General features: G+C 49.9%; 3 protein-coding genes across 3 annotated transcripts in view; 1 reads left to right on the top strand and 2 right to left on the bottom strand.

Moving 5' to 3' along the window:
* KCNA10 (potassium voltage-gated channel subfamily A member 10) overlaps nucleotides 1-1875 on the top strand; it is a 2196-nt gene extending 321 nt beyond the window's left edge. The window contains exon 1 of the mRNA XM_022583843.2: nucleotides 1-1875. This exon is cut by the window's left edge and continues 321 nt beyond it. Coding sequence (XP_022439551.2) covers nucleotides 330-1865 — 1536 coding nt within the window. The 5' untranslated portion in view covers nucleotides 1-329 and the 3' untranslated portion in view covers nucleotides 1866-1875.
* Nucleotides 1876-23502: 21627 nt separating this feature from the next.
* LOC111179917 (chymosin) lies at nucleotides 23503-36029 on the bottom strand. Its single transcript, XM_022583844.2, has 9 exons — nucleotides 35578-36029; nucleotides 32968-33118; nucleotides 32012-32129; nucleotides 30878-30996; nucleotides 28367-28566; nucleotides 26168-26281; nucleotides 25259-25403; nucleotides 24567-24665; nucleotides 23503-23836 (listed from the first exon to the last, which is right to left on the bottom strand). The coding sequence occupies exons 1-9, from the start codon at nucleotides 35853-35855 to the stop codon at nucleotides 23699-23701; spliced, it is 1362 nt and encodes a 453-aa protein (XP_022439552.2). The 5' UTR covers nucleotides 35856-36029; the 3' UTR covers nucleotides 23503-23698.
* Nucleotides 36030-63199: 27170 nt separating this feature from the next.
* On the bottom strand, nucleotides 63200-68032 carry PROK1 (prokineticin 1). Its single transcript, XM_022583845.2, has 3 exons — nucleotides 67552-68032; nucleotides 64853-64978; nucleotides 63200-63319 (listed from the first exon to the last, which is right to left on the bottom strand). The coding sequence occupies exons 1-3, from the start codon at nucleotides 67621-67623 to the stop codon at nucleotides 63200-63202; spliced, it is 318 nt and encodes a 105-aa protein (XP_022439553.1). The 5' UTR covers nucleotides 67624-68032.
* Between the last annotated feature and the right edge of the window lie 2438 nt (nucleotides 68033-70470).

Below are 70470 nucleotides of genomic sequence, written 5' to 3' on the forward strand. Positions count from 1 at the left end.
CTCCGCCATGGTGTACAGAGACCCTTTTTGGCTGGAGGAAGTTTTCCCCTCTCAGCCAGGCTCCGTCATTGCCATTTCTCCTAATTATTAGTGTGCGCAGACTCAGAGGGAGCAAATGGATTTCAAGAAGAATGTTGCCAAAATAAGCAGAAGGTTCCATCCCAAGCTAAAAATAAACCAGTTTTTAATCCGTTGGAAAACTTACTTCAATAATCCAGAGCCAGCTGTACCCTATCCTAGCTCCTCCATGATGCCCTTCTTCCTCTCCACAGCTCACAGCAGGCAGGGAAGACTGAGGGTCTTCAGGCTGCTTCTCTGACTCCCCTAGGATGGATGTGTGTGGCTGGAAAGAAATGGAGGTTGCCCTGGTCAATTTTGATAACTCAGATGAAATCCAGGAAGAGCCAGGCTACGCCACAGACTTTGACCTAACCACCCCGAAAGGCCAGCCTGGAAGCAGCTCCTTCTCCAACTGGAATATCCTCATCAACGACAGCACCAACCATGAGACGGCCTTCTCCAAGCTCCCAGGAGACTACATGGATCCCCCAGGGCCTGAGGCAGTGGTCTTGAATGAAGGAAACCAGCGGGTGATCATCAACATTGCTGGGCTAAGGTTCGAGACCCAGCTCAGAACACTCAATCAGTTCCCAGAGACCCTCCTGGGAGACTGGGAGAAAAGGATGCAGTTCTTTGACTCCATGAGAAATGAGTATTTCTTTGACAGGAACCGGCCCAGTTTTGATGGAATCCTATATTATTACCAGTCTGGTGGGAAAATCCGGCGCCCGGCCAGTGTCCCTATCGATGTCTTTGCTGATGAGATCTCCTTCTATGAACTGGGTAGTGAGGCCATGGACCAGTTCCGAGAGGATGAAGGCTTCATCAAAGATCCTGAAACATTGCTCCCCACCAACGACATCCACCAGCAGTTCTGGCTCCTCTTCGAGTACCCTGAGAGCTCCAGCGCCGCCCGTGGTGTGGCCATGGTCTCTGTCTTGGTCGTGGTCATCTCCATCACCGTCTTCTGCCTTGAGACACTTCCCGAGTTCCAAGAAGACAGGGAACTGAAGGTGGTGAGAGACTCCAGCCTCAACATGAGCAGGACAGTCCTCTCCCACACCATGTTCACCGACCCTTTCTTCATCGTGGAGTCCACCTGCATCATGTGGTTCACCTTCGAATTTGTGCTCCGCTTTGTGGTCTGCCCCAGCAAGACCGACTTCTTCAGGAACATCATAAACATCATCGATATCGTCTCCATCATCCCCTACTTTGCAACCCTCATCACGGAGCTGGTCCAGGAGACAGAGCCGAGCACCCAGCAGAACATGTCCCTGGCCATCCTGAGGGTCATCCGCCTGGTGCGGGTCTTCCGCATCTTCAAGCTCTCCCGCCACTCCAAGGGGCTGCAGATCCTGGGGCAGACGCTGAAGGCTTCCATGCGGGAGCTGGGGCTGCTCATCTTTTTCCTTTTTATTGGGGTCATCCTTTTCTCCAGTGCAGTCTACTTTGCTGAGGTGGACGAGCCAGAGTCCCATTTCTCTAGCATTCCTGATGGCTTCTGGTGGGCGGTGGTCACCATGACAACTGTGGGCTATGGGGACATGTGCCCAATCACCCCAGGAGGGAAAATTGTGGGTACTCTGTGTGCCATTGCAGGGGTCCTCACCGTTGCCCTCCCTGTGCCTGTCATTGTCTCCAACTTTAACTACTTTTACCACCGGGAGACTGAGAATGAGGAGAAGCAGAACATCCCAGGAAAAATTGACAAACTCCTCAACAGTGTGGGCTCAAGAATGGGTAGCACAGACTCTCTTAGTAAGACCAACAATGGCTGCTCCTCAGAGAAGTCTAAGAAGTGATGTGTCCAGGGCTTCTTGGCCCCCTGAGTCTCCCGGGTCTCTCTGTGTCTCTCTCCCCCGCCCACCTCTTGCTCTCTGTCTTTTCAGAAACCAAAATGTATCATTTGTGACCAACAGGCCATCTTTGATTGGAAGCTATTTTAATAAGCTGATACTTCTGCTGTATTTTCTGAGCTGTGTCTTTTCAATCGACTGTAGAAAGGTCCTTTCCTATGAGGGGGTAGTTCAGGTCCTTGCTACTCACCTGTGGTCCCCAAGACCATCAGTATCGGCATCATCTGGAAGCAAGGAAATACAGAATCAAAGGCCACCTCAGACCTGCTGAATCAGAATCTGCATTTTTACAAAATCCCAGGTGATTCATTGTCACGTTAAAGAGGAAGAAGCCCTGGCTCTGGTGTCCCTAAGAGGAAGCACATTAAACGGCCAGGGATGGCTATGAGCAATGAGTAAGTGCTCAGAGTTGTTTGATAATAATACCATACAGCTGTGTAGCATTGCATACATTTTCCAAAGCTCTTTCACCTACATCATCTCACTGCATCTAAAAATAACCAGTAGAACAGATTTGATGATTATTTCCCCTTTGCAGATAAACAAACCAGGAGACAGCAACTTACCTAAGATCACCCGGAAACAGTGACACAGTCAACGCTGGAGCCTGAGTCTCCTACCTACTGGTCTGGTGCTCTTTCTACTAATGAAGAGAATGTGATAGAATTGGGTGCAGGAGGAGAGGAACTTGAGGGGTCGGTCTTTCAGAGGATCCAGGAGGCAAACTTCTGGGAAAGCATACTCTTCCTGCAGGGTCCCCTTGCTCCATGCAGCCTAGGAGGCAATGCCGGCCTGGTCCCCTTGCTCCTCAGTCCCTCCCTTGGACAGTGAACAAGCAGAAACATTCCCAGATGTTTTTCTCTTGGCCCATCTCCATGAATTTGTGCAAAGACTGGGATCCTGAGTTTGGGAAGTATATATACCAGGGCCTCGGAGAGCTGCTCCAGGAAAGTCCACCTGCCTTGGGGTTCAGCTCCCACAGAGTCATCGGGAATTGACCAGTAGCCTGTGGGGCAGCTGGGGCAGGAACAGCAGGACCCTAAGACATGTGTGCAGAGGCCAGGCACCCCCCACCCCGCCCCAAGGAGGGCTATTGTCACAGGAACTGCCCTCTTGGGAGAGGATCTTCCTCAGTCCATCAAGCTCCCAGGATTGGGGAATGGAGTTGGGATTCCCCAAAAGGCAGGAAAGGAAGTCTCCCCTCTGTCCCTCCCTCCTCACCCCTCAAGTAAGGAGGCCTGTGCCTTCCTCCGACCCAATACTCAATGTCTGGCCACGCCTCAAAGGCGAGTCAACACCAGAATAATGCCCCTGGGCTGCAAGCCACAGCACACAGCCCTGGAACACACCCAGATCCACACAACAGCAGCCCCAGGTACCATCACACAGCTTCCACTTCAGGACAGTCGAACAGATGAACTGGTGTGGGAGAAAGCTGCTTCTTTCCTTTCCTATGTCCTTAGTCTGGGCCCTAGGAAGCTGGACTTAGTCATTTTAAGTCCCCCTCCTGCTCTAAAAGTCTCAATCTCCTTCTTGCATTTTAAACCCAAGATGTAATTTAGCACTGAGTCATGAAACGACCTAGCCTTGGCTTTACAGCCCTTGGACCTGGGCAAGCTGGACTCCTGTCCCAGGCCTGAGCCTCAGAGTTCTGGGCTCTGGAATGCCTTCCTCACAATTTTCTAAGCTCCCTTTCAATTCTTCCTCTTCAGGTCATTCTCCAATTCTTTACCCACACTTCACTTCCAAGCATGTGGGGTTGACCAGATGTCTTGGACTTCCACCTGTGGGATTGCCCTGAACCTCTGTGCCAGCCTCCAGTGCCAAGATGGTGGTCTAGTGAACAGATTGCTCCCACTGTCTTTTGTGGCATTTCTTTTACAGGATCACACAAGCTCAGATGCCAGGATGGTGATTGCACTCTGATTTGGGGTGATGTAAATTTTTATATACACCAGGCCCTTACAAAAACCATTTGCCCAGAATCCAAAGCATATTTGACAAAAGAGCCCACATGCCCACATTCTGCCTTCTGGGAGCCACGTCATCATGATCTTTTACACCAAAACTTCTCCCCACAGAGAAACCCTTTGCCCTCTCACGTCAGCTCTCCAATTTTGCAACGTGAGGAAACTGGTTCAGAGAGGTTCAAGGACACATGGCCAGGAAGCAGCACAGAGGGATGTGAATTTAGGTCTCTTTGATGCCAAAGTGTATCCCACCAGGCTGCCTGCCCAGAGCACCCTAACCCGGAGAACAGCTTCTGCTGGGGCAAGGAAGTGGAGCTGTGTCATGCAGACAGACTTGGTGCATCCCTGGGAGCAGGGAGGCTCTTCTCCTAAGGCCCCTGCTTTCTTATTCTCTCTGATTCCATGTTCAGTGGCTGAGCCACAGGCTGGCCTTACACCTTCACGTACTGCAAACAGGGTAAGATAATGAGACCCCAGAGCAGACTGGACCAGTGCCCCCAGAGGCCAAGATAGAGCCCTGGAGCCTGCAGCCCCAGCCGTTTTCTTCCTGGGATCCTGCAGGAAGAGTCCAGTCTAGCAGGACAAAGGGAGCCACTCTTTTTCTCCAGCTAATCCAGTTACCCCACAAGGTTAGGAGGTCTGATCAGAGGCTTCTGAGGCCCAGAAAGCAGGTCCAGGCCTTCATCCTTGAGTCAGGGAGTGGGGCTGCAGAAGCAAGCCCTCCACTCCCCATGCCGCTGCTGCCAGTAGGGCTGGTGTCACAGTCCTGTGGGCCAGCGCTGAGTCATTTGTTTCTTCCCCAGCAACCCAGGGAGATGGGCTATGGGAGCCCCTTTCACCATCCATCTGCCCAGCCTCCTGTTTGCAATGAGATCTGTGGTCCACAGTGGAGCACCCAAGGTGACTCACTGACAGAGGGAAAGGAGAGAGGCAGGGCAGACAGGACAGGGCTGCCGAGGGGGTCAAGTGCAAAACACAGAAGGAAGGATATTCCCACTCTCATCAAGGAGGGAAGGACTGGTCAGCAGCTGGGCTCAGAGAAACCTGTCTTAAGGAGGGCAGAGCAAGGCCTGAGGCTTCATTCAGCCACTTAATATTTATTGAGCTCCTACTGTGTGGCAGACAATTTATAGCCACTGAATAAGGACACAGAAAGAACGAAAGTGTCCCCTTAAATTTCCACAGTAAAAATATGCAAACAATGTAAGAGAAACAACAGAAACATTTTCAGAGAGTGCTACAATTTGCAGAAGGCTTCCAAATCTTGTGTTTTCTCTTCTACCATATCATGCCAGCTATCTTTGGGAAGAACTGTGCAAGTCAGGACTAACAGTTGTGTCTATTCATCATTCTCTTTGAAAAGTGCTTTATAAACCACAAAGAGTTTCCAAAATTTAAGGATTTTTTGAGTAGAAAGCTCCCTAGACTTGGAATCGAAGGACCTGGCTGAATTTTTAACAATTGTATGACTTTGGCCTCAATGAGCCTCAGTTTCCTTACATGGAAAATGGAGACGAAAAAAAGGCCAACCTCACAGCAAACGGGGCAGTTTCCCCTCTCCCTCCACAGCAAGGAGTAGTCTCAGGGTCCTCCCAGCATCCCTCTCCCACCCAAACGGGCCAACCAGGCTCCTCAGGACCTCTGCAGGTGGCCAAAGTGGCTGCTTAGGACCTGCCCTCTGTTTGAGACATGTCTTTTTGTGACTTCTTACTTCTCTCGTTCTTATACTTGTACGCAACCTCTTTGAACTTACTTCCAAATCTAAAGAAACATACAGCGTTACACCTGCCTCACCAGGCTGCTGGGAAGAACTTCCCCGCGACTTGCTCAGCACTCCCTGACGGGACACAAGCTGCTGCAGGAATGCGATGGGCAGGATGCTTCCGGTTGCAGGTGGCAGAAACCCAATCAAATGGAACCAAAAGAGAGGGCTTTATTGGCTCACATGACTGAGAAATGCAGGAGAGCTGATGGTAGGCCTGCTGGGCCTGGAGACTCACACGCCACCTTCGGAGCTCTCGTCGCTTCTGTCCATCGCCCTTGTCTGCTGGTCTCTGTTGGACAAGCAAGCATTCTCCATGGGGAGGGAGCATGGCAGTCCCCAGGCCCCAGCCTTATCACCATCTAACCAAAAATACATAAATACGTATAATCATCTTTGTATCTAATTACTATCTTTAAGTCCTCACATGTTAGATCAAAAAGATAGGCATTTTTGGGCTTCCCTGGTGGCGCAGTGGTTGAGAGTCCACCTGCCGATGCAGGGGACACGGGTTCGTGCCCCGGTCTGGGAAGATCCCACGTGCCGCGGAGCGGCTGGGCCCGTGAGCCATGGCCACTGAGCCTGTGCGTCCAGAGCCTGTGCTCCGCAATGGGAGAGGCCACAACAGTGAGAGGCCCGCGTACCGCAAAAAAAAAAAAAAAAAAAAATGATAGGCATTTTTGTCTGTCTGGTCCACCGCTATAGTCCCAGGACCTATCTCAGCACAGAGCACGTGTTCAATAAGTGCTTTTCTGAATTAATGAATTGTCCCTTTAAGCTCTCCCTCCCAATTACCCTAAAGATACCAAACCAAGCCACTCTAGGCCTGTTAAGATTTTGTTCTACTCCCACTCTCCCCCAAATCCTAGACCTTCAGGCTGAAGCCAGATATTCCATAATGTAGAGTATGATGGGCAGGTGCCCCTTGGAGGCATTATGGGGGTGGGCTCTGGGGCCTGGGTGTAGCCAGGGAGGGGCCCAGGGGAGGCCTGGCCTAGAGCATGCTCCAGCCATCTTTAGGGAAATCTTCCTGTCCCCTCCCTCTGGGGCTGCTCGGCCTGGTGGACAGGAGAGAGGATGGCAAAAAGCCCCACTCTGCAGGTCTCCCTGTCTCGGATCCCTTCACAAGATTCCCAGTGGAACAGCTGAGCCTTCAAAAGTTTGCTCGGCTCAAGCATCCCGGATGTCCAGCCTCCCCAGTCAGTTTGAACTGCTCGCCATCACGCCCTGACTGCCCAGCCCTCGCCCACCTCAGCAGGCCCTCCTCCCATGGAGTCCTCCAGGCCCACCTCCACAGCAGCTTCTGGGGAAGGAGCGCACTCCCCACTGGTGCCAAGGCACCCAACAGCCCTCTCGCCAGCCCCACCCTTCAGGTCCTGGGATGGAAAGGAAAGAGACACCCAAAGTGTTCCTGCCCAGAAGCTGATTCCAGCCCCCTAAAAAATAAAATGCATTCACCCCGCAGAGTGCAGGGCTCCAAAGTCCCTTTGAAGTGAGAGGAAGGAAGCCACCCAGTCTCCCCAGAGACCACTGAGTCTGCCCGCCGGCACATCCTAGAGACAGGAGAACGTTTGCCCTCAGACGCAGGGATGAAAAGGAACTGGAGGTGCAGGGAGCCAGGGAGATGGAGGAAAGGAAGATCAGACGAATCTTTGTCATTGCATCTCAGGGGAAGCAGAGGTAAGAAGCTGCTTGAGAAATGTCACCGGATAATGAATGCTATTTCACTGGAGCGCTGAGGTGTCAGTCAGATGCACGCAGAGGGATAACAGCCATCCTCCTTAGGGACTCTGGGTGGATCTTCTGCTCTTCCGAGCCCCCTCCTTCCCACCTGTTGTTCTATTGTCAACAGGAAGAATAAATATAACAGGAAAAGATAAATATAGCAGAAAGATAAATAATACAAAACTCCCAAGGCTATTGTGAGAATTAAATAAGATAATACATGAAATTCCTTACCAAAAGGTAAAACACGCTACAAAGTAGGAGGAGATGGCTGAAGCCTAAGATCAAAACTCCCCCGCAGGTGGTAAACCCTTCAACGGCCTGTGCCTTTTTAATGTTAACATCCCAACACAGTGCCTGGTGCATAATAGATGCTCAACAAATCAAGGGAGGAAAGGAGGAAGAGAAAGAAAGGGACATCCAAGGCAGAACTGAGGCCACAGGAGGGCGGACTGAGAGGCCCCTGATTCCCCCAAATGATAATCATCATGACCCATTTACCTGGAGAGTTTGGGCTGAAGTAATTTCTTGACACAGAATCTTCTGTTCAGGCCCTGAATTCTCTGTTTTCTGAGATTCCAAGCAGGAGAAGAAAATGAACACCCACCATGTGCCCAGTTCACTTTCTTAGGCATGTAGACAGCATGCTCTCTCTCTCCTCCAACATTCACCCCATCCCTGCTATGAACCAGACACCAAAAAAGGCTCTGGGGCTACAGAGACTGAGAGGGGTCTCTGCCCTCAGGGGGTGGAAACAGCCTTCTCAGAAGAGCCAGAAATCCACACCCTCCCTGAGGATGGGTCTGAGGCCTGTGCCTCCTGATAAAACATCATCTTTCTGAGCTCTCCCTGTGAGTGAAAAGCCAGCCACCCCTCAGTCCCTGGCCCCTTCAGACTCAAGGGGCACCAAGCCCGCATGAGCACACCCCCTAACCAGTCCTGGGATGAAGGCTACAAAGGAGAGCCTAAAACCGTAGCTCAGTCTCCCCCAAGGCGTTCCACTCCATTAGAAGTGTTGGCATATTCAAGTGGGAAAGAATCTAAGCCCAGGAGGGCAGTCCTGCCAGCACTGACACAAATTCTAGTCCTGGAGAATTCTCTTGCCAGAGAGAGCAAAGGGAGAGTGATGTTCCCTTCCAGTTCTGAAGGATCAAGTACCAAGATGCTTCCCTTTGAGTGGAGAGACGGGAAAACAGGGTTTTGCGTTTTCCAAAAGAGGCTCATCTGGCCTTGTCTTAGAGAGAGTGAGGACCTCACTGCAGGAGGTGGAGAGAGAGGCCAGGCATGTGGCTGTCTTTCTCTTCTTTGGGGTGACAGAGAGGCACTGAGGGGAAGGGAAGGTTTTTGGCTGGGGCCGGAAGTCTAGCATGTTGGTAATGGAAGAGGCATTTTTTAAAAAGCTTAAATAAGTGAGTAGAAAGAACAAAGAGCTGCAACTCTTTGAAACTGGATAAAGGGGCAAAAAAAGAGGGGAAAAGCTAAGACTAAAAATAGTTCCTTGTAAAGGAAAGAGGTGTTCAGATATCTTGAGGTTTGTTATAATTTTCTCAAAAACATCGTCTGTAAATGAAATGCTCAAGTGTGTAATGACAGATGGGTGCTTTTTTTAAGTTAAGTAGGCTTGGAGCACCTTACTTGCTAGGGAACCACAAGCAGAAATGGCGTGTTGCATCTGGAAAGTCAGGATGTGTAAGGAGCCCAGGCTTGACAGTCCTTACATTACAAGTCCAGGTTGCTCAAACTCCCTGAGACTCAATCCTTTCAACTATAAGTTGGGGTTATTAGGGGTAATTCTTCAAGAGAATTAAGTGAGATGTCGACTACAAAGCCCCCTTCATAGAACTGGCACTAAATAATTAGTAGATTTCTGCCCCACACCCCTCCCCTCCATGAGATCTCAAAAAAAGTTTCAAAACATAGGCAGGATTCCTGTTGCCACTTGGTAGCAGCATATCTGAGCTCAGGGTGGCACAGTACTCGGAACACTCCTGAGCAAGCCTCTGGCTTCTGCCTCTGTGGGATCCTTAGGACAGTATCGCATTTTCCCACAAAGCAGGGATGCCTCCTTCCATGCTCCCCTATGACACCTTGCTGTGTCTTCAGAATTCCTTCTTATGCCAGGAATAACCGCAGTTGTAAGTAATGCTGAGGGGGGTTATAAAATGATTCCACACACATGATTATCTCACTTGAACTTCACAATAACCCTTCAAAGTAGTCGAGGAGGTTTGGGTATTTGCCTCACTTTAGAGTTGATAAAACTGAGATTCCGAAAAGTTCAATGACTTGTCCCAGGTGTCACCCTCTACTCTGGTGGGCGGGGACCTGAGCCTGTGGCCTCTCCCTGACACCTGACACCACAGCTGCCTCCCCCGAGCAGGGTCTCATAGAGCACAGCTTGTCAGACAAGGAACATTTGCTCTGGAAGAAAATGGGGGCAGGAATGGAGGAGGAGCCCCTTCCTTCTACCCCAGTGGAGATTAGTCTTTCCTGTAGGCCAGATGTTTGTTCTGCGTCTTCTGGTGAGTATGACTGTATCAGTTTACTAGGGCTACCATAACAAAGTACCACAAACTGGGTGGCTTACACATCAGAAACTTATGGTCTCACAGTTCTGGAGGCTAGATTAGGGCCCACCTAATGACCCGTTTTAACTTGATGACCTCTGTAAAAACCTATCTCCAAATAAGGTCACATTCTGAGATCCTGGGGGTTAGGACTCCAACATATCCTTTGGGAGGGGGGGCACAATACCCCATAATAATTTTGATCTCCCCTCCCAGTTTCCTTTACAAATAAGGAAACTGGTTCAGAGAGGTTAAGTCACATGCCCAAAGTCACACAGCGAGGAAAAGCAGCAGCCACTAGCCCTGATACCAGAGTCTGTGTGGACCCTACAACACCATGCGCCCTCCCTCCGTGGAGCCCACTACCTGCCATGGGAACAGAGGCCACCCCACTGCAGAGTTGCCCCTCAGATTGTGTCAGGGATTAAAGTGAAGAGTAGGAGAAACGTTCCCAGCCAGCAACCTTGACCTTCCCCCTCCGTCCCTGCCGCTGCCTCCTCAGGCTGAGCAATGGGGGTCAGGAGCAGTGAAGGTGGGACAGGTGAGGAGTGGGTGGGAAGGAGAGCGGCGGAAGGCAATCAGGCGAGGCGTGCTGGGATCGCTTGGCGAGTCCCCTGAGGGTGGGCGCCTACCCCATCCCGAGTTCCTCAAGCCAGTGGATTTACAATCAGCAGAGTGCCTGAGTAGGTTCTGGAAACAGCTCCCACTAGTGACTTGTAAAATGAAGCTTTATCCTAAACCACTTGAGTCATGTTTTGGAGTTTCTCAATGGCTTGGTTCCCGCCTCGCAGGACCCCTGAGATCAAGAATTACTTCCACACACGCACACACACACACACACACACACACACACACACACACACACACGCACACACCCTGCAGGCCTGACTCTGCCTCCAACACAATATCCCTGAGCCCTTTTCCAGGGAATGAGAAGCATCCTGGGCTGGGGGGGGAGAAGGAGGAGGGAGGCAGGAACACCCCGGGGGCCCTGGAAAGGGCACAGGACAGAGACGAAGGCAACGCGGGGCAGCCTGACGTAAAAGACGTTTCTGGCGGGAAGACTTACACACCCTTGCTCTGCCTCTGTTGTCGCACCTGGAGCAGGGGACCCAAGCTCTGTCAACGTCCCATTCTTCCCACAACCATACCCTGTAATTCTGCCCCACTCCCCCAGGAAATAAAATTCTGCAAGAGCAGTTATTTTTTTCTTCAGCATCACCTTATTCCTTTGTCTGGGTTATGTTCCATTTGCCCAGAAAATGTGGGGAGACCCATGCTCCGTGCTGCCTGTGCAGCCCAGCGGATCTGTGTGGATTAGCTGTGCGACTTGAGGCCACTCACCCTCTCCGGGTCTAGCTTTACCTTCTATCATTTCAGGCCACTCCAAACACCCCTCCCTCCAGGCAGCTTGTTCTGATGTCTCCTCTGCCTCGCCCCCACCCCCTCCTTGCCCATTCCATGCCTACTGCCTCCTCCGCTGTGAGCTTCTGGGGAGCGGGCTGTTGCCTGGCTCATCTCCATAGCCCGAGAAGCCCCAGTACTGCGCTCCCGGCCCAGAGGCAATGTTCGGCTGCATTTACTAAACTAGAAGTGTAATGACACTGTGATTCTTCAGTGTTGAATGACACTTTACATGGCTATCTATTGCCACATAAAAAATTACCCCAAAATTTAACAGTTTAAAACAATATGCATTTATTATTTCATGGCTTCTGTGGGTCAGGGACCCAGGCACAGCTTAGCTGGGCCCACTGGCTCAGGGTCTCTCATGAGGCTGCAACCAGGTGTCAGCCAATGCGGCAGCAGTCACCTTAAGGCTCAAATGGGGGAAGGGATCTGCTTCCAAGCTCACTCATGTGCTTGTTGGCAAGACCTGGTTTCTCCAGGACTGCTGGATCGAGGGGGACAATTCCTCTCTGGCTGTTGGCCGCAGGTCACCCTCAGTTCCTTCACTTGTGCACCTCTTCATAGGGCAGCTGACAAAAAGGCAATCTGCTTCCTCAGAGCGAGCAGGTGAGAGGCAGGAGAGGGCGCAAGCAAGGCGTGATCCACCGTCTTTGCAATTCTGCCTCGGAACTGATACCCCATCACTTTTAGGTGTTTGTTACAAGCAATCCACTAAATCCAGCCCACACTCAAGAGGAGGGATTACACAAGAGTGTGAATACATGGAAGCAGGGTTTATTGGAGACGATTTTGGAAGGCTGTCAATCACACAGGGTAAAGCATTTCATAGGATATTTTCTCATTTGCCAAAGTGGAGCTAGACCAGGGGAGGGATGATTAGAATGAGAGGAGCATAAGGGAATAGAAACCACATGAAAATATAAGGTCTCCCACATCCAGATGACTCTTGGGCCAGTCAGCCCAGTTCTCTGCCACCAAGGTACTGGCTGTCTAAAGGTATAACTGTCCTCCTGGCCCCCAAACTCCCAGGTGTTAATGCTTCCCAGAATGCTTACATTCTTTTAATAATAACATTATTCATGGCATATCCCTTTGTACAAGGCACTTTCACATTCACTATCTTACTTTTTCCTTATTACTGTCCTCGGTGGGTAGTTCTTTCTTTTTTTAATTAATTAATTAATTTTTTTTTCCCTTTGGCTGCGTTTGGGTCTTCGTCGCTGAGCACGGGCTTTCTTTAGTTGTGGTGAGCGGGGGGCTACACTTCGTTGCTGCGTGCGGGCTTCTCACTGCAGTGGCTTCTCTTGTTACGGAGCACGGGCTCTAGGTGCTCAGGCTTCCGTAGTTGTGGCACATGGGCTCAGCAGTTGTGGCTTGCAGGCTTATTTGCTCCACAGCTTGTGGGATCCTCCTGGACCAGGGCTCGAACCCATGTCCCCTGCATTGGCAGGCAGATTCATAACCACTGTGCCACCAGGGAAGCCCCTCAGTGAGTAGTTCTTATGTGTTCCCATTTTACAGCTGAGAAAACTTAGGCCCAGAAATGTCATGATCACATGGCCTAATGAATGGCAAGTTTGGAGCTGAACCCAGTCTGACATCCTCAATTTTATCTAAACTTTTAAAAACTTGTTTCTCTATCAAGACAGTACCACTTCAAGTGAAAGAAGTTCCATACAATTACAATGTACAGTGAGAAGAAAGCATTTCTATTTATTTCTCTAAAACTTAGTGTCAAGGCAGTTCCATCTTCTCCAGTCTCTTGACTTTGGTGAACAGATACTCCCTGAGGACTTGGAATCAAGTCTAAGCCCCAGCTGGACTCAGGTACCAGCCCTGGGACCTCAGGAGGACACAATGGCATTGGCAGTTCGAGGTTCTGGAGGTAGTTTCTTCCCTTCCCCTACAGTGGTACCCTCTCCCCAACTTAGATATCTATATGCCAATATTCTCCTTCCTTTCATAGAAACAATTCTTAGTAAAGAAAACAGCAGGCTTGGTGGATGGGGCATGGGATTTTGAGGAACAAGTGTCCAGCTGCAATGTCTTAGCTTCAGTCCTTGGCTCTCTGAGTTTTTGTAAGGAGGTTATCCTGCTGTGATTTGGGGGGCAGGGGTGCTGATGTTGGGAGTACTTGATGGTATTCTAATGAACTGGTCCTGCAGCAGCCATAGAGAAAGGTCACCCCATGCGGACGAGGCAAGGTATTCTCTGAAGGAACTGGATTCTCATTGTCAGTCTTCCAAGGAGGAGGGTCTTGGGCAGGTGGAGGGTGCCCCTGCCTCTACTACAACCTCCCTTTCTTGGATCTAAACCTCAAGGAGGGAAACTATCTGGACATGAGCTTCAGGGAAGACGGCAATAAGATAACATGGAGGCAGAGTAATGGTCCCCAAAGATGTCCGCATCTTATTTCCTGAAACCTTTGAATATGTTACTTTAACATGGCAATAGGGGGACTTCCCTGGTGGCACAGTGGTTAAGAATCCGCCGGCCAATGCAGGGGACATGGATTCAAACCCTGGTTCAGGAAGATCCCATATGCTGCGGAGCAACTACGCCCGTGTACCACAACTACTGAGCCCGCGAGCCACAACTACTGAACCTGCGTGCCTAGAACCCGTGCTCCACAACAAGAGAAGCCACCACAATGAGAAGCCCATGCACTGCAATGAAGAGTGACCCCTGCTCGCCGCAACTAGAGAAAGCCCACGTGAAGCAACAAAGACCCATAGCAGCCAAAAATAAATAAAATTAAAAAACAAAACAAAACATGGCAATAGGGGTTTTGCAGATGTGACTAAGTTAAGGATCTTGAGGTGGGGGAGGTGATCCTGGGTTAGGTGGGACCCACAAGGGTCCTTATAAGAGGGAGGCAAGAGGTCAGAGTCAGGAGATGTGCCAACAGAAGCAGAGGTCGAAGTGATGAGGCCATGAGCCAAGGAATCCAGGCAGCCTAGTAACTGGAAAAGGCAATGAAATCAATTCTCCCTAGAGCTCCCTGAAAGAAGGCAGCTCTCTTGACACCTTAATTTTAGCCCACTGAGACCAATTTTGGATTTCCAACCTCCAGAACTATGAGATAATACATTTGTATTGTTTCAAGCCACTAAATTTGTGCTAATTTGTAGCAACAGCAATAGACAACTAACGCAGTTGGTATCTGTTATAAAGAAATCAGCCAGGAGATGGAGTGGGTCAACACACAGCTTTTAAACCCGACCACCTGGGGATATGTCACTCTTGTTTACTCCACTTTGTGTCATCCAGAACCTGTGCACTAGAGCCGTGTACCCCTACCTGAGCCAGAGAGTTAAAGGGAGCAGCACCTTTAACTGGGGAACACGTGGTGATGGCAGCAGTGATGATCAGAGACCCCCGAAGAAGAGGTGACTTGCCAGTAAGGTCCAGCCTCTGCTCTCCAGCGAGACAGCCTCTGAGCCAGGCCCACCCTGGAGGATCAGGTCTTATTTCATCAAAGACTGAAGTCACAGACTTTAGGGCACCCCCCCACCCCCACCCCCACCAGACATCCTCTGCAGTGCCAGGAGGCCTGACGTGAGAGTCATCTCCTCTCAGGGTCTTAGACGCTGGGGGCTGCCCACCAATGGATCTAAGGAGACAGTCAAAGCTGCCAAAAGCTTCAAGGCAAATCCTAGAGGCGGTGCCTCTTCCCCAGCCCGTCAGGCCCAGTTTGGGCCCCCGAGCCCTGCGAAGCCTCTGCTGGAGCAGCCTGCAGCAACTCCCCCTTCCCAGATGTCCCCATCACGTCACAGCTCTCGGCTGCCCTCTGGCTTTAGCTCTCAGATCCTCTCTCGATACCTGTTGGGACTATAAAAATGACATCTCATCTGGGGCCCTTTCCAGAGGCTGGTGAAGTCCAGGTGGCCCACCAGGAGTAGCAGAGTGGAGGGAGCTGGTCATAGGCTGCCCCAGGGAGGGAAGGGCTTCCGTGAGCCAGCGTAGGGCATGCTGCAAGAGCAGCTGAGTGGGTGAGGTTTCAAGGTGCCAGGACTGCTCCCCTTTCCTCCATGCAAAGACATGCTCCACCTCAGGGGCTCTGAAGCACAGGCTGAATGGGGACCATACCTTCTAGACTAAAAACCGGGACACTCATTGGCCTAAGAAACAGTCTGGCAGATGGAGTTTGATTTTGGAATTACCAGGGTTTTTAGGACACTGCAATCAATTGAAAGAACAATGGGACAGAGTATTTAAATTCTAAAACACAGTCTCTCCCAAGAAATCTCACCATCATAAAGTTCCTGATAATTGGCACCCCTACAAAGCTCTAAGAGGGTGAAGGTTGTGTTTTGCTCACCACCGTGGCTTTAGCACCTAGTACTAGGTATGTTACCTAAATATTTAATGAGAGAGTAAGAGAGCGTTCACTTTGACAAGGCCCAGGCAAATTCCCAGAATATTTGTCCCAGACCTCAGGCCAAGGCCGCCAGCTGCGTGGGAAAGGCCACAGTCCCCTGTGTCACCCTCTTTCACCTCTCTAGCTCAGGAACCTCCAGCAGGGCAAGGGATTTTTCAGTGTCCTTCTGCCCCTGTTCGGGGAGACATGCTGAATCCCACCTAGTACTTGTACCCCCTCGAGGCCTGACCAGTCCCAGAAGGAGCTGCTGTGTTTCCAAGCAGGCAAGGCAGCTTTAGCCTCCCCGCCGCCCAGGGAGGGGGTCGGTATTTACTTTTCAAGGCTGGATGGGGAAGGACAGATGAGCAGCTGGGTGATGCTGGGCTGACAGACACAGTGGGGAAGGGAGGACAACCCTTCAGGATGCCACATGTTATGGACTGAACTGTGTCGCTCCAAAATCCATATGTTGAAGCCCCAACCCCCATTGTGACTGTATTTGGAGACAGGGCCTTTAAAGAGGCAATTAAGGTTAAATGAGGTCCTAAGAGTGGGGTCCTAATCCAATATGACTGGTGTCCTTATACGAAGAGGAAGAGATACCCAGGAATGTGCAGGCACAGAGGAAAGGCCGTGTGAGGACATAGCAAGAAGGTGGCCATCTCATCTGCAAGTCAAGGACAGGGGACCCAGGAGAAACTCACCCTGCTGACAAGTTGATCTTGGACTTCCAGCCTCCAGAACCAAGAGAAATAAATTTCTGTTGTTTAAACCACCCAGTCTGTGGTATTTTGTTATGGCAGCCCTACCGGATTAAGACACTTCTCAAGGCAAAGAAGATGCAGAGGTCTGAGTGGTCAGAGGAGACAAAGAGGCCTGGGAGACACATGCACAAGTGCCCAGTGAACTTTGCAAGGGAGCACCCTGTGGGTGGCAGAAAGCCCTTCCTCTTACTCTTGCATCTAAATAAATCCTTCAAATACAGTCTAAATCCATAGCCCACCAATGACTAGAATATCCATTTGGCACCTTCTGCCCTAGCCTCTCAATAGGTCTCTCATTCCTGAAGCTTCTCAGATCCTAGCTTCTCTCCCTAACTGGTCTGTGTCTGGGACTCCCTGGAAATGGACTCAGGAAAGTGCTTCAAGATTCTCTATTCTTTGCATATTTTCCAAACCCACCAGGGCCGCAGGTGCAGGCACAAGAGCTCTGGCCCCAGCATCCCTCCAGCTTAGGCCTGCCTGCCTCTTTGTCTTAGGAGTGAGGTCAAGAGACTGGCCACCATGGTGACCCTGGGAGTCCCAGGGGCACAAGCCTAGGTATCCGACAGCCAGTTTGCCTACAGTCCACTCCACTGCTTATGAATGACTCTCTTGATGAGAAATGCCCCCCAGGGAGTTGATTTGGGAAACTTGGCTGAGATCTGGTGCTCCCACGGGAGGGCCTGGCTTACAGGACTTCCCAGGTCGAAGTCCAAAGCTGCAGGAGGTGTAGCTGCCCCTACTCAGGAAGCTCCTTGATACCTCTCACAGGCCCTAAAAATAAAGCTTCAAGGACACAGCTATTCTGGTCTCAATGCTAGACGGGGCCCTGGGAAAGAATGAGACTCTTAGGTTTCGTGGTCCGAGCCAGAGGGGTAGACAAGGACAAAATGGGGGAGGCCCAGCACCTCCGATGAAACTTTATTTTCGCCCAGACGAGGTGCGAAGGGAGCAGTCTCCAAAAAGAAGGCACAACTCCACAAGCCAGAATGGGGAGACAACTTTGGTCTGCATCTTACCAGCCCCAGCCCGACTCCAGGGAGTATCTCGTGCCGCAGGTCCCCGCTGCTCACCAAGCTCCGTGGAGTTGGAACTCCTTGGGGTGGAGGGCTGTTCGGCCGACCTGGAAGGGCTAACACCGCCCCCAAGCCCCTCAGGCACACACTCGGCACATCCTCACCTGCCAGTTGTAGCTCAAAATGTAATTCTGGTATGACAGATGATCCAGAAAGATGGAGACGGAGGATCCCAAAAAAACAAAAGACTGAGAAGGGAAAGGCTAACCAGCGAGAGGTCCTGTGAGCGAGGGGTTTGAGGGCAGGGACCACACCTCCTGTGAGTCAGTGCCTCCTGCAGAAGCTGACACCGTGCCCTGTACATAGTAGGCACTGAGTGAATTCTATTGTTTGGTTGGCCTGCGGTGATAAGGAGGAATCTTGCCAGATACGAAAGAATGTATACAAAGTTGGCTTTTGACATTCTGTCACTAGAGGGCGCTCCAGGACAAGTGCTTAGCTGCCTCATGCTCTTAAGCGTTTAGAGGACAGTTTGGAGTGTGTTTATTTGTTCAACAAACATCTTCTGAACAATTGCTCTGTGCCAGACACATAAGTGCTATGAAGGATACAAAAGGATTGAGACATGATTATTGCCCTCAAAGACAGGGTCATCTCTTTAGAAACATAAGAGGCATGAGCAAAAAATAATGTCTCCTTATTTATCTACCAGCAACTTCTATTGGTTAAGGGCTGACTAATCCTCACACACTGTTCCTTCTACCCATAATGCTCTTCCCTCTCTCAAATCCACATGCCTTCCCACCTCTTGCATGTCTTTGCTCAAACATCACCTTCTCATGGAGCCTACCCTTCTCACCTCACTTTAGAGCAAGCGTGCTCCCCGCAGCACTGCATCATCTCACCCGGCTCTACTTCCTCCCCTGGAGCTTCAAACGGATAGGGATTGAGTAGGATAATCAAATAGTCAGCTTAGAAACCCCATTAGGGAATTGTAGATAGAGGGGAAACTTTAAGGGGCTTTGGGAGACCACAGGAAGATGAATGGTCACTCCAGAAAGTCATGGGAAAATCCTGAAACGATGTGGGCTTGCTTGACTCATAAAGTAGAACTGGCTACTTAACATCAGAGCCAGATTGGCTCGCTTAACAACAAAATCCAGCTAACTTGATCAGCACAAAATCATGCAACAGAGGCACGAGACATGCTCCAAAACAATAAAACCACAGAACAATGGCAGCATGAGACCTATATCCCGCCCAGTGAGCTCAATAAGTTAATGACCCCCAAAACATGCTTTTTGACCCCTAGGACATGCTCTTTGCACAATGTCCTAAAAACAATAAAACAATAGTGGAGAAGAAGGCCTACAACCTGCCCCGTGGTGGGCACACACACAAAAAAACAATCATTTATGGAAACGTGACATCTACTCAAGAAAGACAAAGAAGGTCTTCTCCCCTTCCCCTGTCTTCTTCTGATTATAAAAATGTAAACCACTAAGCACTCAGGGCAGCAAAACGCTTCCTGCCCGGTTGTAAGCCTCACAAGCGTCCTATCCTAATAAATCACTTATCTATCACTTTGCCTCTCACTCAATTCTTTCTGCACTGAGACATAAAGGACAGTGCTCCTGGAGCCCCCTGAAACGACACCTATCGGTTTCAAAGCCGTCCAACCTGCTACGCAGTTTACACACTTCTTGTTTCCACAGTCTGTGCCCCCCACAGAGTTCCATGAGGGTGGAGGTTCCATGTGCGGTGTTCACTGAGGGACACAGTGAATAGAGCAGAGCTTCACACCCAGTAGGTACTCAAAAAATGTTTTTTAATAAACAGGACAGGTGACAATTCTAATTAACCTCAAGTAAACCGAGTGGCCAGGGGTCAGCCAGCGAGTATTCCTGCCATTTGGAGGGTCTGGGTGAGGCGGGCATCATGGGCAGTAAGGGGGCTTCTCAGAGGAGGGCACATTTAAGCTGGTCTTAAAGGATGAAGAGCAGCTCACAGGTCAGAGAAAGTGGAAAGGGAACAGCTTGAGCAAAGGCCCAGAGGCCAGCCCCGCAGGCTGGTAGGTGTGGCCATGGCCGAAGGTACGCCAGATGTTTCTTCTGGCCTCAGCAGGAAGCTGCTGCTCACCCTGGCCCATCGGGGGCCGCAGCTCCAACCAGAGCTACTGGGCAGTATCCAGGCCATGTTCCTCTGCCTGCCTGGGCTTTCCCTCGCCCTACCTTCCCACCACCAGCTTCCTGCTTTTGGTGTGTGTTTCACTTGCGTTTCCTGCTGTCTAGGGCTTCCTGACGTGGGCAACCTCCACCATTCCTGGTGCAGAGATATTCTCCCCTTCTGCTGCTGCAAGCAAGAAACAAACTGCACAGCCCAGAAAACAATCCATCATTTTGTCATAACATTTCCATTTCAAAGACTTCCTTTCCTTTCCAAAGCTTCTCTCTGGCCAAAGCTTCCTCTCATTAACAAGAGAAGAACTGGCAGGAAAATGAATGACAAGGAGGGAAAGGAACTGAAAATAGGGCTCTAGGCCTGAGGCCTCTGCCTGTGTGTACTCAGGGCCAGGGCCGGGGCAGGGACTGGTAGGAGACCTGGAGACTCGTGTGTGTGTGTGTGTGTGTGTGTGTGTGTGTGTGTGTGTGTGTGTGTGTGTGTTTGTGTGTGAGAGAGAGAGAGAGAGAGCCCCTGTTTTTCAGCACTTATGCTTCATGCCACCGGGTCAGAGACTTGCCCACTCATATCACAAGGCATAAGCCACCCTTGGGCTCTTTCTCAGCCTCCACAGTGTGCCAGGAAGTTCCCTGGGCACTGAAGATTCAGAGAGTAAAAATGTTGTGCTGTCCATCAGGGACTCTAGCAGAGAGACCAACATGTCAATGAATAACAAAGGCAGGATAAACGCTGTTTGAAAGATCCCTGCCAAGCAATTAGGAAGCTGGGACGCAGCAGTCTGGTGCAGTGTGGATGTCACCTCAGAGGACACTGAAAGCTGGTCTTGAAGGGTGAGGAACAGCTCACAGGTCAGAGAGAGTGGAAAGGAGAAAACAGGCAAAGGGAACAGCATAAGCAAAGGCCCAGGGGCCAGCCCTGCAGGGTACTGGATGTGGCCACGGTAGCAGACAGATGGCAGCTACTACATAGAGGGTGGACGTGAATGGCCACTGAGACTTCCTCAGCTGCCCCGCCAGGCCCTGGTTCTCGCCAGCAGACAGCACAGGTAGGAGACCTGGTAGTGAGTCAGCCAGGTCTCTCCCAGCATCACAGCTCCTCACTGGCCTCCAGGTTGGCTTCTTCACCAGGGAATGGCAGATGTGCCCCCTTCCAAGGCTCCTTTATCCCCTTGCAGACCCCCAGTGATCTGGGCCTGCTTCAGAGCCTGGTGTGGGCCCCTTGGCAGAAACTTAAAACCCTGCAGACAGCTTGGCCCCTTCTCTCCCCTTCGGTGTCCTCCCAGCATGTGCTGAGCCGTTCCCCAGGCTCACAATGGGAGGGAAAAGGTAGAGAGCAGGCCTGAGTGTGCAGTGAGGGCGGGCGGTTGTGAAGATGGGGAGGAAAGAGGAGACCAGCAGTAGTATGACTCGTCAGGACGAGTGAATCATTTGTCCATTCATTCACTCATTCATGCAACAATACCTGATAGGGGCATTCCATGGGTTAGGTCTCCAAGATATCAAAGAGAGGTACACAGTGTCTGTCCTCAGGGAGCTCACTGTCCGTGAGGGAGACAGACAAGAAAATAAAAATACCAAGTGTACCCTAGGGAAAGGGCTGGGCCCGGCAGGGCCACAGGAGGGCACCAAACCGGGCCTGGTCAGGAGATCCTAAAGAGGTCTGGACTGAAGGGAGATTTGAAGGACACTTAAACGTTGGACAAAGGATAGGACTGTGGAGAACATTCCAAGCAGGCCTTTCTCTGTAGCTAGGAGAAATCCCAGGAGCAGACTGTGAGGCTGCCATGGCCCATGAGACCCAGAGGGTGCTGCCCCCTCGGGACAAGGGTCTCTACCCGGGCCAGGTGGGCTGTGGGTGCGGTGGGGGACCATTTGGTCCAAGCTACCCATTTAGGAAAGTCATCACATAAATACGATGACTTTCTACATTACCTCCAACTGAGGCCTGGATGTTTAAGATACAATTTGTTAAGGGAAAACCACTGAAATATAACACAATTTTTGTGAGCCTGTTTGGCTTTTTTTTAATCTACAGGAAGCCTAAAAATAATGAAAGTGGCCCAGTTCTGTCTCATTCTTGGCAAACAAGCAGTATTGGTCTTAGATTTTAAAAAGTGCCTAATGCCAGAACTTACTCAGCACCACACTCGCCTCCCCGACCCCATAAGGCTGAAGCACCAACGCTGCCCTCTGCCCTTGAAGTCCCAGAACATTCTCCTGTGTCCTCTGCCCAAACCCACCCCAGGCCCCTCAGCTTCCCAGGGCTGCAGCCTGAGCCCTTCCTCTCCCACGTCACCCACCACGGTGCAGCCCTGCTTCTTCCCTACCAGAGGTCCCCAGTTCCCTCCACAGCCAGCACCGGCTGCTCAGCCACAGACGAGAAAGCCACTGACACAGCATCTCCACCACCCTGGGTCCCATCTTGTTTGTCCTTGGGTACAGCTGGGAAAGACCCCAGGAGATGCCCCCAGAGGGTCCCATCAACAGGACCCCATCCGCAGCTCCTGTGGGAGCCCCCTGTCCCCTTCCTAAAGGACAGCCTCCTTTGTGAAGTGTCACAGCCACACCTGTAGCTTCAGGCTCTCTGAGACATGCCACGTGACTCACCTGCCCCTCAGCTGTTTGCAGGGCACGTGTGGTCAGGATACAGTGAGGGCAGGGACTAGATAATAATGTGGTCCCAGACCCCTTTCCAAGGCCTTCTGAGAGTTCAGCTACTATAAAGCTGTGACTTAAAGCCCAGTGACTGTACTGGGGGCAAGATTGTCTGTGATTTAGAAAAGTGAAACCTGATCAATGGTACCGTCCCCTTTAGGGAAAAGACTGTCAAAAGAAGGGGTGCAGGGCTTCCCTGGCGGCGCAGTGGTTGAGAGTCCGCCTGCCAATGCAGGGGACACGAGTTCGTGCCCCGGTCCAGGAGGATCCCACATGCCGCAGAGCGGCTGGGCCCATGAGCCATGGCCGCTGAGCCTGCGCGTCCGGAGCCTGTGCTCCACTACGGGAGAGGCCACAACAGTGAGAGGCCCGCCTACTGAAAAAAAAAAAAAAGAAGAGGTACAGAAGGGAAGGAGGGTCGAGGGAGCAAATGTGCACAGCTCCTGCCAAGTGACCGAGCACTGGACTCTCCCCAGGAGGTTGGTCAGCTGCCCCTCACAGCACCTCAAAGTAGCATGACTGAGAAAAGCCTCTTACCTTTGCCTAGAGGCCCTTGTTCTGACGCCCTGATATTTGTATTTCTTCGGCGGACTCTCCCCTCCTCAGAAGACTGCAGGGACCTGTGAGCATGCGTGGTCTGTTCACTGATAGCTGTGGTCTTTGCTGATCTTTGACATGTCGGCCTCTGTGAGCCAGGGGACATGGGCCCGCTCTGGCGCTGTAGCTACTTTTCAGGCGCTGGCGAATCAGGTGTGGAGCCTCTAAGACTGAGGATGGGACTCTGGGCTGTGGTTCTTCCCCACAGCAACCTCAAGACCCTCAGATCTTCCCAGAAGCCCTCTGCCTGTTCCACTAATGTCTTCTCCAAATGGCAGTTAAGGCCTTGTCTTAATAGAACTAGAGCCATTCTCTCCCTAGGCGAATATTCTCTACTCGGCCCGACCTCAAGCCCTTGTTCCCCGGGCATAAGTCTCATCCTGCAAAAGTCTCCCTTACTGCACTCTTTCCCCAGAAAGACGGGAAGTAGGAAAACAGGAAGGCAAGACTGGTCTTGCTTTTAAAAACCTGACCTGAGCTTGAAATGGCCAATTCCCTTGTGAAAGTCTCCATCCATCCACAGTGTCCCCTGTGCTCCCCTACCCATGTGGCCCCCGTTCTGCCGAACACACCATGTGACTGTCACATCCCACCCCCAGAGCGGTGCAGGGATTCAGCCCCAAAGGAAGCCAGGCTTTGCAGAGATGTAGTATTTATTGAGAACCATCTGCTTAAAAACCTCACCTATGTGTGTGCATGTGTGTGTGCATGCGTGCAGGTGCATGTGTGTATGTGCGTGTGTTTGGGGACAGTGAGGTTCTTGGTCAGAGGTGCAATCAGACGGCCTTGGCCAGCCCCACGCGGTTGTTGGCCCTGTCAAAGACGCTGTAATACTCCCGGATGAAGACATCCCCCAGGATCCACTGCTGGGAATTATTTTCACCCTGGAAGCCACTGGTGCAGAAGCCCTGGTCCTGGGAAAGGGAAGGCTGACATGAAGCTGGTCCCAGCCCCAGTTGCTGTGCCTCTCTGGACCCCACCCCCAATCACTCTCTCATCTATTATTTCCTCTCACCCTTGAAATCACCTTCTGAGCTAAGCAAACAAGTATCAGATTCATCTACTCAACAGATGAAAAATTGACATTCAAAAATGAAGTGTCAGATCCAAGATCACCTGGTGGATCCCCTCCCCATTCCTCCTCACTGATCCTCCCCACGCCCCCGTCCTCCTGCTCTTAGCACCTACGGCCCTGGTGACCAGCCAGAACAGGCCTGGGGACCCAAGACCTTGGCAGTTTGGGATGCTCAAGATTAGGTCAAAGCTGAAGCCAGCAGGGCAGTAGGGATGAGGGTTGGGTCCCCACAAAGCCCTGGTTATCAAGAAAAATCCCAGACAAAGCCCTAGGCCCCAGGGCTTAGAAGCTAGCGCAGTGGATGGAGGTTCCTATGGGTGGCTGTGGTCCCGCCCATCCCACCCTCCCCCAGGCCGCTGGGCTCGGTCCTTCCTGTCTGCACCATTTCTCCCAGGATGAGGCTTACGCAGCCACAAATGAGGCCCAAGGACCACAGACCCCACTCCGAAAGGCCAGGTGGTTTAAATGCACGTCCTGCTCTCTCCATCTAGCCCAAGCCAATGTGCTGAGTTGCCAGGAGGCAGGAGGGGAGCTGGGTGAGCCCAGGCTTCCGCTCCGGAGACTCATACCTGGTTGGTGTAGGCGGAGGGGGTCAGTGGGTACATTCTGCTGTTGATCTCAAAGACCACCGTAGGCATGCTGCTCAGACTGCCGCAGTCGATGTCAAACTAAAGACCAGAGGGAGGTCCTCTTAGAAGGGCCGTGGGTGTGATCTGACTGCCAGTAGCAGACAAAGTCCCAGGTGGGACCTCTGCCTCTGCACTGCAGCCAAGAAGTGGGGAGGGACCTGCTACTCAGAGGACCCGCAGGGTCCTTAGACCTCAGAGGAGTCACACCGATGGGGACCAGCCCAGGGACAGACACCAGCTCGAGACAAGGAGTTGTTTGCCTAGACATTTCCCCTCCAAGCCCAGCCAGAGCTCCCAAGGACACTGAGAGCACTTAGCTGTCAGGGAGGAAGAGGGGAGACCCATGGGTGGAGGGGGACAAGAGGGCGCAGCAAAGCTCAGTGAGTCGGGGATGTATGACCCTCCCTGCGGACAGGAAGTCAGATTGCAGCCACTGCACGAGACATAGGACCTCCAACAGCAAGTGAGCCAAAGCCAGAAAAGCTAGGCCATCTTGAAGGCCTCCCAGGAAATCCCAACCCCTGCAGGGATCCCAAACCCCTCACCATTTCCCTTTGTCATTTCTTCCATGTGCAAAGGGGTTCCCTCTTCAGGGGGGTCTGGGGAGGTGGGGATAAGGGTCTGGGCCTCACCTCACCATAGCGGTTCTGTGTGGCTCCGATGGCCATCTGGATGTTAAGGATGTCACTGCTGGGTCCAACCAGCATGGAGGTGCCCGTGTCCAGGATGGCCTGACAGCCACCATCACAGGCCACCACCACACCGCCAATGGTGACACTGCAGAGGAGAAATAGGATGGCCTCACAGCGCATCCAGCATCCACCCCTCCCTCCCTGGGTCCCTCCTAGCCTCCCCTGCCAGGATCCTTGGCAGGAAGGAAGTCCAGCCACCCCAGATCCTTTTCTTTGGGCTCCTTCCTGGAGCCCCCATAACTTCCTGAACTCAGAGAAAAGACCCAAAACCATTTTCTCCCAACTCAGTGGCTCAGTGGAGGCCACCTGACCTTCTATGGGACAGAAACTTCAATGAAACAACAAAGTCACGGGCATTAAGGGGCGGAATGAGTACCACACAGGTTGCCCAAAGATCTGGTTTCAAGCTTTCTCCTGCCATTTATTTGCTGCAAATTCCCCAGTCTTCTTACACTCAGGCTTCTTATCTACAAAATGGGTACATTAACCACCCCGTTCTTGATTTCCTCAAGGGATGGTCGTGAGGTTCAAAGTCGATGTTAGTAAATTACAAAATGAGGATAATCACAGCACCACCCCCATAGGGCTCTAGTGAGGACTAAACCAGGCAGTCATATTCTCACCCAGCACAACGCCTGGCAGGTAGTGGTGCTGGATAAGCACAGCTAGTCTTATTAGTAAAGTGTAAGTGAATGTTTAGCATTCTCACTGACAAAGACACTTGGCCTTGGAGCATCTGATTCATACGTTAATGTGATGGTCTTACGAGCTAGCGGGCTGACACCCAGACCCTCACATCCCCACACCTGGAGACAGCCTCTGGCAGGGTCACAGCTGCCCCTCACCCACCTGTCCACGGTAAACTGCCAGTACTTCTGCAAGGTCACAGGTATCCAGTGCAGGGATCCTGTGTAGTAGGAAGGGTCAATGGCCCCCAGCGTGAGCATGCTCTCCTGGCCATTCCTGAAACCAAGGAAAGTCATGATGTGGGACTCCGACACCCTGGCTCTGTGAGGAGGTAGCCCAGCCCCACGCAGGGTTAGATGCGATTCAGACCCTGCCACACTGTCCTCCCTGCCCCCAACACCCACCTCCACCCCAAAGGCTTCAGATGAGCTCTCCCGCCTTCCCGGTACTCCAGGCTTTTCTTTGATACCAGCTGCAGCATCCTTTCTCTCTGAATTCTGCAGCACCCACCCAGGCTGAGGCAGCACTAGAGCCCAGAGCATGGTCATTACTGTGGGAGGGGAGGTCAGGAAGTAGGAGGTCACGTGCCTGCTAGGCTCTGCTCAGGCCACTGTGTCCCTGCCCCCCACCACTCAAGGCTTTCGGCCCCCAGTCCTTTGGCCTCGAGTAGGAGAATGGGTCTTCAATGAGGTCCCACATGCTCTGGATGAAAACTGCCACCCCAGGGCTTCCCTGGTGGCACAGTGGTTGAGAATCTGCCTGCTAATGCAGGGGACACGGGTTCGAGCCCTGGTCTGGGAGGATCCCACATGCCGCGGAGCAACTGGGCCCGTGAGCCACAACTACTGAGCCTGTGCGTCTGAAGCCTGTGCTCCGCAACAAGAGAGGCCGCGATAGTGAGAGGCCTGCGCACCACGATGAAGAGTGGCCCCTGCTTGCCACAACTAGAGAAAGCCCTTGCACAGAAACAAAGACCCAACACAGCCAAAATAAATTAATTAATTAATAAACTCCTATCCCCAACATCTTCTAAAAAAAAAAAAAAAAAACTGACACCCCAGCCCAAACCCTCTCTGCGCCTCCTGGGATTCTGTCTCATGGTCAGGAAACACCGGCACACTGTGGGTTACCTGCTTCTCACTCTGCAGCTCTTGTTCCTTGGCCTCATCAAGCTCTGTCCCACCTCCGGGCTCTGACACATGCCACCCCACTGCTTAAAATGTGCCATCCCTTTGTCTCACCTGTATATCACCCACTCAGGCCTCAGCGAAGCATCCCCTGGCCACTCTCTACACACATATCTTGTCAGACTGGGCTGCCTGTCACTATTAAGCCTTCAGTACATGCAGATCTCCCCTGCAGGGAGTCCTCTTATCACAACTGTCATCATAATTGTATACGTAATTATGATGTGTGTGTTGTCCGTTTCCCCGGCTAAAAAGTTGACTCCCAGTTTGTCTTGTTTACTGATGTATCCCCGTCTCCTGGCACAGCCCCTGCACATAGTAAGGACCCATAAATATCCACTGAGTAAATGAATGAATGAATGCACCTATCTACCCCCTGCCTGGGTTACCCAGCTCCTTCTCCTGGGTGTGGTTCCCTTCTGCCAGTCCTGCCACCCACCCCTCTGTCTAGCAGAGCTGCCCCATCAGGCGGGTAGAGTGGGGAACACTGGACTGGGAGTCAGGAGCCCTGGGCCCCAGACATGGCTCGTCCACCAGTTTGAGGGTGACCATCCCGCCCAAGCCTCAGTTCCCTGCATATTGAAAAGAGAAGGTTGGACTCCTTTAGAGCCTGCTCTAGACATCTGTGAGTCTCAGTGACATCAATAAATGATTACTGAGGCCTGCCGCTTTGGAAGAAAAGAGGTTAAAAGCCCGTATGCAGAGATGGATTCAGGCTTCCTTTTTTTTTTTTTTTTTTGCGGTACGCGGGCCTCTCACTGTTGTGGCCTCTCCCGTTGCAGAGCACAGGCTCCGGACGCGCGGGCCCAGCAGCCGTGGCTCATGGGCCCAGCCGCTCCGCGGCATGTGGGATCTTCCCGGACCGGGACACGAACCCACGTCCCCTGCATTAGCAGGCGGACTCTCAACGACTGCGCCACCAGGGAAGCCCCAGGCTCCCTTTTTTAAATGCCAGAAATGAAAGTCAAATTCTGGCCCAGTGGACTCTGGCTGCATCAATGACCATGCTGGGGACCTTTAGACTGGAGGTTGGATGTTTCTGGAAGCAAGGAGAGGTTTGCTTTGATGCTGGTGACTATCCTTGTGTTGCAGCGTCCCCAAGGGGTGGACACTCCTCAGCTGACAGCCCCTGCCAGGACGTGGAAGTGCAGCCCACACTGGGTGCAGCTCCTACCTGTCCAAGTAAACCGAGAACAGGTCTTGGGCCACCAGGTGCCTGTTCATCATGTTGTCAAACACGGGGACCGAGTACTCAGAGGCGAGGGAGGGGTAGGCCAGCCCCAGGATCCCATCGAACTCAGAGTAGGTGAAGACGTCACCAGGTTCCTGGGTGCTCAGGCCCACAGTCTGCTGGTGGTCCACAATGTTGGAGACCTGCAAGAAAGGCAGAGTGACCTCCACCAGGGGGCCCTGCAGGCAGAGGACCCAGAAAGGTCGAGGGTCAGGCTCTGCCAGCCCGCCCTCCCTCTTTTAGACAGCGTAGTTATGTGAGCTTAAGAGAGAAAAGCCTCCTTTCCCAGCTCTGTGCTGTGGTTTTGAGGGAACTGGTCTGATGAGGCAGGGGACTGGGTGGCAGGGGAAGAGAGAGCATGGCTGGGGGTACGGACAGCAGTGCTCATGGTGCAGAGGTTGGGGGTGAGCCCAAAGAAGGGCATAAAACAAGGGACGCTCCAAGGCCCTCTGCCAGCCTAAAGCCCTCCCATCAGCTGCTGCACCAGGGCATCTCCCAGGGAAGAGCCGTGGGAGCAGCATGATGGACAGAAAGAACAAGCACGCAGTTTGCATCGGAAAAGATCCCGCTGGGGCTTCCCTGGTGGCGCAGTCGTTGAGAGTCAGCCTGCCGATGCAGGGGACACGGGTTCGTGCCCCGGTCTGGGAAGATCCCACATGCCGCGGAGCGGCTGGGCCCGTGAGGCATGGCCGCTGAGCCTGCGCGTCCGGAGCCTGTGTTCCACAACGGGAGAGGCCACAGCAGTGAGAGGCCCACGTACCGCAAAAAGAATAAAAGATCCCGCTGTGCATCCTTGCTCTGTCGTGTGCTGTGTGACCTTGGACAAGTACCTCTCTGAGCCTCAATCTCCTCATCTGTTACAGGGAATAATAACACCTGCATCTCAAGGCAGTGCTTAGACTAAAGAATATGAATGCTGAACATTTATCGCGCACACTTACTAAATGTATGATCAGTGAACCTTTATCGGCACTCTGCAGAGAAGTGCTAACCCCAAAGTGTCCTATCAACCTGCCCGCTTCCCTGGAAGGCTGACGCGTCCACTAGCCTATTCTGAGGTCCCACAGCGACCCACCAGGCCTCCTGCTTCTACTCTGTCCCCTTATAACCCATCCTCCACACAGGTAGCCAAAGCGAAATGGAGAGTGGACATCCTCATGTCACCCCTTGCTCCACAGCCTCCTGAAGGTATTCAGGATGAAACCTGTGTCCTAGAGCCCCCTCATGCTCTGGTCCCTTAGCTCACTCTGCTCCACCCACATGGATCTTTCTCTTCCTTGGGTGCCCCACTCATTCTCACTTCATGTGAGACTTCTGTGGGTGGCAGGGGGGAGGGAGGTCCTGACCCCTGAGCCTCTCTCTCCCACTCCCTGCCCAAGGTGGGTGAGCGAAGACAGCAAGATGCACCACGGCTCAGGCCCACAGCAAGGGCCAGCTCTTCCGTGAAGATGCAGGATTTCCCCCCAGAACCCAAAATAGCAGAAAATAGCAAAACCTCGGCAGGGGAATCGGCCTTCCAGACGTCTGTCTGCTGGGCCACCTCAGCCAGTGGCTCTGGTGCTGACTCCTGGGGAGGCCTGAGCTGGGAGGGCAACTCCTCAGCTGAGGAGAGGGCTGTCAGCAGAGAAGGGCTGTGTCCTTTTGGGCTTGAAGTAGAAAAGACTTCAGCCAGAGTCCGGGAAGAACTAAAGGAAGATCAAGGGGAAGAGCACCAAGGGATGCTGCTTGAGTTTTAATCTTAGATGGTGGATGAGGACGAAAAGAAAGATGTTAACGTGTATTGGGCACTTACTATGCGCTGGCCACTGTATTAAGTACTTCAGAAGCCAAAAAGGAACAAGAGCAAGGGGAGTCCTTGCCCAGAGGGCACAGATGCTCTCTGACATGAAAGAAGATGCTGCTCTGTGACTGATCAAGAATGAGGTCAAGCCCAGAGAGTCGGAGACGTGGGTCTGACACTCAGCTCCCATTGCCCCCCAGCTGTGCGACTTCAGGCAAGTTACCAGCTCATCTGAGCCTCGGGTCCCTCATCTGAACAATGGGGATGAGAATACCTTCCTCACAGGGCTGTTGAAAGAACTAAATTTAAAATGAGATCACATAGGTGACGCTGAAGAGCTCAGAACTGGCAAAGACTCAGGATTCAGGACTCACTATGGCAAGGTCAAGTGAGGAAAGGGTTAGGAGGATGGAAAGCGGACCCAGAGAAGCGTGTCAGGTGGGGCTCTGGGGACTGACATGCTAAGGAAACGGGGAAGGGAGGGAGGGACACCCCACAGCTGCTGCTGGCTAAAATCCCTCTCAGAGTCCTCCCCCACAGGGCCACCAACAGGGCCAGGACCCAAAGGGCCTCTTGGCACCAGCTGTGGCACAACCCAGAGCCCGGGTTTCTGGGTGGGAGAGTGGCTGGTATGAGGGGAAGGCGAGGGCTGGCTGGCGCCAAGCCCCACTCACAGTGACGGTGTCGTAGCCCAGGAAGCCCTGCATGCTGCCCGTGCCATACTGGATGGACAGGGGCTTGCCCATGTTCTGGAAGGTGGACGACATGCTTGGGTCGAAGCGGTGGTGATTTTCTGGAACACAGACTCAGGGTTAGTGGGGCTTGTAGCATCTTCTCACCACTCGACAGTGCCAGTGGGAGCTGAATCCTCACCAGGTCTTGTAAGAATATCGTCTAAATACTAACGATTCTCTCTACTGAAAATAAGCAAGAAAATTATTCCTTGCTGCTCAACCCAACTCTCTGACCCCCAGTGCTACCTTCGTAGCTCCCAAACAAAAAAAAGGAAGAAGAAAATCATCCCTGTGGTTTCCCGAGACCAGCTTCTACCAGCTTTGTAATTTCCCGCAACTCTTTTTGCTTCACTAAACATTGGTTTCCTCACCTGGTAAGTGGGGATAAAAAGAGCACCAACCTCCCAGGATTGTGGGAGAAATAAACTATTTACATATATTAAGTGTTTACTCAGGGGCTTCCCTGGTGGAGCCGTGGTTAGGAGTCCGCCTGCCAGTTCAGGGGACATGGGCTCGCACCCTGGTCCGGGAAGATCCCACATGCCTCTGAGCAGCTAGGCCTACATGCCACAGCTACTGAAGCCCGTGCAACTAGAGCCCGTGCTCCGCAACAAGAGAAGCCACCGCCATGAGAAGCCCACACACCACAACTAGAGAAAGCCCGCTCACAGCAACGAAGACCCAAAAAACTCAGCCAAAAAAAAAATAACAACAACAAAAAAGTTTACTCAGTACCTCTCACTTCATTCTCCTAGGACCCACTGGCATGTTGTAGCCCCATTTTACAGGAAGAAAAACTGAGGACCCGCGAGGGTAAAGAGTCTGCCTTGGCTCCTAATAGAGCCAAAAAATAAAAAGGAAAAAAGCAAAGTCCCCTCATTTCTCACTGGTGCTTTATACATCAGCCTGTGATTTGCACACCTTCCCAGTCTGTGGCCATTTGGAAGGGTTGAGCGAGCGAGGCTGGGCATGTCCAAGCAAGCTCTCCTTCCCCCTACGTTTACCCCCAGCCACCCTGACCGTGGCTGGCAGAGCAGAGGGGTAGGCAGGGCGGGGCGGGGGGGAGTCACTCACGGCAGGCGTCGCTCTTGCAGTAGACAGAGGGCACCCAGAGGTCAGAGGAGCCAGTGTCAAACACCACAGTGAACTCCTGGGACGGGGTCCCAATGTAGATCTTCCCGAAGTACTGACTCTGAGGACAGACAACACTGGGTGAGGGTTGATGCTCGGCACGGAGCCTGTTCAGTTCTGTAGGCCCCGTGCTTTCTGCCCATAGACCTAGGAGGCTGAGGGGGAAGAAACGGAAGGAGGATCCCTGGGGGGTTCTTCATTCCCCGGTCCCCACGCTGAGCTCCGACCCCAGCCATGTTTGTCTTGCCCCTCCCGCAAGCCCTACATCCACTGCTGGAATCAGCCCCCAAAGCATACACTGGACCAAAAGGTAAGTCCTCTCTGGTAGGGAGTCTGGGCCACCCTGCCAGGGGCAGGGACATAGTGATGGGGCACCAGCTAGGTACAGACCCCAGACCTAAGCTGTCCTGGCTGCCCCTCCTTTCCCGCTCTCCCCACGGGTCAGTACTGGGGCCGGGGCGGGGATGGGGATGACCTGGATAAGGAAACGAGGGCACAGAAGAGAAAAACAGCAGGTTGTTTACTGCCAAGAGTGACAGATGAGAGAGACGGTCTCCAAAAAGGAAGAGGGCACAGGGGGCACTCCTGCCATGTCCCAGGCAGCTGCCCCCTCCCTGCCAAGCCCAGCCCAAGACATGGGTTCCATGGACCCACAAATGCAGGCATGAGGTTGGATCTGGGAGCAGACCATGTACCCCGGAGGGATGCTGTCCGCAGGAAGGTCATCTGAGGTGCAGGGATTGGTTTTACAGGGCCTGCTGGCCCCTGGGAGATACTGAGGGGTGGGAGACAGCCCCACATCCCCCGGGGCGCCATGACTCCTGAAAGAAGGAAAGAGGCAGGGGGCAGCCAACACACTGTGTGGGAATCATTATGGGAAGGCAGGCAGAGCCACTCACATCCAGGTAGCTGGTCAGGGGCTCGCTGGCCACCTCCCCGAAGCTGGAGTACTTGCTGCTGACGGCAGACTGGTGTTTCTGCAGGAAGTCCTCCAGGAGCCCATGCTCCTTTAGTGCCTTTCTCAGGGGTTTGCCTTTGTGCAGAGGGATCCTGAGGAAAGGGGAAGAATTAGTGGTGAGGTGGGCATCTCCATAGGGCTGCCCAGCCTCAGAGAAGTGCCCAGAGGCTCTGGGCTCCATAAGCCACCCCCACAATCTTGTACCATAACCCGAAGTAAAAGTTGTATTCTACATCAGTTCACAAATCCGCGCCAGCCCTTACTAAATGCAATGCACTCTGACGTTTCCTACTCCTCTCTCTTTTTTAATGCTGGTGGAGACTCAATCGATGCACTCTGACGTTTCCTACTCCTTTCTCTTTTTTAATGCTGGTGGAGACTCAATCGATGTATTTTATAACCCGCTAATGAGCTTTGCAACTCCAAGGTTTGAAAGACACTAAGCGTATTCTCATTCAGTCTCCAGTTCTTACTGTAGACCTACTATGTGCCGGGCTCCATATGGGGCACAGGGGACACAATGGGGAAAAGGGTACAGTCTTACCCTCCAGAAGCATACTGTCTGGAGAGAAAAACGGTGTCCCCCACACTCTGGAAAACGCTATGACAATGCTCCTACCCTTTGCCAACCCCTGTTCTCTGCTCTCTGGGCAGCCTAACGTGGGTGGAAATTCTTCAAAGGGTTTCAGCACAGAGTGTGGTCCCCAGGGAACTTGGTTAGAATTTAGATGTTGGGTGATGGAGGCAGATCAGCAGGAAGAGAATCAAGAAGGAAGACGGCAGAAGCTGGGTCAAGACCTGGTCTCCCCAAAGCCCGCAGAGCTTCAGCTTCTTCTCTGCGAAATGCATTATCTCTTCCTTTCCAGCCTTCTCGGGGCCCTGCTGTGGACCAACTGAGTGGCTTAACCTCTCCGGCTCTTAGTTTCCTCTCCTGCAGATTGAAGGACTGGAGCGTGATGGTTCCCAATGTCCCTCCCAGCTCTAAGAATCACATGGTTCTCCTCCTATTTTAAGGCCTATTTTAAGGACAACTGGAGACTACAGGTGTGAAAGTGCTCTGAGAGTAATAAAATGGCAGCAGCTTTAAGACCCATAAAGAAAACGGGTTTTCTCATGTTGCTCATGTCCCAAATGGATCCCACATGGAACAACCTCGTATGTGAGTTATGGTCTCTCGTCTGGCGCCTTCCCACCCCCAGCCCTCAGGTGTGACATCAGCGGGGACCTGATCTATAAATGAAAGGTTCTCGAGACATTTCTCAGCCTTTGTCTCTGATGATAGAAAAGAACTTCAGCCCAAAAGGAAGGAGGCTGGACTGAGCTCCTGGGAGCAAGCCCACAGCTGCCCTTTCCCATGTCCAAGCCCCCAGTGCTTTCTGCTTTTTCCAGGTCCGGTTCTCACTGGCTACAAGATCCACTGGCTGAGTGCCTGGCGACTCCCACACTAGTAACTGCAACTCTGCTGAGCTGTCCCATCACAACACAAGAGCCAGAGAGCCTCCCTCAGGGCAAGCGAGCATCACAGGCAGTCCACCGTCCCACTACGGCGGCCCTGAACACAGGCTCCAACCACCATGAAACTTCCGCCCACTGCTGCCCCCAGGCCTGTGCTGGGGCCACCAGATGCCTGACACTTGGAAGAACTCCACTTTCAGGACCACCACAAGCAGCCCCCACTGGTCAAAGACACTGGACCTCTTTTTAGGGATCCTGCTTCCCAGGGATGGATTCAGGTTTCCCTGGGCTCGGACCTTGACAGGGCTCGAACCTGGGAACCAGAGGTAGTGTGACGGTCTTTGGCAAGAGTCTGGGACCAAGACTGGGACCACCTGGGACCAAGTCCTGGCTCCTCCATTTTTAATCATGTGGCTTTGGGCAGCTCACGGACCCTCCCTGAACAACAGTTTCCTCATCTGTAAAATGCAAATAATGTATCTACCTAATCTCTGAGGCTTAGTATAGGTAAAGACCTAGTTAAGTGTCTGGTACCTAGTAGCAAGCAGCTCCATACGTATCAGTTATTATTTTGGGAGGAGAACCTGGGAACTTCACCCACAAAGGATTTGGACAAAATAACGAGAACTTTATTTTGTTTAACAGATGCACACATAGCTCTTACAATGTGCCAGGCACTGTTCAGAGCATTTTACAAATACTAACTCATGTACCCCTCATGATAACCCCATAAGATGGATACTTCTGTCATCCTAATTTTACAAATTTATGTTAAGTTGTGTTAGAGAGTTACGTTAGTGATGGAGCTGGGGATCAAATCGCAGGCAGTTTAACTCCAGAAGCCATGCCCTTAATCCCCCAGGCAGCCCATCTGACCCCCTGTTCTCGTTCATCACGCCCTGAAGAGAGTAACGGAACACTTTAGAGGGAAAGGCCCAAAACACGAAGGCAAGACTGACCGGGAGCGACTATCTTGGGAAACTGCAACATGTCCTTGAGGACTCCACGGGGGAACAATGGCTGGAAGACCATGGAGATACCCACACAGAGCCGATGCATGCAATGCCCATCCCCTCCCCTGGGGCCTGACACCCACCTGGTGATCCCAGTGCCCTGGGAGAGAGCGAGGACTGAAAGTAGCACCACGAGACACCTCATCCTGGACCTGGGTCTGACCACCACTCTAGCCAGTGCCCACTCCCAACAGCCTTTATAGAGAATGCAGGGTTCCCTCTGGCTGGGAGCCCAGGCTGCAGAGATAGCCCCTAAATTCAGGCCACTCCACAAACACATTAAGATAGCACCCAGACTACACAACACCTGCTCTGATAAGGGCCACTCCCGGGACTTCAAAGCTGAAGGGTACATACACATGCCTGATCTTCAGGCCAGGAAATGTCACTCACACCTTCCTGATCTGATTTCCCCTTTCAAACAGGACTTCTTGGGCTAACACAGGTGGAGCCACTGCCAGAGTCCTATCTCATGTCCCACCTTATGGTCTGTAAAGAGGCCTGTTCCCAGTGAGCCCCTTCCTGCCCTAGCTGCCTCCCGTCCCTGGGCCTGACTTCACGGGAGCCCCAGCCGGCCCTATCCTGGAGTCTCCCTGCCCAGTCCTCCCAGGCCAGGTTTCCAGGGTCCACTCAGTCTTCTCCCCAAGTGGCATCTGAGGCCAAGAGTGCCTGTTCAGCCTGTCATCTCCATCTAAGAGAGACACAGATCCAAGATTCCTGCTCCCCCAGGGTGTGGCCCTTTGTTCCATGTTGGAAGGGCATTGGGAAGGGGAGGGAGTAGACACCAGATCCCATGAACAGTTGGGAGGCCTGAGGAGGGTAAACGGGGAGGGCAAGCATGTGCCACACATGGAGGGGTAGGAGGAAGCTATGACATGATGGTCAGGTTTGGGGAGCAGGTTAAGCGCATCTAAGCCACACACAGAGGACCCAGAAGAGCTTCTTGGAGGCACACATGCAGGGGCTTGTGATGAGGAGAGGGTCCCAGGGTCCAGGCCAGATTGGCCAGATATGCTCTCAGGCCTGTAGCCTGGGAGAGAATTAGGGCAAAAAGGAAAACAAAGACTTAGCCACAAAAGTGGAAGTCACATCCCAGGAGTGAGGGGAGGCTATGAACTGGAAGCTCAGGCTCAAGTTAGAGTAAGGCAGGGGCTTTGGGACCACAGGTGTGAGGGAGACTAGAGTGCCAGCCATCCACACCCTGTAGGACAGATGTCTGCAAAGTGAGGGAGGCCTGGTGGTGTGGAAGAGGGAAGCATGGGCCTGGAACAGAGAGGGCAGGTTGGGCAGCTGAAGAGGTGAGCATGTGGTGGGCCTGTGGTGGGCCCCGGACATGGGCAGGCGGTGGTCTGGGAGGGGCAGATCCAGAAGCTCCTGTATTTGACTTGTAAGGGCCTCAGGAGGCCAGTCGACAGGGAATCTGAGTGTTTTATGACAGGCCTGAGGAGGACAGGCAGACCCCACCCTGGCCATGGCAATGTCCACCCTCATATCCTTTCCCAGTAGCCCAGGACGCTGCTGCTTCTCAGGCCCCAGGAAGCAGCCATGGGCACATCCAGCTTTCCAAAAGCACCCTCACGACGTCATCAAGGCACCCTCTCTTTCCAAAACCAGGGAAGCAGAGAGAAAAAAACGCCACCTGATGGTACATCTTGTTTCCCATTTCCTTCCCTGAGAACGCCGCCCTGCCAGGCCAGGCAGGGCCTGCGTGTCCTGTCCCAGTGGCCCTGCATCCGACTGCTGTTTCCTCCCACACATCAGCACCCAGCATGCCACATAGTAGATGCTCAATTAAATGCTTGGTTAAGCAAATGAATGAATGGATGGTCTTACCGCCACTCTTGAAGAATACCTAGCAGGCCACATCTTTATTGTGTCCTTCAGATGAAGAGATGGAGGCTCAGAGAGGTTAAAGGGCTTGCCCGTAAGGAAGAAGAGCTTGAACTGCCACAAGACTCTTGGCCTGATGCTCTACATACACTATACCACAGGGCCCGACAGGCTGTGAGAAGTTCATGAGTTTACACTGTCGAGTCTGGGGCAGCACTGCTTCTAGCTCACTCCTCTCAACTTCTGGACATTCCTTGGGACAGCCATACTTATGAGCAATGGGGCCACTGGTAGCATCTGGGGCTGGGACCCGCAGGGGTCAGCACATCAGGCAAGAGTGCTATACCACCCCGCTCCCTGTCACCAGTGGCCCAGCCTGACCCAGCAGCAACACTACTGAAACCAGAAACCACTGGTTTCTCCGTGTTTATTCACAAGATTGGGATCATTCTAACAGCATTCAAGTGCACGCTATCAGGAAGGCTGCCCCAGACTGCACAGGATGTTAGGACTGTATATCCCCGGGAAGCGGGCCAAAAACTGCAAAAAGCTTTTAGGAAAGCCACGATAAGATTTCATCACCGGGTACCCAGAGCCAGGTGGGAGCGACTCTCCTTGGTCTAGATTCCTTGAGCCTGGGAACTGACCCGCAAAAGCGGCTCAAACAGAATCAGGGCCCGGGGACAGCCTTTCCTGGGCACCCAACCTTGTGACCTCCACTCAGACATGAGTGGCAATAACACCAGCTCAACTCATCCTGAGAATCCCCTATGGGCTCACACTGGGCAGGGGCGTGGGGCTGGTGCCACCTCCAGCCCCAGGGAGCCACAGTCGGGTGGGGGACAAATTGGCCCTGGTATGTGACCCTGTCGTGATCCAAAGGGCCGGACACCTCCTCTGCAGGGGCTCGTTGGCAGGGGAGCGTGGTTTCTGTAAAGTACACGTGGAATGATCCTGGACTTGAATCCTGGGTCTCCATGTGTAATTACCCTGGGCTCGAACTCTGGGTCTCCCACGTGGCGTTGTGACCTTGAGCGAATCCCTTTACTTCTGTGTGCCTCAGTTGCCTCTTCTGTAGGGTAGAGACAATGACACTGAGAGGGTCATGTGAGGGTCAAAGATAAGAGAGTCCAGGGCTGCTGTTTGTTAGGCCTTCTGCAAGTAGGAGGCATAGCAACTGCGGTTGTGTGACCTTGAACATTTCAATCGTTCCCCGGCCTCGGTTCCTCATCTGTGAAATGTGGGATTTACAAGCTCATGGAGCTGGTCTGAATCTCAGATGTGTCCACAGCAGCAGTTCTTTTTGTGCTCTATAAATCAGTTGAATTTCTGCCCTGTGCCCGGAGCCCTCCAGACTGAGGGGCAAATTAACCTTAGCCATTTTTGCACAGTGCCCCACAGATATGCTTTGGCACACGTGACTCTCCAGCCCACCAAGTTTACGGGGGCGTGGGTGGGCAGCAGTGCCCTGTGGTCTTTCCTTGTCCCTGCCTGGGTCCCTGTTGCCTCCATGTCTCACCTGAGCCCCCAGCCTTCTGGAAGCTTCCATGGTCATCCTCCCCAAGACAGGCCACGCGGCCACTCCACCCTGATCTTGCCACCTACCTGCGCCACTGACAGGAAGCAGGGTCCATGTCCCCGCCACTCAGAATCTGCCTGACTCCCCTGCCTCTGAGGAGCCCCAAATTCCCCCAGGGCTTCAGGAGAAACACATCCTGACCTTCTACACCCTCTGAGGAGCCCCAAATTCCCCCAGGGCTTCAGGAGAAACACATCCTGACCTGGAAACCCTGCAAGTCCCTTCTGCTTTCTGCCCACATCTTCCCTGAGCAAAGAAAGGTAAAGCTGGCTTTTCCTTTCCCGAAGAAAAGAGAAAGGAGAAAAATGAGAGGAGTTTTTTAAAAAGTCATAAATCAGTACCTCAAAATATTATTCAGCCACACTTAAAGCCTATACCATGCATCATGTGCTTAGTTAGTGTCAGACACCATGCATTTACTCTTTTAAAAGGTCTCCATGTTACAGATGAGCAAACAGGAGCTTAGAAAGCTTAACTAATTTTCAATATCACTCAGCTAATGATAAACGGAGCTGGGATTGAGACTTGGGTCGGTTTGATTCTTGATGGTGCAGTCTTTCAGTCTGACCACGTGACCCTCCCAGCACCAAAATCCTGCAGTTCAGCGAACATGACATCACATCCACACTCAACAAGCCTGGGGCTGAAGAAGGTGGGAGGGGTCCTAGGGTCTTTAATGCAGCTCAGCTGGGAGAGACTTCAGAAGAGCAGAAACCTAGAAAACACATCAGAAGACTGCCCCGCACATTTGTAAGTCCCTACCCTTCTCCCCTCCTGCCCCCAAAGTGATCCCTGTGAGTGATATACTGGCCGGTCCTCCAGCCATGGTCAGCAGAAATTTGGGGGGAGACCAGCACCCAGCCTCCAAACCCGTAACTCTGTTTGTTCTGCATCAAGTGACCTGAGCCCTGGGAATGTCTGCCCAATGCCTCATGGAATTGCCAGGTCCTCTTGGGAGAAGGGTGGGTTTAGGGACCCTGCCCTGCACACACAGGAGAGCACATTGTGAGTTATGGGAAACAGCAACAGGGAAGCCCATTCCATGCTGAGCACAAGGACAGCTGTGCTTTCAGAATGGGAGGCAGAAAGGGGAGGATGGGAGAGAGGGAAGGGTCAAGGCAATCCCCAGCTCCGATGCAGAACTCGGGGCCACCAGCAAACCAAGTCTCCGGATCACTGGTTCATGCACCTTGAGATCATGTTTTGCTTTATAAATACACTGTTAAGGAATCACTAAATAGTTGGGGAACAGGACTTGGTCAAAAACTAATAGTATTGTATCGATGTCAATTTCCTGGCTTTGATATTTGTACTGATTTTGATTTTAATATTTATAAGGAAATGTCCTTGATTTCGGGAGATATACTGAAGTAAAGGAGCATTGTGTCTGTAACTTACTCTCTAAGAGATCAGAAAAAAAAAAAATATATATATATATGTATATATATACAGAGGGAGAGAGAATAAAGCAGGTGTGGTCAGGCATCAACATTTGGGATATCTGGGTGAAGGTCTCAGGAATTCTTTATATTTCTGTAAATTTGAAATTATTTGTAAATAAAAAGTTTTTAAAGATTGAGATAATCTAAAGACCTCTCCAAATAAATTCCTTATTTATAACTTTGACATCCAGCATATTCAGAAGGAAGAGGATGGAAACCAAACAGCAAAAGAACCAGCTACTCAGCACCCAGGGCCCTGGTCCAGGGGAAAGCCATTCAGCTAAGGCTTTGGGAAGCAGGGCTGGCAGCTTCCTAAATCCCATTTGGGGCTGTTTTTTAAGTAGGGAGTTGAAAAGAGGAAGAAAAGTGGGGTGGAAGAGAGGAAGAAAAGGATGGGAAAATTCTCTGGTAGAAATCAGGTCCCTCCCAACTGTGCCTCCAGCTTCACAAGATGCCCACATCATGACCGGACAAAGCAGGGCTAAAAGGGGACAATAAAGGTGAACAGGGAGAACACGAGCCACTGCAGGACGACGAAACAGAATCTGTGTCACGCATCTTGAGATCATGAATGTTTGCTTTATAAATAAAGTTTTAAAGAATCACTAGATAGTTGGGGAGAAGAATTGGATCCAAACTTTCAACTTCAAAAGATTCATGACATTGGATTTGACAATGATTTCTTGGATATGATGCCAAAAACACAGGCAACAAAACAAACTACAACAAAACAAAAAACGTTGTGTATCAAAGGACACTATCCACAGAGTGAAAATCTAACCCACAGAATGGGAGAAAATATTTGCAAACAAACCAAATATCTGACAAGGGGTTAACATCCAGAATACATAAAGACTTCCTGCAACTAAACAACACACGCCAAAAAAAAACCAAGTAACCCGAGTACAAGATGGGCAAAGGACTTGAATAGACATTTTTTCAAAGAAGATGTACAAATGGCCAGGAAACATATGAAAAGATGCTCAACATCACTAATCATTAAGGAAATGAAAATAAAACCACAGGGAGATATTAGCTCACAGCCATTAGGATGGCTATCAAAATAAATAAATAAATAAAACAAACCCCAGAAAATAACAAAGGTTGGCAAAAATACAGAGAAATTGGAGCACTTCTATATTGTTGGTGGGAAGGTAAAATGGTGCAGCCACGATGGAGATCAGTGTAGCAGTTCCTCAAAAAATTAAACAGAATTATCATGATACAGCAATTACATAACCAAAAGAATTGAAAGTAAAATCTCAAAAAGATATTTGTACACCCATGTTTGTAGCAGCAGCAGCATCATTCACAATAACCAAAAGATGGAAGCAACCTAAGGTTAGATGGATGAATGGGTAAACACAATGTGGTAGATACATACAGTGGAAGATTATTCAGGCTTAGAAAGAAAGGAAATTCCTTACAATTTGGTGGCCATTAATTTAACTTTGGGCTTTTTGGTGTATGCTAATTTAGTCAGATTTCAAGAAGATACATAGACATTTCCGTCCTCATTAATTAAATGAGGATATTTTAAGAAGTTGAAAGAGAATTTGATTTCAAGTTGAGAGTGTATTCTCTTTTAAAACCCACCTGATTATTAAATAGCTTCAATTTTATTTTTAAAAGCTGCGACTTGTTGAGTAGACGGTCCTGAAAGTACAAGTGAGATATCAACAGGCTGTGTATACAATAAAATGGTTTTATTTTCAGTTTTGCAGCACAAAGCACTGATTAGTATAAGAAACAATCCACACCATTATTGGATTTTGTTTTTTGTTTTTTGCCTGATTCAGGTGTCCCTTGAGTGATATCCCTTAAACGTTCGGGGTTGGGAGTCAGAACCAGTTATCTGGCTTCTCTTGTCCATTGCTTAGGTTTGTTCTTGTTGTCAAAACTGCTCCCCGTCCCCCGTCAATGGTGTGACACATGCTCATGCACATTATGTTAAAATGAGTACATCCTTGTATTTGTATTTTCAACATTGCCAAGGTGCTATGGGAAATTAACACAAAATTAGAAAAACTAAAATTATTAAAAAGCAAAAAAAAAAAAAAAAAAAAGGAAGGAAGGAAATTCTGACACATGCTACAATGTGCATGAAACTTGAAGACATTATGCCAAGTGAAATAAGCCAGTTTCAAAAGGACAAATACTGTGTAATTCCACTTATATGGGGCACTTAGAGTAGTCAGATTCATAAAGACAGTAAGCAGAATGGTGGTTGCCAGGATGTGGGGGGAGGAAGGAAATGGGGAGTTATTGTTCAATGGGTATAAATTTTTCAGTTTTGCAAGAAGAAAAGAGTTATGGAGATGGATAGTTGATGGCTGCACGACAATGTGAATGTACTTAATGCCACTGAACTGTACACTTAAAAATGGTTAAAATGCTAAATTTATGTTATGTGCATTTTACCACAATTTAAAAAATTAAAGTTCACTTGTAACTAAAAAGAAACACACGAGGACAGGAACCAAGATGGCGGAGTAGAAGGACGTGCTCTCACTCCCTCTTGCGAGAACACCAGAATCACAACTAGCTGCTGGACAATCATCGACAGGAAGACACTGGAACTCACCAAAAAGATACCCCACATCCAAAGACAAAGGAGAAGCCACAATGAGATGGTAGGAGGGGCGCAATCACAGTAAAATCAAATCCCATAACTGCTGGGTGGGTGACTCACAGACTGGAGAACACTTATACCACGGAAGTCCACCCACTGGAGTGAAGATTCTGAGGCCCACGTCAGGCTTCCGAACCTGGGGGTTGGCAATGGGAGGAGGAATTCCTAGAGAATCAGACTTTGAAGGATAGTGAGATTTGATTGCAGGACTTTGACAGGACTGGGGGAAACAGAGACTCCACTCTTGGAGGGCACACACAAAGTAGTGTGCACATCGGGACACAGGGGAAGGAGCAGTGACTCCATAGGAGTGACTCCATAGGAGACTTGCTGGTGTTGGAGGGTCTCCTGCAGAGGCGGGGGGTGGCTGTGGCTCACCGTGGGGACAAGGACACTGGCAGCAGAAGTTCTGGGAAGTACTCCTTGGTGTGAGCCCTCCCAGAGTCTGTCATTAGCCCCACCAAAGAGCCCAGGTAGGCTCCAGTGTTGGGTTGCCTCAGGCCAAACAAGCAACAGGGAGGGAACCCAGCTCCACCCATCAACAGTCAAGCGGATTAAAGTTTTACTGAGCTCTGCCCACCAGAGCAACAGTCAGCTCTACCCACCACCAGTCCCTCACATCAGGAAATTTACACAAGCCTCTTAGATAGCCTCATCCACCAGTGGGCAGAGAGCAGAAGCAAGAAGAACTACAATCCTGCAGCCTGTGGAACAAAAACCACATTCACAGAAAGATAGACAAGATGAAAAGGCAGAGGGCTATGTACCACATGAAGGGACAAGATAAAACCCCAGAAAAACAACTAAATGAAGTGGATATAGGCAACCTTCGAGAAGAAGAATTCAGAAAAATGATAGTGAAGATGATCCAGGACCTCGGAAAAAGAATGGAGGCAAAGGTCAAGAAGATGCAAGAAAGGTTTAACAAAGACCTAGAAGAATTAAAGAAAAAAAGAACAGAGATGAACAATACAATAACTGAAATGAAAACTACACTAGAAGGAATCAATAGCAGAATAACTGAGGCAGAAGAATGGATAAATGATCTGGAAGACAGAAAGGTGGAATTCACTGCCATGGAACAGAATAAAGAAAAAAGAATGAAAAGAAATGAAGACAGCCAAAGAGCCCTTTGGGACAACATTAAATGCAACAACATTCGCATGATAGGGGTCCCAGAAGGAGAAGAGAGAGAGAAAGGAACAGAGAAAATATTTGAAGAGATTATAGTTGAAAAATTCCCTAACATGGGAAAGGAAATAGCCACCCAAGTCCAGGAAGTGCAGCGAGTCCCATACAGGATAAACCTGAGGAGAAACATGCCGAGACACATAGTAATCAAATTGGCAAAAATTAAAGACAAAGAAAAATTATTGAAAGCAGCAGGGGAAAATGACAAATAACATACAAGGGAACTCCCATAAGGTTAACAGCTGATTTCTCAACACAAACTCTACAAGCCAGAAGGGAGTGGCGTGATATAATTAAAATGATGAAAGGGAAGAACCTACAACCAAGATTACTCTACCTGGCAAGGATCTCATTCAGATTTGATTGAGAAATCAAAAGCTTTACAGACAAGCAAAAGCTAAGAGAATTCAGCACCACCAAACCAGCTCTACAACAAATGCTAAAGCAACTTCTCTAAGTGGGAAACACAAGAGAAGAAAAGGATCTACAAAAACAAACCCAAAACAATTAAGAAAATGGTCATAGGAAGATACATATCGATAATTACCTTAAACATGAATGGATTAAATGCTCTAACCAAAAGACACAGACTTGCTGAATGGATACAGAAACAAGACCCATATATATGCTGTCTACAAGAGACCCACTTCAGACCTCGGGACACATACAGACTGAAAGTGAGGGGATGGAAAAAGATATTCCATGCAAATGGAAATCAAAAGAAAGCTGGAGGAGCAATACTCATATCAGATAAAATAGACTTTAAAATAAAGAATGTTACAAGAGACAAGGAAGGACACTACATAATGATCAAGGGATCAATCCAAGAAGAAGATATAACAATTATAAATATATATGCACCCAACATAGGAGCACCTTAATACATAAGGCAACTGCTAACCGCTCTAAAAGAGGAAATCGACAGTAACACAAAAATACTGGGGGACTTTAACACCTCACTTACACCAATGGACAGATCTTCCAAACAGAAAATTAATAAGGAAACAGAAGCTTTAAATGACACAACAGACCAGATAGATTTAATTGATATTTATAGGACATTCCGTCCAAAAACAGCAGATTACACTTCTCAAGTGCACACAGAACATTCTCAAGGATAGATCACATCTTGGGTCACAAATCAAGCCTCAGTAAATTTAAGAAAATTGAAATCATATCAAGCATCTTTTATGACCACAACGCTATGAGATTAGAAATGAATTACAGGGAAAAAAACGTAAAAAACGCAAACACCTGGAGGCTAAACAATACGTTACTAAATAACCAAGATATCACTGAAGAAATCAAAGAGGAAATCAAAAAATACCTTGAGACAAATGACAATGAAAACACGACGAGCCAAAACCTATGGGAGGCAGAAAAAGCAGTTCTAAGAGGGAAGTTTTATAGCTATACAAGCCTACCTCAAGAAACAAGAAAAATCTCAAATAAACAATCTAACCTTACACCTAAAAGAACTAGAGAAAGAAGAACAAACAAAACCCAAAGTTAGCAGAAGGAAAGAAATCATAAAGATCAGAGCAGAAATAAATGAAATAGAAACAAAGAAAACAATAGCAAAGATCAATAAAACCAAAAGCTGGTTCTTTGAGAAGATAAACAAAATTGATAAACCATTAGCCAGACTCATCAAGAAAAAGAGGGAGAGGACTCAAATCAATAAAATTAGAAATGAAAAAGGAGAAGTTACAACAGACACCGCAGAAATACAAAGCACCCTAAGAGACTACTACAAGCAACTCTATGCCAACAAAATGGACAACCTAGAGGAAATGGACAAATTCTTAGAAAAGTGTAACCTTCCAAGACTGAACCAGGAAGCAATAGAAAATATGAACAGACCAATCACAAGTAATGACATTGAAACTGTGATTTAAAATCTTCCAACAGGGCTTCCCTGGTGGCTCAGTGGTTGACAGTCTGCCTGCCAATGCAGGGGACACGGGTTCGTGCCCCAGTCCAGGAAGATCCCACATGCCACGGAGCGGCTGGGCCCATGAGCCATGGCCACTGAGCCTGTGTATCTGGAGCCTGTGCTCCGCAACGGGAGAGGCCACAACAGTGAGAGGCCCGCCTACCACAAAAAAAAAAAAAAAAAAAAACTTCCAACAAACAAAAGTCCAGGACCAGATGGCTTCACAGGTGAATTCTATCAAACAATTAGAGAAGAGCTACCACCCATCCTTTTCAAACTCTTCCAAACAATTGCAGAGGAAGGCACACTCCCAAACTCATTCTATGAGGCCACCATCACCCTGATACCAAAACCAGACAAAGATACTACAAAAAAAGAAAATTACAGACCAATATCACTGATGAATATAGATGCAAAAATCCTCACCAAAATACTAGCAAATAGAATCCAACAACACATTAAAAGGATCATACACCATGATCAACTGGGATTTATCCCAGGGATGCAAGGATTCTTCAATATACACAAATCGATCCATGTGATACACCATATTAACAAATTGAAGAATAAAAACCATATGATCATCTCAACAGATGCAGAAAAAGCTTTTGACAAAATTCAACACCCATTTATGATAAAAACTCTCCAGAAAGTGGGCATAGAAGGAACCTACCTCAACATAATAAAGGCCACATATTGCAAACCCACAGCAAACATCATTCTCAATGGTGAAAAACTGAAAGCATTTCTTCTAAGATCAGGAACAAGACAAGGATGTCCACTCTCACCACTATTATTCAACATAGTTTTGGAAGTCCTAGCCATGGCAATCATAGAAGAAAAAGAAATAAAAGGAATACAAATTGGAAAAGAAGAAGTAAAACTGTCACTGTTTGGAAAAGAAGAAGTAAAACTGTCACTGTTTGCAGATGACATGATACTATACATAGAGAATCCTAAAGATGCCACCAGAAAACTACTAGAGCTAATCAATGAATCTGGTAAAGTTGCAGGATACAAAATTAATGCACAGAAATCTCTTGCATTCTTATACACTAATGATGAAAAATCTGAGAGAGAAATTAAGGAAACACTCGCATTTACCATTGCAACGAAAAGAATAAGATACCTAGGAATAAACCTTCCTAGGGAGACAAAACACGTGTATGCAGAAAATTATAAGACACTGATGAAAGAAATTAAAGATGACACCAACAGATGGAGAGATATACCATGTTCTTGGATTGGAAGAATCAATATTGTGAAAATGACTATACTACCCAAAGCAATCTACAGATTCAATGCAATCCCTATCAAATTACCAATGGCATTTTTTACAGAACTAGAAAAGAAAATCTTAAAATTTGTATGGAGACACAAAAGACCGCGAATAGCCAAAGCAGTCTCGAGGAAAAAAAATGGAGCTGGAGGAATCAGACTCCCTGACTTCACACTATACTACAAAGCTACAGTAATCAAGACAATATGGTACTGGCACAAAAACAGAAACATAGATCAATGGAACAGGATAGAAAGCCCAGAGATAAACCCACGCACCTATGGTCAACTAATCTATGACAAAGGAGGCAAGGATATAAATGGAGAAAAGACAGTCTCTTCAATAAGTGGGGCTGGGAAAACTGGACAGCTACATGTAAAAGAATGAAATTAGAACACTACCTAACACCATACACAAAAATAAACTCAAAATGGATTCGAGACCTAAATGTAACAACGGACATTATAAAACTCTTAGAGGAAAACATAGGAAGAACACTTTTTGACATAAATCACAGCAAGATCTTTTTTTTTTTTTTTTTTTTTAAGCAAGATCTTTTTTGATCCACCTCCCAGAGTAATGGAAATAAAAACAAAAATAAACAAATGGGACCTAATGAAACTTAAAAGCTTTTGCAAAGAAAAGGAAACTACAAACAACGAAAAGACAGCCATCACAATGGGAGAAAATATTTGCAAATGAATCAATGGACAAAGGATTAATCTCCAAAATATATAAACAGCTCATGCAGCTCATTATTAAAAAAAAACCCCAATCAAAAAATGGGCAGAAGACCTAAACGGACATTTCTCCAAAGGAGACATACAGATGGCCAAGAAGCACATGAAAAGCTGCTCAACATCACTAATTATTAGAGAAATGCAAATCAAAACGACAATGAGGTGTCATCTCACACCAGTTAGAATGGGAGTTATCAGAAAATCTACAAACAACAAATGCTAGAGAAGGTGTGGAGAAAAGGGAATCCTCTTGCACTGTTGGTGGGAATGTAAATTGATACAGCCACTATGGAGAACAGTATGGAGGTTTCTTAAAAAACTACAAATAGAATTACCATACCACCCAGCAATCCCACTACTGGGCATATACCCTGAGAAAACCGTAATTCAAAAAGACACATGCACCACAATGTTCATTGCAGCGCTATTTACAATAGCCAGGTCCTGGAAGCAACCTAAATGCCCATCGAGTGATGAATGGATAAAGAAGATGTGGTACATATATACAATGGAATATTACTCAGCCATAAAAGTGAACGAAATTGAGTCATTTGTTGAGATGTGGATGGATCTAGAGACTGTCATGCAGAGTGAAGTAAGCCAGAAAGAGAAAAGCAAATATCGTATATTAATGCATGTATGTGAAACCTAGAAAAATGGTACAGATGAACCGGTTTTCAGGCCAGATGTAGAGAACAAATGTATGGACACCAAGGGGGGAAAGCCATGGCGGGGGGAGGCGGGATGGTAGTGTGATGAATTGGGCGATTGGGATTTACATGTATACACTGATGTGTATAAAACTGATGACTAATAACCTGCTGTATAAAATAGTAATAAAATAAAATTCAAAAATTAAAACAAAATAAAAACAACTCTCTCATGAACCAAATATAAAACATGATATACTTCTCGTTAAAACTCACAACGTAAAAGATGGACAACTCCACATGTTACATCCTCTCTTTGAACATCTGGAAAACTAGCCCCTCCCTGGAGTAGCTCCCCAGGGACCAGCACCATTGTTAAAAAAGGAAGGACCCAGAGTCTGAGTCATGGGGTTTCCAGAACTGGAGGAGAGTGACACAGCCCTCAGTCCTTGAGTGCTCACTTGGTGTCAGGTGCCCCAGACTTACCCTTGGTCATGTGATCCCCACTCCTCCAAACCTCATCATTCTCATCTGTAAACGTCTACCTTGTGGGGTTTTTGTGATGATAACTGAGCCTATGTCAGGTGCCTGGTTGACAGTAGGCATTCAATAAATGTACTCTCTTATTACTATTCTCCTCTCTTCTAATCACCACCAAAGGCATACAGAGTGGATATCATTACCCATATTTTACAAATGAGAAAAATGAAGTTTAACGAAGTTAAGTCACTTACCCAGCTCCCAGATCAGAATACGGTGGTGCCAGGATTTCAATCCAGGACCCGTTTGACTCCAAAACCTGTGATTTTTCTACTCCACCCTACTTGGGCTTCATTTCATGGATGAGAAACCTGAGGATTAGTGACCCTGGGCAAAAGGAGCGAGCTCAGAAGCCCACAGGGGCCAGGCAGGTAATGCAAGAGAGTATGACAGACAGTGTAAGGAAAATCATCAGCCAGAGATTCTACGAAGAATCTTTGCTTTAACTAAATTATGGGTTAAGCATGTAACATAATATGAGTCTATAGGGTACTAGAGATTGTGTTTCCAATTCTAATTTGTAAAGTAAATATCAAAAAATAGAAATACACAATTAATTTAATTCCCTTCCACACTTTTAAGCATGACGTAGTCAACACTGTGTGGACCAAACAAATTACTTGCAGGTCAGATGCGAATCCCAGCCACCCAGTGGCCACCCTGAGGCAGGTGTGGTGGAGACCCGGACATGTGTGTGGTGGGTTCAGGTGTGTCTAAACCACTACCGAAATGGCACAAAAACAGAGATATAGATCAATGGAACAGGATAGAAAGCCCAGAGATAAACCCACACACATATGGCCACCTTATCTTTGATAAAGGAGGCAAGAATATACAATGGAGAAAAGACAGCCTCTTCAATAAGTGGTGCTGGGAAAACTGGACAGCTACATGTAAAAGAATGAAATTAGAACACTCCCTAACACCATACATGAAAATAAACTCAAAATGGATTAAAGACCTAAATGTAAGGCCAGACACCATCAAACTCTTAGAGGAAAACATAGGCAGAACACTCTATGACATAAATCACAGCAAGATCCTTTTTGACCCACCTCCTAGAGAAGTGGACATAAAAACAAGAATAAACGAATGGGACCTAATGAAACGTAAAAGCTTTTGCACAGCAAAGGAAACCATAAACAAGATGAAAAGACAACCCGCAGAATGGGAGAAAATATTTGCAAGTGAAGCAACTGACAAAGGATTACTCTCCAATATATACAGGCAACTCATGCAGCTCAATATCAAAAAAACAAACAACCCAATCCAAAAATGGGCAGAAGACCTAAATAGACATTTATCCAAAGAAGATATACAGATTGCCCACAAACACATGAAAGAATGCTCAACATCATTAATCATTAGAGAAACGCAAATCAAAACTACAATGAGGTATCATCTCACACCAGTCAGAATGGCCATCATCAAAAAATCTAGAAACAATAAATGCTGGAGAGGGTGTGGAGAAAAGGGAACCCTCCTGCACTGTTGGTGGGAATGTAAATTGATACAGCCACTATGGAGAACAGTATGGAGGTTCCTTAAAAAATTAAAAATAGAACTACCATACGACCCAGCATTCCCACTACTGGGCATATACCCTGAGAAAACCGTAATTCAAAAAGAGTCATATACCACAATGTTCATCACAGCACTGTTTACAATAGCCAGGACATGGAAGCAACCTAAGTGTCCATCAACAGATGAATGGATAAAGAAGATGTGGCACATATATACAATGGAATATTTCTCAGCCATAAAAAGAAACGAAATTGAGTTATTTGTAGTGAGGTAGATGGACCTAGAGTCTGTCATACAGAGTGAAGTCAGAAAGAGAAAAACAAATACCATATGCTAACACATATATATGGAATCTAAAACAAATACTGTATGCTAACACATATATATGGAATCTATTTTTTCTAAAAAAAAAAAAAGTGGCTCTGAAGAACCTAGGGGCAGGACAGGAATAAAGACGCAGATGTAGAGAATGGACTTGAGGACACGGGGAGGGGGAAGGGTAAGATGGGACAAAGTAAGAGAGTGGCATGGACATATATACACTACCAAATGTAAAATAGATAGCTAGTGGGAAGCAGCCGCATGGCACAGGGAGATCACCTCGGTGCTTTGTGACCGCCTGGAGGGGTGGGATAGGGAGGGTGGGAGGGAGATGCAAGAGGGAGGAGATACAGGGATATATGTATATGTACAGCTGGTTCACTTTGTTATGCAGCAGAAACCAACACACCATTGTAAAGCAGTTATACTCCAATAAAGATGTTAAAAAATAAAAAAATAAACCACTACAGACAGCTGGCTACCACTCCCACCAGTTAGTGCCACTGTGGGAACCCAATGGGATGCCACAGACTTCCCATTTTCTAAGAGATACAGGAAATGCAGCTTTGGGGGGAAACATACCAACTTTTAAATACAGGTAACCATTTATTTTTTACACTGTGCAGACAAAATAAGACAGGTCTGCAGGCAGCCGCCAGCGTCGGTCTCCACGATGAGCCACTTCACTCACGGGCAGAGCCCAAAGTCAAGAAAAGTCTCTGACTCCCGGGCCATGATGGAACCAACCAGTGGTTTCTCCAGCCCGGACCAGCCCAGAACTGAAGCAGGAGGCACGGAGGAGAAAGGATGGGCTGAGCGAAGGGAGTGCAGGATGCCCAAGCCTGACAGAATCCGCCTGAAGAGGCAGGTCTACAGAGAATCTGACTTCAGAGCTCACTTCTTTTCTTCGTCAGTCAGATCTTTGCCTGAAGCTACGCACAAAGATTTCTGGCAACCCCTCGTCAGTGGGAGGACTGCACAACATCCGGCCACACTAAGTAAAGAGGGTCTTTTCCTCTGAGATGAATGTGTGTTAAAAATATCAAGTATTAATCACTGGCAACATTCATTTATAATAATGCTTGTCTCCCTTTCAGCTTCCAAGTCGACACCTGGCGTGACTGCTTTGAAACTGACACCCGTTCCATCGTGGGAATTATAAATAGCCCGAGTTAAAATTTTCATTTTGAACTGAATAGACTGACTCCATGTGATGGTTTATGGAATGAAGGGACTACATTGGGCACTAAAGTCCTGGGTGGGTTTATTTGAGGTGGTGTTTAAAATGTTAAAAAAAAAAAAAAGAAAGAAAGAAAGAAGAAAGACAGCAATGGTAGACTGGGAGGGAGGGTCCTAGAGTAGCTCTGACCTGCTTCCTCCCTGTGGGAGGTCAGCCTCCCTCCCACCTGGCCCATTTCATGATGGGTCAGAGGAGGGAGGGGACATAGGCTGTCTCATCCCATCTTGACTAAGTTCACAGTCCAGTTTCTATACTTGCTCTCGGTGACTGATTGGTGCAGACACCATCCTTTATTGAAGGGGCACAAAACTCACTTTATATGAACAGAAGGAAAATCCCTCTATCGGCCTACAGAGCACTGTCAGTGCATGAGCTCACTGTGCCCAAGGTTTGCACCATCTCATTCTGGGCCCACAAAAACCCTGCAAGGGAAGTCCCAGTGGGAATGCCATTTCACAGAGGAGGAAACTGAGGTTAAAAATTAGCTGCTTCCCCGAGGTCCTCCAGGTAGCAAGTGGTGGGCAGAGTCAGGATCTGACCAAGAAGAGGGAGTCGCTGGGGTCTCCTTGCTTAATCCCTTTCCATTGTTTTTCAAGCAGCTAAAACCCCAGGCCCCCCTTTCCAGAAATTTGGATCCAGCAGCTCTGGGACAGAGCACAGGACTCTGGGTACCTAACGAGCACCCTCAAGTGATGTCCACCACCAAGGAGGGTTGGGCAGCATTGCTGTGGGGTCCACCTCATTACAACCCGGTGAGGTGGCAGAAGTCACTGTCCCCAAGTAGCAGAGGTGCAAACAGACTCTGAGAACCCCTGACCCCTCAGGGAGCTGAGTTGAGAATCTGAACCTTTGGTCCCAGTGCCACCAGGAGGGACTGGACAACCAGACAGAAGGTGGGGGGGGGGGGAGGGACAGAGCACCCCGTGGAGGGGAGAAAGCAGGTAGGAGGTGGGGAAAGCAGCGTCTGGGAAGAAGGGCGGGAGATGATGGTGACAGCATATGGCCCCATTTCTGATTGTCCCCAGCTCCCCAGGAGCTCAGGGCATCCCTGGGGCAACCAGCGAAGGCCTTCCTGGCCCACAGACTGCAGTCTCCATGGGTCTCCCCTGGTCCAGGGCTCCTAGGAGGGTGCAGGCTGTCCAGCGGCGTGGTGGCCACAGGAGGCCTTTCCCATGATCAGAGGTGCCCACAGGCCCTAAGGAAAGGAAGGACCAACTACCCCGGGAGCAGACTACTGACAGACCACCACTAAGTGACCTCACAGCTGCCCGTTGCCAGTTAGGGCCCTGGGGCCATCTTGTCCACCGGAGGCTCTTCAGGGAGCCCAGCTGGGGCTCAGTGCCCTGCTGGGGCCAAATCCTCCCAAGAGCGTAGTCTCCCCATCCCCTACCCCCTGAGACAATCCTCCCTCTGCCCCTCCCCATGAGGCATCCCCCAGGCGCCTTCTCAGTGTCCCTCCCTGGAGGCTAGTGAGGCCAGATAAGGCATCCTGACCTGCGCTCTCAGATGTGTGATTCCCCTCCCCTCACCTGGGAGTGAGCTGTGGGCTACCTCTGCCCCTGGGGCTCCTTATGGAGATTCCCGTCCCCAGCAGGCTCCTGGGGCAGGACAACCCCAAGCCGAGGGGCCTGGACCTTATTTTCTGCTGCCCTGATTCCCCAACACCCCCAGCTGACACCAAGCATCCGTTTGGCAGCTCAGATGCGGGTCTCTTGCAGCTGGGCCCCAGATGGGGGCCTGGGAGCATATGTAGGACACGTGTTCGCATCCTAGCGGGGGCCTTGGGACACCAGTGCTGCCGCCTCACCTGCAGGTCTTCCTAGCACCCAGGTGGGGCCCCAGCAGTCCGCCTTCAAGTGATCGAAAATTATAGCCTCTTGGGGGGGCCCTCTCTTTGTGTTCCTCTTCCGCCTTTGCCACTTGGGTGACTAAGGTTTTCCCAGGGACAGTCACACCCACTTTGAAATCTAATTCTGGATGGACACAGACCCAGGCCCAGCCTCTACCCCGTTCTCCCTGCCTTCTCTCCTGTCTTGCCCATCCTTGTTTTAATATAAAGGCCACACTCTAGATTGACTGGAGCTTTTCCTAATGGAAAGTAGTCTCTCAGTCCCTTGGGGGAAAAAGTAGCATTTTCATTATATGTTTAATTTATTTCCTGCAAAGGTTGGGGTGACAGACAGGGTAGGGCAACGTTTCTCAGGGGGTGGAGGTGCAGGGACCACCTGCATCAGTCACAGCTGGAGGGGGCTTGTTAAAGGCTCCACTGAATCTGGGTCTCTGGAGGTAACCCTGGAACCAGCATTTAACATCCTGCTTTGGTCTTCTGTGTACACTGAGGCTTGGAAACTGCAGGTCTACGGGGTGAATGACATTTCCTAGTTACTGGGGCCACCAGCCACCGAGATGTCTATCTCAGGGGACACACATGCTTTGGCAGGTTTAATTTGAACACAATCTGGGAAGAGCCAGAGTAAAATTCAGAGCCCACTCTCCTTATGCTTTTTCTAGAAAAAAAAAATTGAATAACGCAGTATTAAGATCATAGCCCATATCGAGCAAACATTCCTTTGTACTTGGAAACAGTGACTCATGTGTATAAGCAGGGTATTAAGAAGCTCTTAGATAAGATTTGTGTATCTATGTTCCCAAATGGAGTGTTATTGAGCTTTTCCCACATAAGCCTGTGCTTTTATTTTTTTAATTTTTTTTATATTTATTTATTTATTTTGGCCGCACCAGGTCTTAGTTGCATCACGCAGGATCTTCGTTGTGGCACGCGGAATCATTTTTAGTTGCGGCATGCAAACTCTGAGCTGCGGCATGCAAACTCTGATTTGCGACATGCGTGCGGGATCTAGTTCCCCGACCAGGATCGAACCTGGGCCCCTTGCACTGGAAGCACAGGGTCTTACCCACAGGACCACAAGGGAAGTCCCAAACCTGTGCTTTTGAACGACATAATAATAATGGAGCGTGATCCGGACAAACCAGGATTTCTTCCTACCGTGTTCAAATTCTGGGGAAGGAAAACGCATCCAAGAGCAGGTTTTTGTTTCTTCCTGGCAGTTTCATGAGTTTACCTCACTGAGGAGATGCCCCAGGTAACACTGCCTTAGTGTGTCAGGCAGAGAGATCCCAGTACTGACTGTCTGAGACGTCTTCATAAATAAACAAAAAAATGTATAAAACATTCCCACAATGCTTTCAAGGGCCAGGGCTATCCTAAGCACTTTGCGTGCACTGACATTTAATCCTCACAGCACCCCTAAGAGGTAGGTAGTATTGTTACGTAACCAAACTTGGGTCTCCTTGCCTGTGCTCTCAGTAAATCCAGTCTACCGACGCCAGTCTACTTCACCAGGTTGTGGTGAAGGAAAGTGCAGTGTTTATTGCAGGGAGTCCGGGCAGTTAAGATTCAAAGGATGCAAACTCCCCAGTGGCTTTCAGGGAAAGGTTTTTAAAGACAGAGTGAGGGAGAGGGTTGTGGGGTGTGTGATCAGCTCATGGACATTCTTCTTTTTTTTTTTTTTTTTTTTTTTTTTTGCTGTACGCGGGCCTCTCACTGTTGTGGCCTCTCCCGTTGTGGAGCACAGGCTCCGGACGCGCAGGCTCAGCGGCCATGGCTTACAGGCCTAGCCGCTCTGCGGCATGTGGGATCTTCCCAGACCGGGGCACGAACCCGTGTCCCCTGCATCGGCAGGCGGACTCTCAACCACTGCGCCACCAGGGAAGCCCCATGGACATTCTTCTGATTGGTTGGTGGTGAGGTAAAGGGGGGGTCAGCATTATCAGCCTTCCGGTTCCAACCGTTCTGGGGTCTACGTGCTTGTAGGCAGCACACAGTTAACTTCTCCCACCTGCTGGGGGTTTCAGTATCTGCAGAACTGCTCAGAGAACATGGCTCAGGCTATTATCTCCAGTCCTTGACTTTGTTTAATGGCTAAACTATTATTATTTTGTCTTGCTTGACTGTTTTCCTTTCTGCATTTTCTCACTTCTCTGATTTTACCTTTATTCTCTGGAACTCAGGGAAGGCCTAGGAGGCTAAAGTTTTTGTACAAACAAGAAGCAGGCGGGGGCTTCCCTGGTGGCGCAGTGGTTGAGAGTCCGCCTGCCGATGCAGGGGACATGGGTTCGTGCCCTGGTCTGGGAGGATCCCACATGTCGCGGAGCAGCTGGGCCTGTGAGCCATGGCCGCTGAGCCTGCGCGTCCGGAGCCTGTGCTCTGCAACGGGAGAGGCCACAACAGTGAGAGGCCCGCGTACCGCCAAAAAAAAAAAAAAAAGAAGCAGGTGGAGGACATGAGGAGATTTGTCCCGGGAAGGCCCCATAGGGTGCTGCTCAGTTACCCTATTACTAGTGTTGGCATTTTACAGACATGGAAACTGAGGCAGAGAAGCTGAGTAAATTGCCCACAGTCCCTATCTAATTAGCAGCCTGACCAGGGTTCAACGTCACACAGTCTTGTGCTGTTAACCACTGTGTCACCCCAGTAGCAAGGCAACTTTGCTGCTAATTCCGTGAGATTCGCCAACAGAGCAAAATGCAAAATGACAAGAAAATGTCAAGCTGCCATTTGACAGAGTTGTGTACCTGGTCCTCGGGACTTAGTTTCGTGACAGAATCTCACAGGCTCCTCTATGCCTTGTCTCTTGTCAGCACTGTGCCCGTGCCTTCGTATTCGTCAGCATTTCTCTCTGCTTAGGCCCAGTTAATCCTCCTCACTAATCTTCCGCCCCCAGATAGAGGCCCCTCTGTCCTCACTAGGTCGGGAGCTTTTTCCTGCCCAGGATGAGGCAAGGCCCTCCGGGGGCTCTGATCCCTTTTAAGAACCACACCTATGTTTTTCCTCCAAGGTGCACTAATATTTAAATGAAACAAAAGTCCCTATGGTCCATGGGCAGTGGAACCTTCCAAGTAGGGGGCTGAGACAAGAAAGAATCTTCTGGATGGAGGACCTCCTGTGGCCTGGGCCCAGTGGTCCTCCTGAGGCCCACACACTGTTCTCTCAGGCTCATGGCTGGCTGCAGGCTCCCAGGAGGCCCTTTCTTTATAAACTTTGAGTGGAAGTCTTCAGTGGCAACTTGCAGAGGTCGAGAGGGGCTTCAGGGGGCCAAGGGGGAAGCCGAGTCTTTGCCAACCTAAAAGTTGTTCTCCGCAGTGACTCTACGGCTTTGAGCTTCTGAGGCTAGGGATGGCCCCCGACCAGGGTTGGAACAAGGAATGGGTCATATTTCACCCTTATTCCTACCCAGGATCCTCTGTCCGGAGCCTCTGTCCTCTGGCTGTGCAGCTGCTCCAGCCCGGGCCTCCACCATTCAACCCTGAGGACACAAACAGGACTCAGACACTGCCCTTCCTTCTCCCGCGGTGGAGGCTGACCTAGACATGGATGCTTTCTAAGAGCAAGTGCCAACTCGCTGTCTGCAGTGTGTCCTTCGTGTTGATGGATGCGGTGGAGATGGGGGATGCATTTGAGTTGACCTGCAGGATACGTGGAAGTCACCAGACATCAGAGGAAAGCAGAGCATTCCCCACAGAGGGAGCAACCTGGGCAAAGACACACGTGGCATCCTCCACAAACTGAGACAGTCCTGAGGCCGGGAAGCCTGGTGGGGAGGGTGGGAGAGACAGGGAGAGGGTGACAGGCCTGGACCACAACGGTCTTTTCGCTCCCTGACTAGACTGGGCTTTCTCCTTTGTTGCTGAGAAGCCATTGGGGGAATTTTTCATGGAGAAAGAACCAGGGAAATGCGCTGCCTAGAAGGATGACTGGTGGACACACAGGGGTGGAAGTTAAGGGGAAACTGGAGGCAGAGAGAATAGGTGGAAGCAGTTGCCCCAGACCACACCAGGCAGGATGAGGGCTCAGACACAGCAACGGCTGGAGGGAGAAGGGGCAGGGTCGAGAGACGTTTAAGAGGTAATAGAAGCAGAATTTGGTGGCCAGTTGACAAGGAGCTCAGGAAGAAGGGACAGTAGGAGACAGAAAAGTCTTAAGCTTCAGACTTGATACTAGGGGGCAGTGGAAGCACTAACCATCATGACTAGCAGAGAAAACGAAGATTTGGGGAGAGAGGCAGCTCTTCCTGTGCCGTGCCCTGGTGCACACAGACAGGCCAGTGGGGCATCCAGTCATCTTCCTCTGACCCCCATCCACCTCCACTTTCCTAATCCTGGAGATGCCGTGAGAGGAGATGTCTTACAGGAAGATGACAGAGGCTTCCAGGAAAGAAGTTTGTAAGGTGGGACCAGACCCAAAGGGGCAATTAAGCATTTATCCTGCACTCCTTACTGTGGAAGCCCTCTTTACAGAGGTGGAAACATTGTCCCTCTAAACCTCTGATTGAATCTAACACTTGGAATGTCTGGGGAGTGGTTCCCATCTGCTTTGAGAGGTTTCATCATTCTGATGCTTCCATCTTTCCCACCTCAGCTCTTCTGTGCCATCCCCACTTTAGCCAATAGATGGCACAAGACTCCACCAGTTGGGAAGGAAGGGTTGCAGCAAATAAGGGGAAGTCGGGCTGTCACTAAAGGGACCCACATCTTGAAGGGCTGCCCATTTACTTCACCTAATTCTAACTCTTAATTCGTCTAAAATATATTCTTATTACGGATATATTATTCTTATAATTTCATTCTTTTTATAACTATGTTTATGAAGAGTATATCCTTGAATATAAAGCATTCTCACAAATATACTTTTCTTAGTCTCCGCAGCCTCCCCTGTGTTCTCTCCAGTCTTCAGGAGAAAAACCAGGGAACTGGAGCAGAGACCAATTATCCATCCTTGAAATTCTGATACAGAAATTGAGAATCAGTCCAGTTAGTGTAAAGGGAAGGTTCGGCCCATCCATGGGTCTGCAGATCAGCCAGCTCCCTGTGGGGATGGAGAGGGGTGCCCCTCGTGCCTGCAGCCACCCCGCCTCTCCGCTCCCTGCACTGAAGCCTGCAGCGATGCCCCACCCAGGCTGGCTCTGCTTGCAGAGGGTGGCAGGACTGGGAAAGGCCTCACACATAGCATGACCTGGCAGCAGCCAGCGGTTCCTGGACATCCAAAGGACAGGATGGGCAAACTGGATTCCTGGACGTGGAAAGGAACTCTGTAGCCAGTACCTGAGCCTGAAAGTCAGGGACAAGGAGACTCATGGGCTGGAAGAAGGGGACAAGTCCGCAGAGCAGGAGTCAGTATCTGTCAACAGAGCCAAACTGAAGAACACGTCCTGTGTGGGCCACAGGCCCGGGCTGGGTGGGTCCTGCAGTAAAGCTTGTCCTGAGTACACCCTGGGCAGAGCTGTGACAGGGTCAAGGGCAAATAAGGGAAGCCAGGAGCCCCTAGACCTCAGAAACCAGTTTTCTCAGAGGCTTCTGAGAAACACAAGGACACAACGTGTTTTCATCTTTTTTTTTTTTTAACATCTTTATTGGAGTATAATTGCTTTACAATGGTGTGTTAGTTTCTGCTTTATAACAAAGTGAATCAGCTATACATATACATATGTTCCCATATCTCTTCCCTCTTGCGTCTCCCTCCCTCCCACCATCCCTATCCCACCCCTCTAGGTGGTCACAAAGCACCGAGCTGATCTCCCTGTGCTATGCGGCTGCTTCCCACTAGCTATCTATTTTACGTTCGTAGTGTATATATGTCCATGCCACTCTCTCACTTTGTCACAGCTTATCCTTCCCCCTCCTCACATCCTCAAGTCCATTCTCTAGTAGGTCTGTGTCTTTATTCCCATCTTGCCCCTAGGTTCTTCATGACCATTTTTTTTTCTTAGATTCCATATATATGTGTTAGCATATGGTATTTGTTTTCCTCTTTCTGACTTACTTCACTCTGTATGACAGACTAGGTCCATCCACCTCACTACAAATAACTCAATTTCGTTTCTTTTTATGGCTGAGTAATATTTCATTGTATATGTGTGCCACATCTTCTTTATCCATTCATCTGTCGATGGACACTTAGGTTGCTTCAATGTCCCGGCTGTTGTAAATAGAGCTGCAATGAACATTTTGGTACATGTCTCTTTTTGAATTATCGTTTTCTCAGGGTATATTCCCAGTAGTGGGATTGCTGGGTCATATGGTAATTCTATTTTTAGTATTTTAAGGAACCTCCATACCGCTCTCTCTACTGGGTGTATCAATTCACATTCCCACCAACAGTGCAGGAGGGTTCCCTTTTCTCCACACCCTCTCCAGCATTTATTGTTTGTAGATTTTTTGATGATGGCCATTCTGACTGCTGTGAGATGATACCTCATTGTAGTTTTGATTTGCATTTCTCTAATGATTAGTGATGTTGAGCATCCTTTCATGTGTTTGTTGGCAACCTGTATATCTTCTATGGAGAAATGTCTATTTAGGTCTTCTGCCCATTTTTGGATTGGGTTGTTTGTTTTTTTGATATTGAGCTGCGTGCGCTGCTTGTAAATTTTGGAGATTAATCCTTTGTCAGTTGCTTCATTTGCAAATATTTTCTCCCATTCTGAGGGCTGTCTTTTCGTCTTGTTTATGGTTTCCTTTCCTGTGCAAAAGCTTTTAAGTTTCATTAGGTCCCATTTGTTTATTTTTGTTTCTATTTCCATTTCTCTAGGAGGTGGGTCAAAAAGGATATTGCTGTGATGTATGTCATAGAGTGTTCTGCCTATGTTTTCCTCTAAGAGTTTGATGGTGTCTGGCCTTACATTTAGGTCTTTAATCCATTTTGACTTTATTTTTGTGTATGGTGTTAGGGAGTGTTCTAATTTTATACTTTTACATGTAACTGTCCAGTTTTCCCAGCACCACTTATTGAAGAGACTGTCTTTTCTCCACTGTATATTCTTGCCTACTTTATCAAAGATAAGGTGACCATATGTGCATGGGTTTATCTCTGGGCTTTCTATCCTGTTCCACTGATCCATATTTCTGTTTTTGTGCCACTACCATACTGTCTTGATTACTGTAGTTTTGTAGTATAGTCTGAAGTCAGGGAGCCTGATTCCTCCAGCTCTGTTTTCTTTCTGAAGATTGCTTTGGTTATTTGGAGTCTTTTGTGTTTCCATACAAATTGTGAAATTTTTTGTTCTAGTTCTGTGAAAAATGCCAGTGGTAGTTTGATAGGGATTGCATTGAATCTGTAGATTGCTTTGGGTAGTAGAGTCATTTTCACAACGTTGATTCTTCCAATCCAAGAACATGGTATATCTCTCCATCTATTTGTGTTATCTTTAATATTTTTCATCAGTGCCTTATAATTTTCTGCATGCAGGTTTTTTGTCTCCTTAGGTAGGTTTATTCCTAGATATTTTATTCATGTTTTCATCTTATGTTTTGCATTTTCCTAGACTAGGGATTGAGGTGAGAAGGCACCATGGGGTTAGTAGCCTAGCACTTAAGAGATATTCCCAGCCCCTGGTTCAGACACAGGCTCAGGGCCTCACCAGCCCATCCTTGATATGGACTTTCTCACCCACACACGGTGAACTGAGTGGCATCAAGTATTTGACACTAAACAAAAGGGGCTAAATTTCAGAAAAGGGAGCTGCCACCATCCTGAGCTCACTAATGGTCTTCCCACCCAGATGCCAGCTCACGGCCCCCTCCTGTACCCAATCCACCTGAACCACACCCTCTCCGCCCAGAGCCCACTGAGCTGCGTTGAGCCCTTCATTAAAAGAGACCCTGAATCCACTTTCTCCAAAAAATTGCCCCAGCTGGGTGGAGGAACTCCAGTCGCATCTCTCTCCTACCTGTACACAGCCCAGCCCTGTCCCCTCCCCACATCCCCACACCAGTGCAGCAGGAACACCATGGCCACTCGCCCCTTTTTCATGCTTTTATTCTGCAACTAGTGGTCAGTGTGCACAGCTTCCAGCATCAGCATGCTGACCTGGGCAAGCCTCGGGCAGGGGCCAGATGTGAGGTGCTGAGTGAGGCTGGTGTTTCAGACGAGATGGAGACCAGTGATATAACACCCAGACAAACTGCTTTGAACTTCAGGCAGACCTCACTCTCTAGAGAAGATGACTTGTTTAGATGCGGGGCACATGCAGCCTGGCTGTGGTCCTGGATGGTAGTTGCCTCCTGTGTCCGAAATCAGTGATTGGCCTGCCCCACCCCCGCTCCTGACCCCTCCCCAAGCTGGCCAGATGCCAGAGGCCTCCTCAAGGTCACAGACCTGCTCTTGACCCTTGGAAGGAGCTGTCGAAGGTAACTCCCTCATTGCCACCTAAAATGTCAACAGCTGGTTTAGACTGAACCACCACCATCTGCGTTTCATGGGGAGGCGGTGGGACTGGGGGCATCGCTGGGTAACGTAACTTGCGCTACGAGGGGCCTTGGAGGCCCACAGTTCTGGCCCGGGGGGCAGGCCACAGGCTGGCCCCATAGAAGCCGTCTGGAGGCCGACTGACCTCCTGGCTCCCCACGCCTTCCTCGAGCTCACCGACTCAAGCAGAAGAGTACATGCAGGACGGAGAGAGGCAGGGCAGGCAGATGGAGACATGAGGAAGGAATATGTTCCTGCTACTTGCAGCCCCTCAGGCAGCCTGAGCAGCGCACACAGACTACTCCCAGGACCACAGCCACCAGCCTAGACCCTGCAGGTCACCCTGTGGCGTGTGTCTCGTGGGTGCACCTGTGTGCGCTAGGGAGGAGGGGGGTAGGTAGGCAGTGCGGGGAGTGGGGATGCGACAGCAGTGGGTTGCAGGATTGGGCCACAGGGCAGAAATAAAAGTCCAAGAGAGACCACCCCAGCCTGTGCTCAGGAAGAGGCCCGGTGTGTGTCCGGAGACCAGACAAGCTCCTACAAGTTGACGTTCTTCAAGTCAGTGGAGCAGCGGTACCTGCCATCCCGGCCTCTGGAGCACAGCAGGCTGGGCAGGCAGGGGCAGGTGTGGTGCTGGCGTTTTCTGAAGAAAGGGACCTGGGGAGAGAAGAGGAGAGGGTGGCACCTTCACCAAAGGGAGATGGGCCCTCAGGAGAGGAGCCTCTGGCCGGCCCAGCCCTGGCCAATGTCTCTCTGCCACCATCCCAGCACAACAAAAACAGTTTTACAGAGGAGGAAACTGAGGCACAGAGTGGCTAAGCAACGTGCCAAAATCACACAGCCAGCTTGTGGAGGAGCCAGGATTTGAACGCAGGCAATCTGGCTGTGACACACTGTGATCAGCCACAGCCCTAAAACCCCACAGGCCCTCACACTGCCCACCCGGGGCCCCTCGCTGACGCAGCACACGTGATCACTCACAAACTCACACCTACATCCGTAATTGAATATCACTTATAGCTCACCCATTATACTCTCCATCCCGTGTTGGGTGCCGGGGATGTAGCTACACAGGACGTGGTCCCTGCCGGGTGATTCACACCCAGAGGAGGGCGAAACCACTGAGCTTTCCTCAAAGGGGCTGAATAGGAGAGGTTCAGAGCATAGGTAGTCAGGCAGCCTGGGCTCCAGTCCTAGGTCTGCCACTTCCCAGCTGTGTGGCAACTGACAAGCTATTTAGCTTCTCTGTGCCTCAATTTATTGTCTGTAAAATGGATTAATAATAGAGGCTACCACCTATGGTTGTAAAGGGGTTTACACTATAAACCTAAAGAGGTTTAAACTTACAAAGAGCACTTAATACGAAGGGTGGCACATAGCAAGCACTCCGCATTAGCTTGTATTACCTCTGCTGCCTGCTTTGGGAATATAGATCGGCGGCTGAACCCCCTGACACACCCCAAGGCCACGAGGACTGTGCTTTGTCCCGTCTGTCTCCCCCCACCTCCTCACTCCCAGGCAGACCCTGCCAGGGAGGACCACAGCCGGAGGATGCCCCTGGGTGCAGGTGTGCTCCCCAGAGGGGCTTGAAGGGCGTCCTGGAGCACAGGAAGCCCCGGGAAGGGTGTACAAGCCCACAGTTGCTGTGCGTCCACCTCACGTTCAGAAGCTAAGGCCTTGTGGCCTTTCTGTGCCCTCTGGGCTGGGAGCTCCTGAGGGAGCAAGGCATGCGCTGGGCACCTGGGGCACAGAAGGGTGAACCTCCTTAAAGTGTGTGCACCAGGGGCCTGGCCAGCCTCACCCTGCCCCTCCCCCACCCCAGGCCCTGGCTGGGAGCCCATTTTACAGTCTTCCCACGTCGTGTTCTTGAGGGAAGGATGCCGTGCAGCAAAGGGCATTCAGGGGCCTCTCAGAGCTGGAATTCATCAGATCAGCAACAAACATCAGACGTGTCAGTCTACTCCCCTCGTTGTATGCATGAGGTGATTGATGCCCAGGACCCTTCAGCAAATGAGGAGCTGGGGTCCCAGCCCCCAGGTCTAACAGGCTGTGTGATTGGGACCCCACTGCACCCCAGGCCACCCCCAAAGCAAGGAGGCAGTGAGATATTCCTAGACTGGAGTCAGAACACTGTGGTCCAGTGCCGGCTCTGGCTCGTGGCCTTGTGCCCTGAGCAAGTGTGGGCAGTACCTTGTGGCTGCCGGGGTAGCACTCCTCTCCTTCCCACCCCAGCGGGGTGCACACCCGCAGCCCACGCAGCCACAGGCTGACTGCGCAGCAGGTGCCCGCCCCACACTGGACGTCCCGCTCGCAGGCCTGGGGGGTGGAAGACAAAGGGGTCGTTAGTGCCCATTAGGCCCATCCCAGAGAAACCAGAAGGGACGCACATCCAAAAGCCCTTGAGAGAGGTGCTGGGAACAGCACCCAGGCCGCGGCCTTCCGGGACACCTAGGGCAATGCTGCCCCCACGCCTCTCTCGGCAGGATGCTCGGGGCTCAGCTGGGCAGCAGACCTGGATCGGAGGAGTCCCCAAGCTCCTTCGAGGTCACTCGGTAGGGAGGCTGTCCTCTTCTGACAGGACTAGAGCTTAGGAGATGGAGCTTTTCTAGCACCAGGAGATGCTCAGTGGATGCTGGTGGGATTGAATTAATTCAAATCCTTAGACGGGGGAGGACCCCAATGGCCTGCACCCCAGGGTGTCAGTGCTGAGTTTCTGTGGACGTGGACTCTCCAGCCCTCAACTGGCAGCACTCAGGATTAGTGCCTCCCCTGACCATGGTGTCCCCCTCGGTCCTCACTAGAAGCCCAGCCTCATCTGTGGGTCCAGCACCCCTTGACAGGTGTTTCCCCTGGGGCTTCTCTGCTGACCTGCCTGGCCCCCAGAGAGGGATGGACCCCTCTTGGGCTGGGCTCCCAGAGCAGGGACTAAGTGACCTGGAAGGTGCCGTCTGTATAGCCACACAAGCCCACTTTAAACAAAAGCCTGGATTGGGAAAGACAGAACTGAACGGCTCCAGACTCACAGGAGGCCACACTGGAGAAGCACCCAGGCTTTCCACTTCCAGAGAAGCTTTGCGGCTTTTCTGAGCCAAAATTGGGAGCGGGATTTGGGCTCTTATTTACCAACACAAGGCCATGGAGGGCCGGCCCTCTGGCTGCCTGTGGGGCAAGGCAGGAACTGTAAGACCCGCAATGTGCTCGGCCCCAGGAGGAAAGTGGGAGATGCCGGGGCTGCTCGTCACGCAGAGGAGGTGTAGGTGGCAGTCACCTTGCCACTCAGGTCTCCAGCCTAGTGAGGGCACTTCTCACACACCAGCCGGTCCCTGAAAGCTCAGGGTTAGGGCCGAGTAGACCCCACCTGACTTCCACCAGAGAGGTGGGGCATCGCTGTCGCCCTCTGGGAAGAGGGACCCCCCAGGCCTGCATTTGGGATGGTCACAGTCCTGGGAGCAGGGGAGTGCGGGGATGGTAGAACGCAGCCTCTTCCTGAGGGTCAGACTCAGGGCAGCAGCAAGGCCTGGAGCACAGAGGGAACAGTTCTAACTACCTGTGGTCGGGTCTGTCATGTGTGTCCTCTTACCGCAGCTTCCTCTCCTTCTGTGCTTTGCAAAGTGTCAAACTGGAGCCTTTACTAGGAAGATATTTCCTCATCTCTCAGACCTGCCTCCCACGCCCCTCCGCTCCCCCATCCCGGGCCAGACTCAGGGTCAACCCGCTGCACCCGTCCCTCTCGACGGGGTAACCACGGCTTCTATCCTCTGCTCTTACCCTCCTGATCTCCAGGCTACACAATAGGAAGACGGCCTTTGGTGGTTTACATTCATTAGGTATAATTCTGCCCTGACAGTTGTATTTATGCTCTGGGTCTCCAAAGCATTGGCTTGCCTTTGATACTTGTTCTTCTTTGAAACTCAGTCTTTTTCCTCTAAAAGGGAGAAGAAAGAAATTTCCCTTTCTGTGAACATTAAAATTAATCCAATTCCAGGAATGGTTTGGCCTTTCTCTACATTTCCATTCTCTGTGTAAAAAGTTAGAGGAAGTTGAAACAAAAGTGAATGTCCCTCTTTTCTTTTTTTTCTTGTGGCTTTTATCTGGAAAACTCTCAGGTAAACCATTACTTTCTGTTTTGGTAAGAATTGTCCCACCACTGTCACACAACATGTGCCCATGTGAGGGCAGGTCCAGGTGAAGCCAAACTTCTGAGAGAGAACCACAGTTGGGGTGTCTCGAATACTATGATGTGCCCGCCCGGGTGTGCCCACAGTGGGACCGGATTTCTACTTGTTATCCAACACTTGCTTATGGGTCACTCAGCCAGATGTTGGTGTCGCCCTTATTCTTATCAGACCTGGGCACCAAGTGAAAACACATAAACCATAAGGGAAGGGAAGAGTTTCAGGACAGGCTTTCTTTAAGAGTAGAGAAAGCAGAGATTAAACGTACCCAATAGAAGCTAAATAAGGTCACAGTCTTTAAGTCAACTTGCTACGTAAATTACACTTGACATGTGGTCTAGATCATATATGAAAACCAAAGTTTACACAAAAGATAGATTAGGGGGTGCTAATCCACATTCTAAAAGAAGTCATTATTACACAATAGGAATCTTCTTTTGACCAAAGTTCCAAACTTCAGAATTTGCAATGCTCTCCTAATGCATTGAGAGCAGAATTTGATTTACACACAGTTTCTCAAAAGCAGATAGATCCCCTTTAGCAGAGTGAGGTCTAACTAACGTGAAAATTCTGTGAAATGCCTCTCGGAAGTGCTCTCTGGCGGCTGGTTCCCCACGCCCTTGGTTTGCCTCCTGTTCAGTTCCTGGCTCCCAACCCATGCAGACCCTGACGTCCTCCCAAAACCCAGGGAGTAGAGAATATTGGACGACTTACCCCTGTGATCACGGCACAGTCGGACACAGTCACAAGGAGGAGCATGACTGAGACTCGCGTGGTACCTCTCATGGTCACTTTGGGGTGATGGCAAACACTGCCATCTCCGCTCAGCCTCAAGCCCGCCAGCTGGGAAGGCCAGGCTCTCCCCAGAGATTTATACCGTCCAATCCAGGCTGCCCATGGATGCCTGTCTCCTCTATTCTCTTCCTCTTCACACTGTTATTCAGATAATCTCAGAGATGGAGATGAGACCTGAATCCCTAATGACATCAAATCACCACCAAAACCAATAAATGAACCATCGGCGGCAGTGACGGTTGCTCTGACTCTCAGGACGCAGAGATCCAGTCGGCTCTGTGCATCGTACCCCACAGTACTCTCTGCCTCTGGGACATCCTTCTATTCTGCTTGGGGCGGGGTGGGGAGGGCTTTGGCAATAAATCAAGGGATTTACAGCATCACCATTTACCCTTCCCTGCGCCAAACCGTGTGACAGACGCTCAGGATCATCGGTTCCGTCACACGCAAGCCAACAAGAATAATCTGGGCACTTAACTGTCCACTCAGCACGAGCTGGGGGCTGAGAGGACACAGTGGGAAGGCAGTGTCCCTGGTGCCCTAGAAGGTTAAAATTCCAATGGGGAGACATGAGACAGTGAGAAAACAAGGCCAGGCTTGTGGGGTTGATGTTCCTGAAAAACTCACAAGGAATCGCCCTCTAAGAGGCTCAGGAACCAGAGGGCAGAAGATGAGCCAGGCCACAGGTCCCTGTGGAAAAGCGTGCTTGGGCTGGGCTGCAGCTAAAAGGTACCAGGAGCCACGCGCCTTCCTGTTTTATGCGTTGAGCATGAGAGTGGCCTTATCCAAGGGCGAACAAACACCGTGGTGCAGACACCAGTCCTGGGGAAGGTGACTCTGGACACGGCCCCTCCTGCTGTGTGGGGAAGCGCCTAGCCCAGATCTCCCCATGCCAGCCGACTCAGAGAGCTCCCAGGACCCTTTACCAGACAATCCCCGCTTCTCTCCACAGTGATAAAAGCCATTGGCACCCAAGTTACGTCCCCCAATATGCTAATAGGTGTTATGCACAGAAATACATGAACATAAGATTTCCACAGTTGAAGCTCTGGGAAACACTGATTGTACAGTTCAACTAGCTTTTTTACTGAAGGATTTTTCAGAGCCTTTCATATGCTAACAAGCATTTGAAAAACCAAGCAGAGAAATGCAACTTGTAGTTATTTCCTAAAAAGATCCATCCACCAAACGCTTTTTTCTTGGAGTGTCTCAGGGGAATAGGGCTCCCACATAGCCACGCTGACAGGCATTTATGAGTGCAAAGAGAGAGGACCCAGCACAGCAGCTCAGATAAGACCCCAGAGACAGATTGGGGCGTTGACTTCTTAGCCCAGGGTCATTAGTTTCATGACCCTGAGAATAGCGAGAATCTCTCTAAGCCTCAGTTTTCTCATCTATAACATGGAGTTAAGAGTAGCACTTACATCATGGGGTTTTGTGAGTATTCGTCCATTATTTATTCGTTGACTATATATTTCTTCACAACTACTATATTGAAGGCACCGTTCTTGGTGCTGGAAATAGAGCAGTGAACAAAACAAGGTCCCTGCCCTCATGTGGGGGAGACAGGTAATAGACAAATAAACAAATAGATTTGTAATAACATGGCTAGGTTTGTCCAGTGCTATTAAAAAGGAAGGCAGGCTTTGTTATATAACAGAAACTAACACAACATTGTAAAGCAATTATACTCCAATAAAGATGTTAAAAAAAAAAAAGAAAAAGGAAGGCAGGGAAGACGACAGAGCGTGACATGGGTGGTACTTTAGATGGGGTGAGGGTCTCTCCAAAAAGACACTTGAGAAGCCTGATGAAGTGAAGAAGTGAGCTGGGCAGAGCCTGGGGGGAAGAAGTGGTGCAGTAAGGAGCGTGGTGAACAGGGGAAGGGAGAGGAGGGGATGCTGTTGAAGCAGGAGCCAGGGGTCATGCCATACCAGCCTTGTAGGACATGGTAGGGGCCTGACAACAAGTGTGACAGGTGCCCTTGGAGTGTCTGGAGCAGAGGAGGGGCAGGATGTGATTTACACTTTGAAGGATCTCTCTGGCTGATTCTGGAGAGTTAAGTGAGATGATGCTTGTGAAGTTCTCAGCACAACGCTTGGCACACAGCAGAATTTGCAACTATTGGCAATTTCTATTGTAAAAAGATGGGCCTGTCTGCCTCCATATGAAATTTTCCTGCAAGGTGAGAATCAAAATGACAAGTGTCTACAGCCCATCCGTACACCGTGGCACTGAGCCAGGCACACGACAGGAGAACGAAGACACAACCACCTGCCAGCAACTTACCAAGGGAGAAGGCAGCATGGTGCCAGGCGCTGGGAGGGGGCACAGAGGCAGCCCTGCGCGCTCGGGACGCCCCACACAGACTGCCCGCCTCACACAGGTCACATCCCAAGAGACAACGTTAGATGACAGCGATTATCAGGCTAACACCCCCATTCCGCCCTCACCTCCCATTCTCACCCCCTCCCTCGCTCCCCACAACCCCCCCAAACTAATTATCCCACACAATGGCATGAAGAATGGTAACAAGAAATACCGCTGCAAACAGGACCAATAACATTGATTGAAAGCACTTTATTTCTCTTGAATACTGGTGCTTGAGGAAAAGCCAGTTTAATTAGAGGAAGGCGAGGGATAGGCAGTGACTTGGTGGAAACCCCAGAGGAGACTCCAGGGAGCTTTGGAGTTTTGGGCCCAATAACTCATGTAAGCAGGCATTCACAGAGAGCCTTCCACAAGTCAGGGCCAGGAGCTCACGGCCGTCGGGTCTAATTTCCCTCCGGAACTGAGAGCTCTCCTGTCCTCTGCCAGGTGGATTTCAACAGTATCCTT

The sequence above is a fragment of the Delphinapterus leucas genome, chromosome 1 (genome assembly GCF_059928025.1).
Source record: "Delphinapterus leucas isolate spDelLeu-1000000601 "Yukka" chromosome 1, BTC_Dleu_Yukka2, whole genome shotgun sequence".
In the NCBI taxonomy this organism is placed as follows: domain Eukaryota; kingdom Metazoa; phylum Chordata; class Mammalia; order Artiodactyla; family Monodontidae; genus Delphinapterus; species Delphinapterus leucas.

What these genes read in the sequence shown, in the direction of transcription:
- LOC111179917 (XM_022583844.2), bottom strand. Translation starts at nt 35,855, where the DNA reads ATGTGTATGTACCCTTCAGCTTTGAAGTCCCGGGAGTGGCCCTTATCA. An exon ending in CAGGGCACTGGGATCACCAG is followed by an intron (nt 33,119 to 35,577) that starts GTGGGTGTCAGG and finishes CCCTTTCCTCAG; the next exon opens with GATCCCTCTGCACAAAGGCA. An exon ending in TTCTCGGTTTACTTGGACAG is followed by an intron (nt 26,282 to 28,366) that starts GTAGGAGCTGCA and finishes CCTTGGTTTCAG; the next exon opens with GAATGGCCAGGAGAGCATGC.
- PROK1 (XM_022583845.2), bottom strand. Translation starts at nt 67,623, where the DNA reads ATGAGAGGTACCACGCGAGTCTCAGTCATGCTCCTCCTTGTGACTGTG. An exon ending in ACTGTGCCGTGATCACAGGG is followed by an intron (nt 64,979 to 67,551) that starts GTAAGTCGTCCA and finishes TCCACCCCCCAG; the next exon opens with GCCTGCGAGCGGGACGTCCA. An exon ending in GCTACCCCGGCAGCCACAAG is followed by an intron (nt 63,320 to 64,852) that starts GTACTGCCCACA and finishes TTCTCTCCCCAG; the next exon opens with GTCCCTTTCTTCAGAAAACG.